The sequence below is a fragment of the Chiloscyllium plagiosum genome, chromosome 19 (genome assembly GCF_004010195.1).
Source record: "Chiloscyllium plagiosum isolate BGI_BamShark_2017 chromosome 19, ASM401019v2, whole genome shotgun sequence".
Taxonomy (NCBI): Eukaryota; Metazoa; Chordata; class Chondrichthyes; order Orectolobiformes; family Hemiscylliidae; genus Chiloscyllium; species Chiloscyllium plagiosum.
Window position 1 is genome coordinate 56,475,373 of NC_057728.1, and position 61,390 is coordinate 56,536,762.

The 61,390-nt window shown below is 40.1% G+C and overlaps 1 protein-coding gene across 3 annotated transcripts; it reads right to left on the reverse strand.

Annotated features, from left to right (window-relative positions):
* Positions 1-19,014: 19,014 nt before the first annotated feature.
* Positions 19,015-51,192, reverse strand: rxylt1 (ribitol xylosyltransferase 1). 3 transcript variants are annotated; one of them, XM_043709967.1, is made up of 5 exons: positions 49,455-51,192; positions 40,265-40,350; positions 38,741-39,055; positions 33,390-33,560; positions 19,015-20,325 (listed from the first exon to the last, which is right to left on the reverse strand). In XM_043709967.1, the coding sequence occupies exons 1-5, from the start codon at positions 49,668-49,670 to the stop codon at positions 19,923-19,925; spliced, it is 1,191 nt and encodes a 396-aa protein (XP_043565902.1). In that variant the 5' UTR covers positions 49,671-51,192; the 3' UTR covers positions 19,015-19,922. The 3 variants fall into 3 exon arrangements, with proteins under 3 accessions (XP_043565902.1, XP_043565901.1, XP_043565903.1); XM_043709966.1 differs by having other exon boundaries at positions 40,265-40,367; positions 49,455-51,191; XM_043709968.1 differs by lacking the exon at positions 40,265-40,350 and having other exon boundaries at positions 49,455-49,536.
* Positions 51,193-61,390: the final 10,198 nt, after the last annotated feature.

The following is a 61,390-nucleotide window of genomic DNA, read 5'->3' on the forward strand; positions in this document are numbered from 1 at the left end:
ATAGCCTTTTGCGGTAAAGAATTCCACATGTTCACTAATCTCTGAGAGAAGAAATTCCTCCTAATTTGTATTAAATGTGTGATCCCTGACTCTGAGAGCATGTTCACTGATCCAAGCCTCTCCCACAAGGGTAAGTAGCCTTTCCACATCTCCCCTATAAAGCCCCCCAAGAATTTAGTATGTTGCAGTCAGGTTGGATCTCATTCTTCTATATTCCAGTGAATACAGGCCCAATCTGCTCAACCTTTCTTCACTACAGTCCCCCCATACTCAGTATGAGCCTGGTGAACCTGCTGTCAATGTGGATAATATAGATTTCCTTGTTTTTCTTCAGTGTCATGTAATATTGTACCGTATCACAGATTTAAAGTCTTGGCCAGGAGTCTGTAAGGAAGAATCTGTTTTTACTCAGATATGATGGAAATTCTCTGCCCTTGAGGGTGATGGGAGCAGAGACAACCAATGATTATGAGAAGAACTTGGATGGGTAGTTGATGAAAGCCGGGGGAGTGGGCTTGACTGGATTGCCCCATGGAGAGTTGACTTGGATGCGATGGGCTGAATAGCCTCCTCCTGGGCCTGAGGTAACTCTGGTGCTCAGTCATTTCATTTTGAGTCTCTGCACATCAGAAGTCGTAGTCCCTATAATTTTTGTACCAATCTTTAAGATTTGGACCATATTTAATTTGGCATTTGCAAACAAGTAAAAAAAAAAGACTTTACACACATTATCAATCTATTGAATATCTGAGACAACTAATGGAAAATTATCTCGCTGTAGAAATCCACTGATTTATTTGTGATCAGCATTTGTGAACAATGTATAAATGCCACTTTGTTCCAATAGTTTATAATTCTTCAGACATACATCTTAATCTAAAGATCCCATAGCACAAATCAAAGAAGAACTTAAGAACTAGGAGCAGGAGTAGGCCAAATGGCCCTCCCACCTGCTCCGCCACTCAATAAGATCATGGTTGATCTTTTTGTGGACTCAGCCCCACTTACCCACCCTCTCACTGTCACCCCTAATTCCTTTCTTGTTCAAAAAGAAATCTATCTTAGCTTTAAAAACGTTTACTGAAGTAGCGCCAACGACTTCACTGGGCAGGGACTTCTGTAGCTTTACAATCCTCTGGGTGAAGAAGTTCCTTCTCATTTCAGTCCTAAAGCTGCTCCCCCTAATTTTGAGGCTCTGCTCTCTTGTCCTTTGACACGAGGACTTTTCAACTGATACATAACAACAGGTTTATCTGCTCTATATCGTGTTGTTCGTGGGAATTTGCAGTGTGCACATTGGCTGTTGCATTTCGTATATTCCAATAGTGTCAACAATTATGACATACTTCATTGGCTGTGATGTGTTTGAGACATTCTGAGGTCATGGCAAATTGCAAATAAATGCAAGATTTTGTCATTGGTATCAGGACAGATACAATAGGCAGGATGGTCTCCATCTGCACTGTAACCATCAATGAGTGGAGATACTTGCTTAAATAATTATTCAAGAAATAATCATGCAATTTGGTGCAATATGGAGCACTAGAGGCTGAGATGTTATAGAGGTTTATAAAATCATGAGGGGCATGAATAGGATAAATAGACAAGGTCTTTTCCCTGAAATGGGGAGTCCAAAACTAGAGAGCATAGGATTAAGCTGAGAGAGGAAAGATTTAAAAAGGACCAATTGGGCAATTCTTTCATGCAGAGGGTGGTGCGTGTATGGATTGAGCTGCCAGAGGAAGTGGCAGTGCAACATCCTATGACACTTTTCAGAACTGTTACTACACAAATAGCTGACACAGAGTCGAAGACATTGGGACGAGTGCCTGAGTGCTTGGTCTAAGAGTGCATCATAAAGAGAAGAGAGGTGAAGAGGTTTAGGGAAGGAATTCCAGAATTTTTCCGCAGCTGAAGACATAGCTGTCAATGATAGAGCCAATGAAATGGGAGAAAGTGAGAACTGCAGATGCTGGAGATCAGAGCTGAAAAATGTGTTGCTGGAAAAGCGCAGTAGGTCAGACAGCATCCAAGGAACAGGAGAATCGACGTTTCCGGCACAAGCCCTTCTTCAGGAATGAGGAGGGTGTGCCAAGCAGGCTAAGATAAAAGGTAGGGAGGAGGGACTTGGGGGAGAGGCGTTGGGAATGTGATAGGTGGAAGGAGGTTAAGGTGAGGGTGATAGGCCGGAGAGGGGTTGGGCGCGGAGAGGTCGGGAAGAAGATTGCAGGTCAAGAAGGCAGTGCTGAGTCCAAGGGTTGGGACTGAGAAAAGGTGGGGGGAGGGGAAATAAGGTAGGTGGAGAAATCTGAGTCTGAGTTAATCCCTTGTGCTTGGAAGGTTCATAAGCAGAAGATGAGGCACTCTTCCTCCAGGCGTCGTGTTGCCATGGTCTGACGATGGAGGAGGCCAAGGACCTGCATGTCCTTGGTGGAGTGGGAGGGGGAGTTAAAGTGTTCAGCCACAGGGCGGTTGGGTTGGTTGGTGCAGGTGTCTCAGAGTGTTCTCTGAAACGTTCTGCAAGTAGGCGGCCTATCTCCCCAATGTAGAGGAGACCACATTGGGTGCAGCGGATGCAGTAAATGATGTGTGTGGAGGTACAGGTGAATTTGTGATGGATATGGAAGGATCCCTTGGGGCCTGAAGGATGATATGATGTATCTGGAGGTTGGTGGGGTGGTAGGTGAGGACCAATGGGGTTCTGTCCTGGTGGCGATTGGAGGGGCGGGGTTCAAGGGCGGATGAGCGGGAAGTGGAGGAGATGCGGTGGATAGCATCATCAATCACATCTGAGGGGAAATGGGAGGCTAGAATTAAAGGAATCTAAAATACATAAAAGACTGTAGAGCTTGAGAAGAGGGTGGCTGGCATCACATATGGATTTGAACAATGTATGTAGACCCATAGAACAAATGAATAATGCAATGAACATTGTAGCACAAGGAAGCAGAGTAGGTCAGTGAATACAAGGGATGATGGGTGAATGGGAGTTTGCATGGATTAGGATGTGAGTTAACAGGGTGAATTAGAAATCACAGCTATTGTAGAAATATTTTCATACCCTTTTTACAGGTATCTATATCAATCTACCAGATGAAAGCTACAAAGAAAACTTTGATTATGTTTTGAAAATGTCAAATTCTTAATTAAAGTTATGTGTTCTGTTTTTAAAGCAGTGTGTTTCACTGTTTCTCCTGAAGTTTGCCTGCTGCGTGCAATTAGAATGTTTGCACTACACATCATGGATATTTTGTTCCTCTCCAGTACTTGCAGTTTCAGAGAAATGTGCATTGTGCCGGTATTAATCTTGCTGAGCAGTTAATAGCAATTACTGGGGAGGTGCAGTTTGATTCTTTACCATTGAATTTGCCTGAACTCTGGAAGAAACCTACATCAAGAGGCTGGAACTAATTAAAAACAGAAAGTTGAAATCAGAACAGGAACAGAGATTTAAACCCTGCAATTAAAATTCAGTCTTGGCAGCTATGAAGAGGAGTCGTAATGTTAACTCTGTTTCTTTGTCCACAGATGCTACCAGACCTGCTGGGCTTCTCTAGTATTCTCTGTGTTTATTAACACACTCTCTCTCCTGCACCCTTTAAAGGTCAAAATGAACAAAACGGTGTTGTAATTTTACTTGACATCTGTCATTCTGCTAACATTGTTTTCCTTTAGTTAGGATAACCTGGTCATGGCCTGAGTTTGGCTCACCGTGTGGCATTCTCACTACGGTTTGAGCATATAACATAGGTTGACATATTCGTGCGGTGCCCAGGAAGCAATGTAGCATTGTTAGAGACCATAGCTTTTCCATGAAATATGCAATCAGGTCCACCCGCTCAAATGGACATCAAAAACAGAAACACGTCTTACTGCTATCCTGGTTAACATTTAGCTTACAATCACCACTGTCATTAAATCATCAAATCCCCACAATGCAGAAAAAGGCCATTTGGCCCATCTCTGAAGAGCATCCCAACCAGACACATGCTATCCCCATAACCCCACATTTAACATGGCTAACCCACTTATACCTGGACACTGTGGGCAATTTAGCATTGCTAATGCACATTTTTTGGACTGTGGGAGGAAACCGGAGCACTCAGAGGAAACCCACGCAGACTGGGGAGAATAAGCAAACTCCACGAGGCTGGAATTGAACTCAGGTCCCTGGTACTATGAGGCAGCGGTGCTAACCACTGTGCCATCAGTATAATGCCACACATTGATACAGATTAAATTGTCAGTATCTATTTCCTGCTGATGGTGCCTTGCTGTAAGCAAGTTGTCTGCTGTGTAACTTCAAAAAAGTAATCTCTTTGCTTTCAAACTTGTGTTGCATATTCTTGGCCATAATAAGGAATGCTACTCAAGTCATTCATTGTACCAAGTTCTAGGTCAGTTTTAACATGGAAACGTGTTGTCCTCGTTTTGAGGTAAAGATTTGCCACAGTTTCACTGTTAGATCATCCTTTACCATTCCAATACCTCGTTGACATTGCCAATCAGATACACTCCACCCCAAACCAACGCACCGGTCATATTGGTACCTTTCTACACAATTGGCAATATCACATCATGGCCTCACATTCACTGGATGCTGTGAAACTGCAAGTCATGCTCATTACACAAACCCTTGTAAAGGGCAGAGGCTGTCTTTTTTAAAATCTCACATTTCAGCTCGATATCCAAACTTCTTGGCCAGTAGGTTGAAAGAGCCTTAAACAGCCCAAGATCTTGAAATGTTAAATTAAGATGCACCAGGATCTTACATTATGCAGGAGCTGAATGCTAAGAGATTTGCAGCAGTAAATATTAAACAGGACTTCCTTGGAATGACAGAGAGCACATTGAAAGTGAAGGGGGATTAATATACAACAATCTGCATTCATGTCACATCTTTAATATAATAAAATATCCCACGGCACCTCACGTAGGTATAGTCAGACATTGAACTGCATGGAGAGACATTAGAATAGATGACCAGAAGCTTCACTGTACATAAGGGATATCTTAAGTGTGATCAGTGAGAATTAGGGAGGGAATTAAAGATCCTAGGCATATAATGGTTCAGGTTATACAGTTCAGATTAATGTTTTCATTTGCATACCTTAATTTACATGAACAAAAGGACTCTGCTTTACGTATGGTGTAATATACCATTCACATGCAAATAGAAAGCTGCACAGTGATATCCAAGTTGCGTAAACACATTGCCTCACCACTGTTGGTGTACAATGCGTAACTTTAGGCCTGTAACTGGGTTTATAAAAGGGTCCAAAACACTGGGGATGAGAGGTTATAGCAATGGAGAAAGACATAACAATCAGCCATTTTCCACTGGAACCATAAAGGGCTCAAATGCATTTTCCAAGCGAAAGTATTGAAATGACAAATAGTGAAAGATTATTATCTTTGCTTGTGAAACTGACAGGAGGTTCCTGACTCAGGAATAGCACTTGAAGAATGTGGGATTGAGAGTCGGTGAACTTCTGATCCATTCTTTCCATTCTTTGAATATATTGGATGGATCAAAACTCCACAATGAAGCTGGAAATCTTTTTGATTATCCGATGTTAGTGTGGGAAGTGTAATACTCCATGTAACTACTGTGGTAGTAAAATCAGTAACAGCATTTTAAAGGGAATTGGATAAGGATTTGATAAGTAACACTACAAAGAGGACCAGGGAAAGGAATGGACACAGGATTAATGTGAGTGAAACCAGTTGAAGAGCCAACATTGCCACAAAAAAAAGTGCCTCTGAGTCTAATTCCCATTCCAACCTATTGACACAATGAACTAAAACCCAACAAGGGAACAAAGCTAACTTTAAGCAACACTTCATTTAAAAGACAATAAAGACCATAAGGAAATATAGACTTCTACTTTACACTATCAAAAGATCACATGATTTCCAGTTGGGGCAAAATGCCTCTTCTTCCACGTTGGGACCCTTCAACCACACAGCATCAACATCAACTTCACTAGTTTCCAAATCTCCCCTCCCCACCTCTCATCCCAGATCCAACCCTCCAACTCAGCACCGTCCTCTTGACCTGTCCAACCTCTCAATCTTCCTTCCCAACTATCCGCTCCGCCCTCCTCACCAACCTATCACAATTACTCCTCTACCTATCTCTACCTATCGCCTTCCCAGCTACCTTCCCCCCAGTCCCACTCCCACCCCACCCTCGTATTTATCTCTCAGCCCACTTCCCCCTTCACACTCCTGATGGAGGGCTTCTGCCTGAAATGTTGACTCTCCTGCTCCTCGGATGCTGCCTGACCTGCTGTACTTTTCCAGCTACACACTTTTCGACTCTGACTCTCTAGCATCTGCAGTCCTCACTTTTTCCTAGCTGCAGAATGTGTGTGAACAATTGCAATGAACATGTTGTGATGGCTAGGCTAAATGGACCAGTAGATCCTTTCACTTCATCATCTCACATGTGTGCAGAAGACAATATATGGGATGTTTCTTGGAAAATGACATTATATCCTGTAGAGTCCGTGTCCATTTATCTGATAATGCTGGCGTATCTTAATGTAGATGTTTTTGTGCATGTATAGCTATCAATTTTGTACTTGGAAACTAAACACTATATTTTGTTGACATGCTGTTTCTCAGGCATCCCAACATAAAAATAAATTGCAAGAAACAAATTCAGCAAATCAGTTGACATGAACTTAAAAAGCGAAGGATCCATTACAGGTTTATTCTAGCACATTCACAATGCAAAGGTTACTAAATTATTTATCAACTCAGTAGTATTTGTTACTGAGGAATGAAGTGGTACATGTAATTTTAATGGGTGAACAGGCATTTTTACAAATACAAAATGGCACTTCAAATTTAATGCCCACTTAAAAATAAAACCTCATTAGGCAGTGTGAATAGAACTATCCATGATAATAAATCAATTTGAAGATTGATACATCTTTCACTATTGGAATACTGTTCTGGAGAAATACTGTAAATAGAAAGTACAATGATTTTCCAATTGGAGTGTGGTCTTGATAGATTTTTACAGATCGACCATGATGGTTTCTTTGAAAGTTTAGATTGTGGCAAATTAGAAACGTATTCTTAATGATTCAGGAGATTGACTACTCTGTAAGTAAACAATCTTTCAGGTTAGCAAATAGTTATTTCTTCAATGATCTAAAAATCCTGTGTTTCATGTTTGTTTTTCTCAATCGTATATCCTCAGGGGGTGTAAACTGAAATCTACTTGTTCCTCTGTAGACTCACACTGCCACCTAGAGATTAGTTAGGAAATATGCCCAATAGAGCCAGGTAGAAAGGACCAGTTCATAATTAACATGTTTCTTATACTTCATTATTATTTTAAAAATGACTAAAATTGCAATGTTATTTGAAAAAGATATCTTACGTAGACAGGTGATGCAAGAGTCAAATGAAAAAATAATGAAAGAGTGTCATCAGCATATTTAGGAGCGGGTATATGAATAGGACGGGTTTCGAGGAATATGGGCTAAATGCTGGCAAATGGGACTAGATTTATATCTGAAAATGTGCTGCTGGAAAAGCACAGGAGGTCAGGCAGCATCCAAGGAGCAGGAGAATCGACGTTTCGAGCATGAGCCCTTCTTCAGGAATGAGGAAAGTGTGCCAAGCAGGCTAAGATAAAAGGTAGGGAGGAGGGACTTGGGGGAGGGGCGTTGGAAATGTGATAGGTCAGAGGAGATGACCTGGGGTGTGCAGTGAGAGAGCGACTCACTGAAATCCTTGTAGAAGGAGGAAGAGAGCTTCTTCAAGGAAGGCATCCTTGCAAGAGGATTCGCAGTGGGTTAAAATCTTCGAGGAGAAAGTGAGGACTGCAGATGCTGGAGATCCCCCAAATCCCTCCTCCAAGTCCCTCCTCCCTACCTTTTATCTTAGCCTGCTTGGCACACTTTCCTCATTCCTGAAGAAGGGCTCATGCTCGAAACGTCGATTCTCCTGCTCCTTGGATGCTGCCTGACCTCCTGTGCTTTTCCAGCAGCACATTTTCAGATATAAATCTAGTCCCATTTGCCAGCATTTAGCCCATATTCCTCGAAACCCGTCCTATTCATATACCCGCTCCTAAATATGCTGATGACACTCTTTCATTATTTTTTCATTTGACTCTTGCATCACCTGTCTAATGTATATGGAGGTTGGTGGGATGGTAGGTGAGGACCAGTGGGGTTCTGTCCTGGTGGCGATTGGAGGGGCGGGGTTCAAGGGCGGAGGAGCGGGAAGTGGAGGAGATGTGGTGGAGATGCTCGGTAGGTTTTTATGTTTGTTTTTGAATCTTCAGTGGATTGACAGATTAACTTCATTTGTTTACATCGATAGTCAGTGTTTATCAATCTGTTATTTGATTATGTACAATGCATGCTTCACAACCCAATCATTTCCAACATTTCTACAATGAATTCCGTTGGTGGTGGCAATCAGATTCTATCCCTTATATCATTTTCAACACCCACTTAAGTGGCATTTTCCAACTACACTGCAGAAAGTAGAGCTCTCTCAGGCTTCTTAGTGTAACTTTAATTGACGGCAAAAGATTAGTGAACAAGGTGAAGTCATCAAATTGTCTTAGGATCACTTCAGCAAACTAGATTCAAAGTGATGTCGTATCACCTAGCACAGATCGACTTGAAGTGTAAGAAACTGCCTAAGGAAATGTTGCTCCTCCTGTAAGTTATCAAAAAAAGCAAGGTTAGAATATAATGTTCTAAAATGCTGTCATACCTATTGTTGAATTGGTAGTGGAATGATATAATAATAAGCTTCAAGAAGAGGCTGTCACTTGGTATTGTCACACCTCATTGAGAATCATCACAGAAGGTTTTTAAAAGTAGACGGAATTCCCCAATTCAAATGATTTTCAAACACAGGATGAAGAAAGTATGGACCTGGTTTCTGTACTTAACAAGAATGAATATTTATTACAAATAAATAAACATTAACTGCAGGTAAACCATCATGAACTGACAACATATATCACTATTCATTAAAACTTTAACCCCCTTATAAACTCTCCATCTACACACACACATATAGAAAGAGACAGACAGTAAAAGAAATCATAGGTGTTCCAGGCAGAGGGAAAGATTGGGAAAGCAGTTTTGTGGATCTCGTCTACAGGGTTTGCTGAGATGATTCTTGTGTTTCTCAATCTTCCTTCTCAGATGTTTTCACTTGTTTGCAGGAGGCGCAGGGTTCACACATAAAAGTCTCTCGCTTGTTAACTGAAAGTCACAGCTTAAAGCGACTGCTGAAAGAAAAATAAGCTGGATTTCTTCAAGCTTAAAGTAATTTCTACTACATGGAACAAAGATAGTTTGACAGCTTGCAAAGATCTGATGGCTTCTCCCTTTCCTGTTCATAGCCCTAAGTAGTTCAGCTGGCAAAGAACCAACACAGTTGTCAGAGAGAAGAACTTTTTCAGTGATAACTGGGCACTAGTTCATAGACCAATCAGCTACATGAGGTAGGCTGAATCTCCATTTGAGCAATCCCTCGGGTTCTGCACATCTATAAATCTTCTGCAACTGCTGCTTTAATAAGTGCTGTAAATGGCACTTACAATGAGTATCAGATTACTTTGAAAACAGCATTTATCCCTCAACAATTCTTGGTTCTTAAAACAGTCCCAATTTCAGTCCACGAAAAGAGAAATAGCCTTTGCAATATACATAATGCAAAATGAATATAAAAATGTCATTAAAATGCTTTTATCGCTCATTTTACATCCTTTGCACAATTTTAAAGAACACATACAATATATTAAAATGGTTTCCAGCTATTTTATGAATATTTAATGGAAGAATGCACAAAAATTACAGTTAAGCAAATCTGTTACTCACTATAAGGGAGGATTAATATTAGATCGAGAGGAAGTATGGTTTAGCAAAGTTTGCTTCACTTACACATTTGGACAATTCAGCAATATCTCCAGTTCTAACTATTCAATTCAATCCACTCTGTATCATTGAGGACCATAATAGGCGTCATTACTACTACCTCTTGTAGTCAAATCAATGTGTTTTTAAAACTTATTTTAGAAAAAGAAAATCATTCTGAGCTGCATCTTGGATATAATCAATACTTTTTCATTTGTAGGGAAAGATCTACAGCTTGCATGAAATGCTGATCATAAAACATACAATCAATGGACACAACACATTGATACAAATATTGTGTTGATTCACTTTTGTAAGTGGGAGTCAGGTATTAAGCAATCATTAAAATCTTGGAACCAAAACAGAAATTGCTGGAGAAACTCACTAGGTCTGGCAATGCCTGTAGAGAGAAAACAGAGCTAACATTTTGAGTCCTGTGGCCTTTCTTTAGTTAGAATCCTGTAATGCCCTACCTGACAACACTCTGAGTGTACCTGCATTACACAAACTGCATTTATTTAAGAGGGACAGGTAGTAAACCCCATAATTAGTTTAAAATGCAAAGACACTTTGACACCATAAGATTAATTAAATTAAAAATCTAGAGATAGGTCAAAAGGGTTTAATTTCAAAGCTGGCAAATAAGCACTTAACAATGAAAAAGATAATAAACTGCAGGAGGACACAGGCTAAATAGTGAAATGGGCAGACAGATGGCAGATGGCATTTAATGCAGAGAAGTTAGAAGTGATATGTTTTGGTACAAAGACATAAGAGATGCAATATGAACAAAGCAATACATAATTCAAGGTGTTCAGGAACAGTGAGACACACACATTTAGGTACACACACTGAGCTGACAAGGCTATTAAAATGTATGTATTGGATCTTCAGTTTTAGTAATAAAGTCAGAGAGTACAAAAGCTAGGAAGTAATACTAAACATTAACTAAAACTGTTCAGAGCTCAGATGGAGTATGGTGTTCAGTCATGGACACAACATTCTATGAGGTTGTCAAGGCTTTGCACAGGGTACAGAAGACATTTATTAAAATAGAACCATGGGTGATGGACGTTATTCATGTTAAGAGACTGGAGAAGTCAGTGTTCAGTTCCTAAGAGCACAGAAAGTAATATCATTGATAAGAGATACTCAAAATTAGGAGTGTGAAAATAGATCAGTCCTCTGGGCCGGATGGGAATTATCCTAGGATCCTCTGGGAAGCCAGGGAGGAGATTGCCGAGCCTTTGACATTGATCTTTAAGTCGTCATTGTCTACAGGAATTGTGCCAGAAGACTGGAGGATAGCAAATGTGGTTCCCCTGTTCAAGAAGGGGAGTAGAGACAACCCTGGTAATTATAGACCAGTGAGCCTTACTTCAGTTGTTGGTAAAGTGTTGGAAAAGGTTATAAGAGATAGGATTTATAATCATCTAGAAAAGAATAATTTGGTTAGGGATAGTCAGCATGGTTTTGTGAAGGGTAGGTCGTGCCTCACAAACCTTACTGAGTTCTTTGAGAAGGTGACCAAACAGGTAGATGAGAATAAACCGCTTGATGTGGTGTTTATGGATTTCAGCAAGGCGTTTGGTAAAGTTCCCCACAGTAGGCTATTGTACAAAATGCGGAGGAATGGGACTGTGGGAGATGTAGCAGTTTGGATCAGTAATTGGCTTGCTGAAAGAAGAGAGGGTGGTGGTTGATGGGAAATATTCATCCTGGAGTCCAGTTACTAGTGGTGTACCACAAGGGTCAGTGTTGAGTCCACTGCTGTTTGTCATTTTTATAAACGACCTGGATGAGGGCGTAGAAGGATGGGTTAGTAAATTTGCAGACGACACTAAGGTCGGTGGAGTTGTGGATAGTGACGAAGGATGTTGTAGGTTACAGAGAGACATAGATGAGCTGCAGAGCTGGGCTGAGAGGTGGCAAATGGAGTTTAATGCGGACAGGTGTGAGGTGATTCACTTTGGTCAGAGTAACCCGAATGCAAAGTACTGGGCTAATGGTAAGATTCTTGGTAGTATAGATGAACAGAGATTAGATTACTTACAGTGTGAAACAGGCCCTTCGACCCAACAAGTCCACACCAACCCACTGAAGCGCAACCCACACAGACCCATTCCCCTACATTTACCCCTTCACCTAACACAACGGGCAATTTAGCATGATCAAGTCACCCAACCTGCACATTTTTTGGACTGTGGGAGGAAACCGGAGCACCCGGAGGAAACCCACGCAGACACGGGGAGAATGTGCAAACTCCACACAGTCAGTCGCCTGAGGCGGGAGTTGAACCCAGGTCTCTGGCGCTGTGAGGCAGCAGTGCTAACCATTGTGCCACTGTGTTGTCCACATCGGTGTCCAGGTACACAGATCCTTGAAAGTTGCCACCCAGGTTGACAGGGTTGTTAAGAAGGCATACAATGTTTTAGCTTTTATTATTAGAGGGATCGAGTTCCAGAACCACGAGGTTATGCTACAGCTGTACAAAACTCTGGTGCGGCCGCACTTGGAGTATTGTGTACAGTTCTGGTCACCACATTATAAGAAGAATAAGAAGTAAGCTTTGGAAAGGGTGTAGAGGAGATTTACTAGGACGTTGCCTGGTATGGAGGGAAGGTCTTAGGAGGAAAGGCTGAGGGACATAAGGCTGTTTTTGTTGGAGAGAAGAAGGTTGAGAGGTGACCTAATAGAGACATATAAGATAATCAGAGGGTTAAATAGGGTGGACAGGGAGAACCTTTTTCCAAGTATGGTGACTGCAAACACGAGGGGACACAACTTTAAAGTGAGGGTAGATAGGTATAGGACAGATGTCAGAGGTAGTTTCTTTACTCAGAGAGTAGTAAGGGTATGGAATGCTTTGCCTGCAACGGTAGTAGATTTGCCAACTTTAAGTGCATTGGACAAACATATGGGTGAATATGGAATAGTGTAGGTTAGATGGGCTTCAGATTGGTATGACAGGTCGGTGTAACATCGAGGGCCGAAGGGCCTGTACTGCGCTGTAATGTTCTATATTCTATATCTGGTTGAAACGGATAAGTTGGACTGGACGGTCTGCTTCTGTGCTGTACAGCTCTATGATTCTAAAATTAGAAATAACTTTGATGGAAGAAATAGAGACCAGTTTCCAGTCACAGAAATGTCAAAAAATAAAAGAACACAGCTTTAAAATGATTGGTAAAAGAACCAGAGATGACACAAGGAAACGTTTTCTTTTAACATGGGGAAATGTTACAATCTAAACTGCACTTCTGTAGAAGTGATGGTAGTAGAAATAATGGAAGCATACAAAAGAGAGTTTGTGATATCATTAATGAGAGCTGTTCCTGTATTTCCCCAAGTTCCTGTATTAACAGTGGAGTACAGCAGCCAACAGATTAGTTCCAGAATGTCTAAGTTCCAATTTGGTATTTGCAAATTATCATCTAAAATATGACAAAGTACCGTTGTGAATTGAACAGTGAGATGAGACTAATTTTTCAGTTGTGGCTTTCTTCTATCTATTCAATTCCCTTTCATGATTCATTTAGAAGATGTGAAGATTGCTGACAAAGCCATCAATAATTGTTATCTAACTACCCTCAAGAACGTGATAGTGAGCCATGCTCTTGAATCAATACATTTTGTGTGGTGCTGGTACTTGCAGAGCATGGTTAAGTGGGAAGTTCCAGGATTTTAACTTGGCAACAATTAGAAAATATATTTCCAAGTCTGAATGGTATGCCACTTGGAGAAATTGCAAGTGATGGTCTACCCATGCAGCTGCTGCCCTTATAAACTCTACCATAAGGAAGCTGAAGTCTGGGAGGTGCTGAAGGAGCAACCTTACGCATGTTACTGCAGTGGAGATAGAAGTGAAAGTTTAAAATGTGGATTAGGTGGCAATCAAGTGGGCAACTTTGTTCCAAACTGTTATTAAATTCCTCAGTGTTACTGCAGCTACAATGGTCAATGCAATAGCAGAGCATTGCATTTACATTTAGTTCATTTTTTGTGGGTAGTTGCAAAGCTTTGGGCAGTCATTTGAAATACTTAGCACAGAATACCCAGCTTCACTTGCTCTTGTAGCCACAACATTTATATAATTGATCCAGATAAGTTTCTGGTCAACCATGACCATCTCCCCCACAACCTCATGTATTATTTATACAGGTTTCAACAGGTGTGTGGTAACAATATTACTTTTCCAATGCTGTTGTATTGGTAATGTGGTATGATGGCATGAACTGCCTTCCATATGAGGAGTTGCAACTGGAATTAAACACTGTCCTTGACAATCCATCATTATCCTGGAAGGAAGATCATTGTTGAAACAGCTGATGATGGTTGGGCACAGGACATTACCCTGAGTAACTGGGGACTCTTGTAGTGCTGTGGTAGGATTCCTACCTCTGAGCCAGGAGGTTCAAGTCACATCTGCTCCAACCTCTGAACAGCTTTATTAGAAAATATCTACCATGAGGAAGCCCTACACCCATGTTCTGGAGGTTGGATCACAAACCCCCAGTTAGTAGGTAGTTGCTGGCTCTCATCATAGCAACATCTGTGTATGCTCTCCCTCCATAATGAGAAAGCCAGCTAAGTCAGTGAACTTCTGTTAAAGACAGGCTCCTACAGCTAGCACTGTGGAGCTTGTATTGTTAAAGTTTGCTGGAAAAGCACAACAGGTCAGGCAGCATCCAAGGAACAGGAGAATCGACGTTTCGGGCATAAGCCCCCCTGAAGAAGGACTTATGCCCGAAACGTCGATTCTCCTGTTCCTTGAATGCTGCCTGACCTGCTGCGCTTTTCCAGCAACACATTTTAAGCTCTAATCTCTAGCATCTGCAGCCCTCACTTTCTCCTGGTCTCAGAGCCCTCTCCACTCGATTCCACAGCGAGGTTTTGACACTGTGGTTGTGTGTTGCATTCTATGAGGATAGCAAAAATAAGACAGGAGCACATATTTCAATCGACCATCTTTGCTGGCTATGGACATTTCAAAAATCTTTGTTGAAGCAGTCTTCCAACATCCATATCATAGCCACTTGAGGACCATTCTGTGGGAGTGCTAAATAACTTGAATAAATTACTATGGACTAACACGTCTACAACAATTAATGTTATGGTTCTTGAGCCAGCCATGGGACAACTCAGCTGTTGATGTATCTTTGTTTGAAACTTGGTGTTATGGCAGGTGGAACAGCTGGTCCCAAGTGCCACTGAAATTTGTTCACGCAAGAAGGATAGGGTAAAGATAAGATGATCGACTGAAATATATGCTCCTGTCTTATTTTTGCTATCCGCACAGAATGCAACACACAACCACAATGTCAAAACCTCGCTATGGAATCGAGTGGAGAGGGCTCTGAGACCAGGAGAAAGTGAGGGCTGCAGATGCTAAAGATTAGAGCTGAAAATGTGTTGCTGGAAAAGCGCAGCAGGTCAGGCAGCATTCAAGGAACAGGAGAATCGACGTTTCGGGCATAAGCCCTTCTTCAGGAGGGCTTATGCCCGAAACGTCGAATCTCCTGTTCCTTGGATGCTGCCTGACCTGTTGCGCTTTTCCAGCAACACATTTTCGGCTCTGAGACCAGTCCAGGACCACGCAGCAAAGGTGTTACTTGAGGAGACTGAATATGTGCTTCATGCTGGTTCTAGCATCTCATGAGCTAATTTCCATTCTACAAGCAAATGTAGAGTTCTTAACTGCCATGTGTACAAAAGATAATCTTGTTCCATTGCAGCCATGCTCCAAGTGCTGTGTTGGTTTAAATAGAAATTGAGAAGTGGTGAAGTTAATGAACTTACACAGCATAAATGTATTGCAATAGTTGGCAGAAATTTGAACACAGACCTGCATGATTCAGTGGCAGTGGTCACTCACCATCTGCACAAACGAAGTCAGAGCCTTCACGACTGACAAAGCCTGTCTGCTGACTGGTGAAATGCCTTAATGCTTACATATGCATGTAATTGATGGCAGGCTTTGCTTGTGGGGAGACTGCTATGGCAGAAAAGCCCTTTCTCACCAACTGCTGGCATCCACAGGGAAGATAATGGAAACAAATCCTTGTCCCTGCTTGCAGACTGCAGAATAAATTGTGTGGCTGCTGTTATAGGATCATCGTATTATTACAACACAGAAGGAAGCCATTCAGCCCTTTGTGTCCTTGCTGGCTCTGCAAATGCAACCCATGTGGTCCCACGTAATCACTTTTTCCCCTTATCGCACATTTTCTCTCAAGGTGATGATATAACTCCCATTTAAAATTGAAAAAGAACTGTCTTAAAACCAAGGACTGTGGAAGGAATTGCTACAAATTCAAAACAAGTGATTGGAACTCATTGTGATTTATGTTTACACTGTTACTTTTCAAGCAGTGAGAGAGCTAAGATGGCACAGATGGAGGTGTCTGTGCAGAGTGAGATTTGACCTGTAACATATTGCTGAATGGTTCATGCAAATGTGGCCAGTTGTGAATGCCAGAAGTTGTCAGTCTCATGGCAGCTCTCTGATTTTCTCTTGGGCCTGATCATTTACAACAGAGAGGAAGAAGCTTCCGAATTACTGAAAGAGCACATTCTGTGTCTCTACTTCACTGCAGTAAAAATACCAAAAGCAAGCCAGTTATTTTCTCCCACCAGTTGCTGTAAGCTGTTGCTTTTAACTAGTCACTAAGAAACTTTATTGTATCAACTGCTGTGCCCCCTGTGAAGTGAAACAACTTGGAGCAGATTGAAGAACAGGTGGTCTTGAGCAGCAAAAGGAACATCTCGTTGAATCCTATGGACTGCTGCCAGTGAACTGCATTTCCCCACCTATAACACCATTTCTGTGTGAGTGCGCACAGGAGTTTAAAAGATTAGGGTTTCAACTAATAATAATTATATACTGATAATTCATAGAACTGTTCATCTCTGACTAGAAATGATCCATCTGTAATAAATAGTAGTTAAGTACAGGAACCTGGTCAGTGTTTTCAGTTAACCTGATCCCAATTGACAGGAAAATTAGGAACTTTGCATACTTTTTAGTCATAACACCCTTCAGTGGGGTTCAAAAATCAGCACACTTTCTCAAATTAGTCATAATAGTTCCTAATTAGTCAAACTCCTTTTATCGGGGAGAAAGTGAGGTCTGCAGATGCTGGAGATCAGAGCTGAAAATGTGTTGCTGGAAAAGCGCAGCAGGTCAGGCAGCATCCAGGGAACAGGAGAATCGACGTTTCAGGCATAAGCCCTTCTTCAGGAATGTTGTCCTGAGCTGGGGTAGGTCGAGTTGCAGGGAATGTAGGTAGCGGTGCATGGCTGCAAGCGTGGAGCGGAGGATCCGGAGGGAGGTCTGTTGCTGGAGGCTTCGGATTTGTTGTAGGTACTGGTTGTCCTGGTTGGGTCCAAGTTTTGTTGGTCGGAACGTAGTCCGGAGTCCGTGCGGGATGTCGGTTCCGTAGGCAGGTGCTGAGGAAGGAGATGTGGCTGTGGTAGCGAGTCTGTTTGAGAATGTGTCTGAAGAGCTTCCGTGCAGAGGAGATGACCTGGGGGATGCAGTGAGAGAGGGACTCACTGAAATCTTTGTAGAGGGAGGAAGAGAGCTTCTTCAAGGAAGGCATCCTTGTAAGAGGATTCGCAGTAGGTTGAAATCTTTGAGGAGAAAGTGAGGTCTGCAGATGCTGGAGATCAGAGCTGAAAATGTGTTGCTGGAAAAGCGCAAGCCCTGAAGAAGGGCTTATGCCCGAAACGTCGATTCTCCTGTTCCCTGGATGCTGCCTGACCTGCTGCGCTTTTCCAGCAACACATTTTCAAACTCCTTTTATCACCCTGTTGCTATTTATGTGCCTAAAGGAGAGTTTTGTATTCACTTTAATATTAGCTGTAAGTCTCCTCCCATACACTCTCTTCGCTTCTCAATTATTTTTTCATGTTTCCCATTGAATTTTCAATAGTCAGCCTTGTTCCACCTCATATCTGCCATTTGTACCCATTCTACTTTATTGTAGTCAGTGAGCAAGCATGCAGATACTGCACCTGTTGAAGAAAGCAAATGGTATGTTGGCCTTCATAGCAAAAGGATTCAAATACAGAAGCAGGGACATCTTGCTAAAATTGGTACTTTGCTGACACCATACCTGCAGTATTGTGCAATGCTTTGGTTTCCTTATCTGAGTAAGGATATTCTGGCAATGGAGGGAGTACAATGAGGGTATACCAAACTGATTCTTGAGATGGCAAGACTGACCTATGAAGCAAGACTGGATTGGACTATACTCACTGGAGTTTAGAAGAAAACCTATAAAACTCTGACTAGGCAGGGTAAATCCAGGATGTATCCAATAACCAGGGATCACGATCTAAGGATCATTTAGGTCTGAGAGGAGCAGAAAATGGTGAGCCTGTGGAATTCTCTGTCAGCGAGTGGTTGAATCCAAAGCATTGAATCTTCTCAAGGTGTTATACATAATCCTTTGGGCTAAAGGGTAAGGAGAGAAAGTGGGAGCAGGATACTGAGTTGGATGATCAGCCATGATCATACTGTAGGGTAGAGCAAGTTCAAAGGGCTGAATAGCCTACTTCCATTCCTACTTTCTACGTTTCTATGTCACTTTCATTGTCCATGGAGCTCAGGATTCGTTTGCTAACTTGGCAAGAAAACCTCATATGTACCCAAACCACCTTGGCTTTTAAAGCATTCCATTTCTTGTTAAGTTTCCTCCTCCAATCTTTGACTCCAATTAACTAGAGCATGATTTGTTTTCACTCCATTGAGGCTGAACTTCACAAATTAATTATTTTTAAACGGGATTGTTCCTACTCCTGGATTACAGCCAACTCAATCTTAGGATATGATGATCGTATTCCCCTGCAAATGCTTGACACACAACTAGGTCCAGTAGTCCCTCGTTGCAAGTTGAGGTCAAATGGTTAAGTGCTATAGTCACTTTGATCACAATTGGAAATGCTGGACCATCTATGAGTGGACTGCGCATTGGGGGCCATCTCAATGGAGAACTGCTACATGACTCCTCAGTTAGCTGAAGAACTATAGGCCCATAGGGCTGAGTAAGAAAAATAGGCAGACTTTCTACTCTGACGCTCTCTTCACAACCTCAGGACATCTGAAACATTTCACAGCCAATGATGTATTTATTGAAATGCAGTAATAGTTGTAATATAAGCACATAAGCTCCTACAAAACAGTAACATAATGATCAGAATTTTTTTTTATTGTGTCAGAATACCTTCGAGCAGCACTCTTCAAATTTCCTGAGAAAACCTATTGAATATCTCACCTAATTGCTGTTCCTCACTAAGAATGCTCAAGATGACTCCCAAAGCTGGGCTTTGTAAGACTGCAGAAACAGAATTATTATAAGATATTGCAAATTCTAATGTACCAATTGTCCTGAAGAAATCCAGCCAGCTTTCTCTCACAGGCGCAATAAATTAGCACTTACAAAGCAGTGGCTTTAAATACCTTTACAAGCCTGAAATCATACCAATTCTTCTGTGATAATTTAAAATAGGGCCTAGCACTTCATTTAAATTCATAATGCTATTTGTGTTTCAGGCTTACCCTTGAGGATAGCCTAGCCTAAATGGTAGTGGGCAGGATCGAAGCAGTACACAGTTCTGTGAAGAACTGAGAATTTTGACTTGTTATCCTGTGTGTTCAGGTGAATCATGTAACAGTCAGGACTTAATTCTCTGATTAAACTGGAAATGATAAAATTATTCATTCTTCAGAAAAGCATGGGACATGAACTGTCAAGCGAATTATTTTAAAATCAAAATCCAACTTTCTTACAAGTATAGATTACAGAATTGGAGTCAGATGTTCCAAATTTTCTTTCTCTGGTGGAAAATAACATCAAATGTTCCTCATGGAGAACAGAACCGATATCACAATGTAAGGAACGGTTCCTTTACATAATATCTTTATGCCAAAACGTATTGGCATACTCAGCGAAAGTAAATGTAGTTTACTATAGTAAACAGATGTTAGAAGTCATCTCGGGAAGGAGATCCAAATGTTTAAAAAAAATGGCTTTCAAGGATATCAACAAACTTTTGTCTCACTTGTGTTCTGAACTGTTTAAACCACTCGATGACCAATCTCCGTCTGTGATTTTTTTCCTGCAGACTCATCGCTTTCTCTTTTTCTAAAATAGCAGGCAACTCTTTCCAGTCTTTTACAAAAATAAACGGTGCTCCCATTAACTTCAGGAGACGCAATGGGGCATTCTGGAACACTGATGAGTTGCCACATTGTCCTGGGGTCATGACATCTTCAACAACTGGAACAGAACCATAAGAGCAAGCTTCGTAAATTCTGTAGCATTCAGTATTTATTCCCACAGGGCACAGCGTGAGGTCACTTTGCAGCAAAGCATCTTGATACTTCTTTAAGTTTTCACTTGTTTCTTGAGGTAACCACCTACATGGGGAACAGTAACAGAAATCAATATTCATCTGTAGTTTGTGCTTCCTTGTGTCTATCATAAACTGCAATTAGCTTAAATAAAACCGAGCATCCTGGTATTTCTGCATCAAATTACATTTAGTTAAGGCACACCAGACAATGTTAAAATAAAACCGTAGTTCATTAGTAATTATTAAGATATATACAAATATAAACATTCGGCTTAGTTTCCTTTGCAAAGTGAGGGGATGAGACAGAACACTCTAAAAACACAATTCTGAGAATCATAATAAAACTATTACTTTCCACATGAAAAACAGAGTAATTTGGAAAATGAAGTTTCTCTGCAATGACTGAATCTGTAATGAACAGAAACAGAAGTAGGCTGTTGTGGTTGTGGGTATGTTCACCAAACTGGGAAGTTGGTCTGCAGACATTTCGTCCGCTATCTAGGTGACAACTTCAGTGCTTTGGAGCCTTCTGTGCTGTGAAGCTGCTGTACTGTCTTTTCCAGAATTTATTTGGTTCCGTTTCTGCTCCTTCCAGTTCATTGTAGTGGTTGGTATATTGGGTCTAGGTCAATGAGTCTAGGAGTACGCTATTCAACCTCTCAGAAAGTGTAGGATAGTAATATATTGTTGGCAGGCCTCTTCTATACTATATGGTTCTGAGATTCTCTACAAGCCTATTCTCTTAGTTCAAGGCTGATCTATATCTCAATTCAATTTCTCCAATTTGCTTAATTGCATGGCAAACAGTCTTCATCTATTCAATACCCACCGCCCCCTCTCATTTACCTCTCAGTCCCCTTGGGCCACAAGCCTCATTCCTGATGAAGGGCTTATGCTTGAAACATCGATTCTCCTGCTCCTCGGATGCTGCCTCACCAGCTGTGCTTTTCCAGCACCACACTCTTTGACTCTGATCTCCAGCATCTGCAATCCTAATTTTTTTCCTAGTTGATTATAATCTTACTGCAAAGCCTCTTCCAAGGATGCCTACCTTGAAGGAGTTTTCCTCCTCCCTCGACAAGGATCTGTGAATCTCTGTCTCTTACTGCACCCCCCAGGTCATCTACCTCTTGCATTCCCAGCTACCTTTCCCCCAGCCCCACCCCCCCCCTCCCATTTATCTCTCAGTCTCCTTGGGCTACAAACCTCATTCCTGATGAAGGGCTTAGGCATGAAACATTGATTCACCTGCTCTTCGGATGCTGCCTGACTGGCTGAGCTTTTCCATAAACCACACTCTTTGACTCAAATCTAATCTTCTCTAATTTCCTCCACCATCCTAGTATCTGTCAGATATTGACTTGAATCTCTGTGGTAACAGCAGCACAACTCCCTCTAAGCGACATTTGTACATATAATCGACACAGCCTTTCTGTCAAGTACGGCAGGACCCAAGAGTCTAGGTCAAGAATTCCTACAAAGTGTGGAAAAATACAGGCCACATTATCTTTGTGCTGCTTTCATAATGAGGTACCATCAATAGTTCATAAGGTGCAAAAGAAAGATTATTCAGCTTTCGCCTGAATGTTTACAGGCATCCGTTAACATGAAAAAAATTGATAAAGCAGCTGAATCTGTTGACAAATATAAACAATGCAGCAAAGGAGCGAAACAATACTGAACTAGAGATGATTCAGGTTTGTTGGGGAAGGGAAACAGACCAGATGCAGGTTAGGGTTGGGTAAGGAACGGCACTACTGTAGCAAAAGAAAATAAATCACAGACCCAATGAAATAACCAGAAGGAAAGCATGAGGAGATTAATGTTTCTGAATGAAGACCAGATGCATGTTCTGTACTATGCTACTAATACAAAATTGATGGGAAAGATATGAGACTGATAAGGAATTGCTACTGGCAAGGAAGAGTTGATAATGAGTTACCAATGCACAAACATTAGGGATATGATAAGATTGTGCTGTGCAATCCAGTCTTTTCAATAATTTTTACTTTATTTCAATACAAGAGGCTAGATGAATCATCTGTAAACTTAATCTCTACATAAACAACCTAAGGTACAGTGATGGCATGATATTAATTACAAAAACAAGAGACATTGTTCTGGAATTTATGGTAGCAAACCATCAGCCTTTATCAATATTGCTCCTCTGAAACTGACAGCATAGCTGGAAGCTGCACATGCAGATTTTAGTACATGGAAACCCAGAAGCTGCTGCAAGTCTTGCTGAGCTTTTCCATAGCGTGCACTATTTACTGTCAAGATTAGAGTGGTGCTGGAAAAGCACAGCAGGTCATGCAGCATCTGAGGAGCAGGAAAATCGACGTTTCGGGCAAAAGTCCTTCATCAGGAATGATGAAATCATTCCTCATGAAGGGTTTTTGCCCGAAACGTCGATCTTCCTGCTCCTTGGATGCTGCCTGATTTGCTGTGCTTTTCCAGAACCACTGGAAACTTGACTCTAATCTCCAGCATCTGTAGTAACCAATTTTGCCGGCATTATTTACGGAACCAATAGGAACAGTAATTCTGCGACTCATTATAAAACTTTGAAAAAGTTAAAATCTTTTGATAGTCAATTTATTCTTAACAGCATACATTGTTCATAATTAAGGAGAAATACCCCCGGCACTAAAATAATTTTTGTTGAATGTCATTTTTTTTCCATTAAAGGGAAGTCTATATTTTCAGAATGCTGTAAATATTTGAAAGTTGACTTTATTTCCTTCCTTAATCCCATGAGTATGTAATAATCATTTATTTCAAAATTGGTAAAAATTTAAAAGGTAAAGAGAATCAGTGATTTTTACTTCAAGGTTTGCTGTCTATGGTCATATCCCACTGCAGCTGGCTACTTACCCAGCTTGAGGTGCCAGCAGACTGGAGGTTGGCTAACGTGGTGCCACTATTTAAGAAAGGTGCTAAGGACAAGCCAGGGAACTATACACCAGTGAGCCTGACATTGGTGGTGGGCACATTGTCGGAGGGAGTCCTGAAGGACACGATTTACACGTACACGGAAAGGCAAGGACTGATTCGGGATAGTCAGAATGGCTTTGTGTGTGGGAGATCATGTCTCACAAACTTGATTGAGTTTTTTGAAAAAGTAACAAAGAGGATTGGTGAGGGCAAAGCAGCAGACGTGATCTATATGGACTTCATTAAGGCATTTGACAAGGTTTCCCATGGAAGACTAGTTAGCAAAGTTAGATCTCATGTAATACAGGGAGAACTAGCCATCTGGATACAGAACTGACTCAAAGGTAGAAGACAGAGGGTGATGGTGGAAGGTGAGTTTTTAAGACTGGAGGCCTGTGACCAGTGGAGTGCCACAAGGATTGGTGCTGGGTCCACTACTTTTCATCATTTATATAACTGACTTGGATCTGTACATAGAGGGTATAGTTTGTAAATTTGGAGGTGACACCAAAATTGGAGGTGTAGTGGACAGCAAAGAAGGTTACCTCAGATTACAACAGGATCTGGACCAGATGGGCCAACAGGCTGAAGAGTGGCAGATAGAGTTTAATTTAGATAAATGCGAGGTGCTGCATTTTGGGAAAGCAAATCTTAGCATGAGTTATACACTTAATGGTAAGGTCCTAGGGAGTGTTTTTGAACAAACAGACCTTGGAGTGCAGGTTCATAACTCCTTGAAAGTGGAGTCGCAGGTAGATAAGATAGTGAGGAAGGCGTTTGGTATGCTTTCTTTTATTGGTCACAGTATTGAGTACAGGAGTTGGGAGGTCATGTTGTGGCTGTACAGGATGTTAGTTAGGCCACATTTGGAATACTGCGTGCAATTCTGGTCTCATTCCTTTTGGAAGGATGTTGTGAAACTTGAAAGGGTTCAGGAAAGAATTAAAGGACGTTGCCAGGGTTGACGCTTTTGAACGAGAGGGAGAGGCAGAATTGATTAGATTAGATTCCCTACAGAATGGAAACAGGCCCTTCGGCCCACAACTCACACAGAAGAGTAACCCACCCAACCCTATATTTACCCCTGACTAATGCACCTAACATTAGGTTTGAGTCCCACCGTGGGCGACTGACTGTGTGGAGTTTGCACATTCTCCCCGTGTCTGCGTGGGTTTCCTCCGGGTGCTCCGGTTTCCTCCCACAGTCCAAAGATGTGCAGGTCAGGTGAATTGGCCATGTTAAATTGTCCGTAGTGTTAGGTAAGGGGTATGGGTGGTTTGCGCTTCGGCGGGTCGGTGTGGACTTGTTGGGCCGAAGGGCCTGTTTCCACACTGTAAAGTAATCTAATCTAATCTAATTATGGGCAATTTAGCATGTCCAATTCACCTAAACTGCACATCTTTTGGATTGTGGGAGGAAACCGGAACACCCGGAAGAAACCCACGCAGACACGGGGAGAATGTGCAAACTCCACACAGTCAGTCGCCCACGGTGGGACTCAAACCCAGGTCCCTGGTGCTGTGAGGCAGCAGTGCTAACTACTGAGCCACTGTGCCACCCCATAATACAGCCCCAAACAGACTTGGGCTGTTTTCCAAGGAACATCGAAGGCTGAGGGGTGACCTCATCGAGGTTTATAAAATCATGAGGGGCATGGATAGGATAAATAGACAAAGTACTTTCCCTGGGATGGGGGAGTTCAGAACCAGAGGGCATAGGTTTAGGGTGAGAGGGGAAAGATATAAAAAGGACCTAAGGGCAACATTTTCACGCAGAGGGTGGTGCGTGTATGGAATGAGCTGCCAGAGGAAGCGATGGAGGCTGGTACAATTGCAACATTTAAAAGGCATCTGGATGGATATACGAATAGGAAAGGTTTGGAGGGATATGGGCCGGGTGCTGGCAGGTGGGACTAGATTAGGTTGGGATATCTGGTCGGCATGGATGAGTTGGACTGTTTCCACACTGTACATCTCTATGACTCTATAATGCCATCACTACTTTTGGTTGCCTGGAGAGTTTGTTGTCTTTGCACCAGAAACAAACTGATATCAAGATGTGCATATCAGAAACTGCTGGACTTTTGCGGACAGCTTTCTTTTTGGTCAGCACCATGGCTTCACCACTGACACTAGCCTTTTATAAAAGATGCTTGAATAGATAAAACAAACATTTAACAAGTGTTATGTATAGTTAATAGCGTATGCTGGACTCTCATTTCTAACAAAGATGACTGGAGACATCTGAACTATGCTGAGTCAGAGTAGATTAAAAATTATTTAACAGGAAAGGTCTTTGACTAATTAGTATGGTAGATTACAGTAAGAAGAAAATGGTTTCAGCTTATGATTCAGAAATCTCAAATTTCTGCTGAAGCCAATACTCTATAGAACAGTTGGCAGAGATCCCGAATTAAGTAAAGGAGAACACAACTAGATGACATAACATAACAGGCCAGGTACTGTAATAGATTAGAGTGGTGCTGGAAAAGCACAGCTGGTCAGGCAGCATCCGAGGAGCAGGAAAATCGACGTTTCGGGCAAAAGCCCAATAGTCAGTCTGAGCAGCGACAGAAGGATATGTAAAATTTTTGTCAAAGTATCTATGTACAGGTTGTTTTGTGTGTTTTGTCAGCACGAACTGGCTATAAAGCGATTGATAAATTGTGGACATTGTTTGAATAACACAAACTTTCTACTGAATGGTATAGTGATGTTCTATTATCGATCTTCTACAGCGTGATTTTCTGTAGCAGTATTCCATAGTGTGTTTTTTTATAGTGCAAGGTTGCAGAGGAACACAACTATCATGTTATAGCAGAATGACCTGAATTAGCAACTGCACTTTAATGCAATGGACTTCAGTGAAGCAAATACTCAGGATATGTGCTTGCATTAATGTAATCTTTCTTTGACGAAAACTGACAATTGGTAGGGAAAGCAAGATACACCAAGACAACTGGACACAATAGTCTTATGGGTATTTGATAGTCTCCTCAAGCAACTATTTTTAATACCGATTGTCTCCAGAATTCACAGTGATGGATTTAATCTATAGGCTTTCTTGTACCAAACTTTCTGAGAGAATGCAATGTTCTCACCACTTACACAATATTTTGCAACTGTTCCAGAAATTACAGTGGATATATCTCTGGTACATTGAGCTCATTTACTTCCAAACTGCAGGGCTAAAACTTTTCAACAGGATACATTGTAAAATATTTATTGACTGAGCTACAGTTTGATGACCGAGGGTTTAAGATACTTAGAGAACTGTAGCAATTCCTGTAATGCCATCTTATTCTATTAGGTAGTGTAAGAAACCACACATTGTTATTGTTTGTTGGACTACACACAAACATAGAAGTTGAACTGCTCAAATTGAAAAACAGGAAAGTTCGCAATTTGAAAAACAGGTGTGACACAGTGTTGAGCTGTATCATACAATGCTGACGTTAGGAAGCAAAAAGGGATGCAGTCAAGACTGAAAAGTACCAAAATCTTTCAAGTCAAGGAAATTCTGCATGAGGGTAACAGTTCTCTGATAGATTGAGATGCTGAGTGCGAAAAAGCTGTAAATGCCAAGGGTAGGAGAACGTGAAAAGATCCAGCCTGCAGCCAGTTGGCTCACTTCCTACCTTGTTTGTGGGGAAAAGGCAGAAAACCCTGGAAAAGTTAAATGAAAAGAATTCAAAAATAAAAAAAAAACCCAAGTTCACCTGCTCAAGCACTGAATTAAAAGACAATATTCACCACAGACCCAGGCAACAGCATCCTATCATTACAAAACTCAAAAGGACTGAAAAATAAAAGACTTTTCACCTTGTGGAATGGATTTATATGCTTGAAAATTTTGTTTACACTGATAATATGATTTTCCACCTGTATTATATGTGATAAACTATTTATCTTTTGTCTGTTTGCATCATGATTGAATGTGTGTGTATTTGAGGTTTGGAAAGATATACTTTAGGTTGCATAAATAAGAATTTCTTACTTTTATTGCTCTTATTAAAGTTAAGTTTGTTACAGTAAATAGGTATTTTTACTGTTACTGTATAAACTGCTCTAGGTAGCAGTCAGTCACGCTTTGGTAATCTCATTGGGATTTTTATACATTTAGCGATGACTTGTGGAACAGTGGGAAATAACTTTCAATTTAGTATTTCTAGTTAAGTTGTGACAAAAGCTGTGGCACTTATCCAAAAACAATTGTGATTAGATTAGATCAGATTAGATTAGATTACTTTACAGTGTGGAAACAGGCCCTTCGGCCCAACAAGTCCACACCGACCCGCCGAAGCGTAACCCACCCATACCCCTACATTTACGCCTTACCTAACACTACGGGCAATTTAGCATGGCCAATTCACCTGACCTGCACATCTTTGGACTGTGGGAGGAAACCGGAGCACCCGGAGGAAACCCACGCAGACACGGGGAGAACGTGCAAACTCCACACAGTCAGTCGCCTGAGGCGGGAATTGAACCCGGGTCTCTGGCGCTGCGAGGCAGCAGTGCTAACCACTGTGCCACCGTGCCGCCCACAATTGTGATGCTTGCTCAGTAAGAGTTTCTAGAACCTGTGTATTATCTTATTGTTGGAACAATAACAAAGTAAGCAATGATAGAAATATGTAGACAATCCCATCAAGATGCTGATTTTTCTCCAATCACAAATCATTCTTTCAGTATATAGCCGAGACTATACTGCCTATTCTGAGACGCTATCAATCATTAATTTGAAGTACGACACCAAATCAACATACTTTTTAAAAGTCCAAGATCTGTCTTTCATGTTATCAGATATTTTACAGCACTTAACAGTCAAATAATTACTTCTTTAGTGCAATCACTGTCACTTCGGCCGTCCCAATCACCAATGTGCACACACCATGGCCCCACACTGAGCAAATTACAATGTGTCCAGTTTTTCTGTATTTGGTCAGGATGCTTGAGAAAGGTCTTTGAATGATGTTTATTTTTGACTTGATATCCCCTTGAGAGACAGCACTCCCTGATAATGCAGCAACTCTCTCAGCACCGCACTGAATTGTCAGCCTAGGTTCTAAGCTCAAGCCCTGGGAGTAGAAAATGGGGTGATCCTGCTAACAAATGAGCACGTGTTCACAACATCAACTGCATTTCAGTCTAGTTAGTTAAACATGGCATGCCTTCCCCAAATCTCTGTAAACAATCTATAACAGATCTAATGGGATCATTTGAATCTTTTGATTTAAAAAAATGTCAGGTTACATCAGCTATTGCTTGAACCCCAAAATCACTTCTGAGTTTAGAAAATTTACAAAAAAAATTAACTAATTTCATTTCCTATCACCTGTAATCCACAAGTACAGTAGAACCTCGATTATCCAAACAAAATGGGAGGGAGTATTTTGTTCGGATAACTGATCATTCGAATAATTGATCTGATTGTAAATAAGCGGTAATTTATGAGTGCCAGCTATCTGAACATTGCTTAGTTATCCGGCAATGCACGTCATAATGCTGTTTAACCAATAACTGATCTATTGTGAACAAGTAGCAATGGAGTGAACATTTCTTGGGTTTTCCAGCAATTCGGATAATCTGAAATTCGGATAATTGATGTTTGGTTAATCGAGGTTGTACTGTAATGTTTTCTATACTCAGTGCATTTCAACTTATCAGTTTAAATTTCATTCATGGGAGGTGGGCTAGGCCAGCATTTATTTCCCATCCCTAGTTACTCACAGTTAATAATCAGTGTCGGTCTGGAGTCACATTTAGGCCAGCTCAGGTAAGGATGGCAGTTATCCAAATGTGTTGACATTTGACAATGATTTCATGGTCAGTATTAGACTCTTAATTCTAGATTTTTATTGGGTTTAAGTTTTACCATCAGCCATGGTGGGATTCATACTATGGCCCCCAGAACATTACCTGAGTCTCTGTGCTAACAGTCAAATACCACTAGGCTACCGCCTCCCTGCATATACTGACATATGTTATTTGCACACTACCACTTTGCTTTTGCTGTAACTCTAATATCTGATTTACTTAAAGTATTCTCCTCCAGAAGTAATTATTTAGTTACTATTTCACTGTACCCAAATCCTAAAATTTGGAGCTTGCTTTGAATCTGTGTGCATAATAAACATTGAATTCTGCGTGTGTGATTGTGACTGGGTCAGGTATAGCCATTTCCAATTGGTCTGAGTTGGTCACAATATTGTAGAACAATACAGTGGGAGAGGTGAAGAGACTCAGCCATGCAAATGGACAAGAAAACAATGATAAAATTGTACCAAACACTGAGACAGTCCCTCTTCTACAAGTATCGCAAAAATGAAATTTCTTCTATAATAAACACAGAAATTCACATAGCTCAACTTAATTTGGCTAACTTTTAAATGTTCCTTCAAATTATAGCAAGTAACCATACAGAAGCAATGTGCAGCTTCAGCATCATTCTAGCAGTAACTTCAGACTCTGGATCTAGGAACTGAAAAACAGGAGAGTGTTAATCAACCTAGGCGAAAGTGGGTACTGTAGATGCTGGAGATTAGAGGGAAGAAAGTGAGGACTGCAGATGCTGGAGATCAGAGCTGAAAAATGTGTTGCTGGAAAAGCACAGCAGGTCAGGCAGCATCAAAGGAGCAGGAGAATCGAAGTTTTGGGCATAAGCTCTTTTTCAGGAATTCCAGCAACACATTCTTCAGCTGCTGGAGATTAGAGTCAAGATTAGAGTAGTGCTGGAAAAGCACAGCAGGCCAGGCAGCATCCGAGGAGCAGGAAAATCGATGTTTCGGGCAAAAGCTCTTCACCAGGAAAGCCCTTCCTGCTCTGTTAATTAACCTGTCAAGCCTGTTCTATGTGAACATTACTGATCTGCACTTCAACCCTATTTACTTGCCTTTGTTCGATGCCCCTTGGTACACGAAGCTGTTAAAAACTTATATCAATCTCTGCCGTATCAGTTCCATGAGGGGGACAGCATCAACTGGTTTTAGGACAGCACCAAAATTTATACTTAACAGGTGTTCTGCAGCTCAGACTGGATCTTTCCCTGACACTTAGGCTATGCAGGTAAAGAAGGACTTCCTGATTTCACTCCAAAATAGTCTGGCTCTCATTTTAAGATTCTGTAGTTTCTTCTGGGGTCCCACATCAAACAATTTCCTTTTACCTACTACAATCTTTACATTGTCTTAGTTATTACAATTAATAATTTTGTAATTTTTCCTTCCCTCTTATCTAACAAAATCATGACTGTTTGAAGTGAGCGCTATTAATGAAAAATGAATGAAATTTATCTTTAAGAAACTTTTTGTTACATCGAAAAATTCTTGTTAAGATATAAAGAAATGTTTCATTAATTCACAGCAGGAGTTAACTCAGAACATTCAGCAGTGTTACCTGCTCCATTCAGATACATATGAAGCAACCATGGTATTGTTTCTGTTTAATGTCAGAGTGGCAAGGGGAATATTAGGAGGGCAGGGGAAAGAGAAGTAGTGATAGCACTGTTGGAAGTGGAAGAAATGGTGAGAAGTCAGCAAATAAGCACATGCACACAAAAAAGGTAGACTGCCTGGGAATATCAGGAAAAGATTGAATTGAGCTGCATGTTATCTGTAAACATATAGGAGGCAGCTCAAGGAAGCAGCGCTGAGGACAGAAAATACAGCGAAAACATACGTATTTATTGTGAGGATTTTAATATATTTTGTAGACTGCTTAAACCTCCCTATTGTAAAGTATATGAATGCATGTCAAGTACTTTTTAGGAACAAATGTGTCTATTGCTTTTGCTAATTCCCAACTGCTCTTGATAACCGTTAGACACCAGCTTTACTGATCATCAATTCGTGGTTGGTTTTTGAAACCAGCCTCTGTGCTCCCTTTCCTATCCTACATCATCTCAGAATTACAAAGTTGTGGGGTCAGGTTCCACTCCATAAATATGAATCTAAATACCAATAAAAGTCTCTTTTGGATGACAGATTTCATTGTTACATGTTTTCTGCATTTCAATAAATTTGTCAGAAAAATTGCAGAAAAACAAATCTAGGTTGACACTACCAACTCAGTGTAACGGAATGCTATAACATCAGAGGTACCTTCTTTTCAATGACATATTAAGCAGAGGCCCATCTCAGGTATAAGTGAAAATTCCCACAGTACTATTTTGAAAGATCTGGAGAGATGTCTCTGTTCTCTTGGACAGCATTGATCACTCAACCAACATCATAATTAAATGCTCATTGTCACATTGCTGATTGTACTTATGATATGCAAATTAGCTGCTGCCTTTCCTGTGTTACAAGTGACCAAAAAGTACTGCATCAGCAATAAAGTGATCTGTGACATCCTGAGGTCATGAACCTTGTCATATAAATGCACATCTTTAATCATTCCTCCATGGACAGCCTCAGTGTGAAGGCATGCGAAGTGAAGGTTGTGTGTTAAGCGCGGCCATTCTTCTGTTGCTTAGCCCAATACACGCTGTTGATTGATCTACCCTACCCATGCTGTAATATATGACTGGATAAACATACAATCCTCTGTTCTCTCTATAATCCAGAATGCTTTCCTTTACATCAACAACTTTCAAATTTAGATTTGTACAGATTTTTCAAGGGCTCTTAAAGCAATTTTTCCGGACAGCAAGACAGAGCAATAAATATGAAAGGGTGCGTGAGGGGGAAGAAAAAAAGACAGGCTTTTTGTAAAAGGTAATGGTAGCAGACAAGACACTGACCTCTAAAGACTTACTTGCAATAATTAGCACCATGGCTGCTTTGGCTTTCAATGTTAAGTCTCACCTTTACTTTGGGCAGGAGAAATGTCGAGGTAGATGGCTGGTTCAGACACTGCAGTGCACTCTATTTGAATTCATGGAGTAAACAAGTACCATTATAACACAACCTGACCTGCTGAGTATTTCTAGCATATTCTGATTATCTTAATCCCTTATTTGGTTTGGTTCTTACGATTTGGAAAAGCTGTCAGCTTGACTTCCTTAAATCTTAACTACTCCTGAAACAAATTTCTGAATATTAATCTCTCCCTGTAATTTGAATCATTGTAACTTATTCTCCAGATTCAGCTTACCTAGTTGATCTGTGTAATCTGTGTGTACTGCATATGCTGGTTCAGCTAATAAGTTGCAATACTGTAACTTAATTTCATGACTAAATATCAGACAAACAAGGCTGGGTTTGCATAGGTCTGTAAAATATTCCTGCGGATGTCATGTTTGAGTGAGTATTCACTGTTAGAACAAGACGGTAGGAAATCTGCACATTTTTGGGAATTTTTAAGAAATTGAAATAAAACCAGCTGTGAGCCAGTTACATGTAGAAATAGGGTGATACTGCCAATAATACATATCTCTTATATTGGCTACATGATCTATTTACTAATTGTGTATGTAATGCACGGACAGGTGATTCTTAATTACATTTAAAGCAATTTAGTTGGCAGCCATTTAAGTGTTAGTGGAGTTACGCTCCTTTTTAATAGTAATTTGTCTAGTCCATCTCATTACTGTCTACATCAGGGAAATGGCCCTCAAATTGCTACTGTAAATAATTATCCATTTCCTTAAAAGCATTATTAAAACGCTCTTTACGGGCAGCACTTTTACATTTTGAGTACTAAATAGTATGACGATTTAGATGCAGGAATCCATGATTACTAATCCATCTGAAAAGGGGTCTTTCAACCAATAAAAGTTTGAAAGATAGGACAGATGTAAAGAAGATGTTTCACTTAAGGAAGAATCCCAAGTTAGGAGTCATAAATGTGAGATGGTTATTAACCAGATCTAATAAGAATACCAGTAGATAGTTAACTGCTTAGTGGTGTGAGTGTGAAATTTGCTACCACATGGAGTGCTGAATGCAAACAGCATCATAAGGGGAACAAAACCAAGTAGATGAAAGGGAATGAAATAGATGGACACCGAGACAGGGTTAAATGAAGTAGAGTGGGAGCTAGCACTTGAGGAACATCAAAATTAATGTTGACTTGCTGAGTCAAGAGGCTTGATTCAATGTCTGTCAATCACCTCTCCAGAAGTCCTGCTGGCAAAAAGGTCTGTTTTCTCAATATTACTGAACAATCCAGAAAAAATAGTTACTTACAGCTTAATAGCTACGTAGTTGCCATTTAAAAGAAGGATGAGTTCACAAAGAAAAACACCTACTGTTCTCGAACTGAGATAAGACACATTGTATTGAGTCTTTCCCGTTTCAACACATTCAACAAGTTTTCCCTGGAGGAGCCTTTGTAGACAGTTCCAAGGAAGTTGCACAAGTACGGCCTTGAAGAATGCAACATTAGGTTGTTGAGATCCACAACAGGGAAGTTCCTATAGCTGAAATAAGAAGTACAGTGTAATTATTAGATCTTCCTTCGAACAGATGGATTCTGATTCGTAAAGTTCCTGTTTACTCTAAAGGTCAAATGATAACATTTATGCAACATCTTTAATTTGCTATCTAGCAGTCTGCTTTATTGAGTGCTGGGGAGTTCAACAGCCTTTAAAGGTCAAACTTCAGTCTCAATTAACATTCAAACAACTTTCTTCCTTCCCCATGAGGTGCGTTTTAACCTTTTGTTACTGGTGATTAGACAGTAGCAGCAGTGAGGAGCTACAGTGGAAACCTAAGACAGATCCCAAATGGAAAGCAGTAGAACACTGCTGGAGGTCAGGGACTCATGGCAGCCAGATGTGCTCCAGCTGAGAGGGCTATAGTACTATTTTGAGTGCTTTTTAGATTATTTGATAAGTGATGAGTTGTGCACACATATGAGCACTGCAGTTAATAGAACACACCTTGAATGATCAAAACTAAGAATAAAGAAGTTTGAGAAGGTGATTGGACAGTGGGCTCAAGACTATAAAAAGGTTCAACAGGATAATCATATAATTTTGAGAGTATGGATTTCAAACTAGTGGTGTATGGGTAATGGTTAGTTTTGTAAAGTGTTTGTAAAAGAAAAAGGTCAAAGAGTCCTTTCTAGTAACAGTGACCTAACCAAGCATGAGACGGAGAGCAGGTCACTGTAAATCCCTGGAGAGGATTCCAATTGGTGAGTTTTGAGAAGATTTGTAGCTCAGGTTGAGGTTCTGGATGTAGGTTTGCTTGCTGAATTGGAAGGTTCATTTTCAAACATTTTGTCACCATATTAAGTAACATTTTCAGTGAGCCTCTGGACAAAGTTTTGTCTGGAGGCTCACTGAAGATGTTATCTAGTATGGTGACGAAAAGTCTGAAAATGAATCTTCCAGTTCAGCGAGCAAACCTACATCCAGGATTTCAATCGAAGATTGTTAATAATGTTGGACTTATGACAGAAGGAGCAAACATTAAAAGGCATTAGCTTGCTTTGGGTTTGAATAATGAAGGATTTATTTTAGTTTAGAAAAACTCAGAGATTTAAATCTATTAGGGCAGTTATCAGTAGGATACCTATCGAGTCAGAAGCAAAAATAGTTTCTCTAGGCAGTATGGAACAAATGAAAGACAGCTCAGTTACCTTGGTACAAAGGCGAGCTTGTGGAACTTCCAGACTAGGAGTACTTGATTAGAAATGAACAGATTATTAAAAGACTGAGACAGCATAAGCTTTCAGTTTCATGAGTATTTACGTAAGACAATTTCATAGTTCAGAGGACAGAGCTGCAGAGAAGTAGTTAAATCAAACTTGATAATTTCTTTGGATTTGAAATGCTATAAAGTGATGGTGTTGGGGAATAGAGTTATAGAGTTGTACAGCATGCAAACAGACCCTCAGTCCAATTCGTCCATGCTGACCAGATATCCTAAATTAATCTAGTTCCGTTTGACAGCACTTGGCCCATATCCCTGTAAACCCTTCCTATTCATATACCCATCCAGATACATTTTTAAATATTGCAATTGTACCAGCCTTCACCACTTCCTCTGGCAGCTTATTCTATATATGCACTCCCCTCTATGTGAAAAAGTTGCCCCTTAGGTCCCTTTTATATTTTTCCCCTCTCACCCTAAACCTATGCCCTTTAGTTCTGGACTCTCCCACCCCAGGGTAAATACCTTGGCTATTCACCCTATCCATGCCCCTCATGATTTTATAAACTGCATAAAAGTCATCCCTCAGCCTCTGACACTCCAGGGAAAATAGTCTCAGATGATTCAGCATCTCCCCATAGCTCAAATCCTCCAGTCTTAGCAACATCCTTGTAAATCTTTTCTGCACTTGTTCAAATTTGACAACATTTTTCCTGTAGCAGGGAGCCCAGAATTGAATGTAGTATTCCAAAAGTGGCCTGACCAATGTCCTGTACAACTGCAATATGCTATCCCAACTGCTATACTCAATGCACTGACCAACAAAAGCAAGTTTACCATACACCTCCTTAATAATCTGTCTATGTGTAAACTCAACACTTAACAAATCCCTCTCCATCCAAGCCCTTAACACTATGGCAGTCCAAGTCCATGTTTGGAAAATTAAAATTGCCTGCCATTACAACCCTATCATGCTTTCAAATAGCTGAGATTTTCTTAGAAATTTGCTTCTCAACTTGGGGGGGGGGCATAGTACAATCCCAATAAGGTGATCATCTCTTTCTTATTTCTCAGTTCCACCCAAATAACTTCACTGGATATGCTCCCAGGAATATCCTCCTTAATTACAGCCGTGATATTATCCCGAACCAAGAGTGCCACTTCCTCCTCCTCTCTTGACCCTGTTTCTATCCTTCCAGTAGCATCTATACCCTGGAACATTATGCTGCCAGTGCTGCCCTTCCCCGAGCCACATTTCTGTAATAGCTATGATATCCCAATCCCATGTTCCCAAACACGCCTTGAGTTCATCTGCCTTACCTGTCAGGCTTCTTGCACTGAAATAAATGCAGTTTAAATCATCAGTCTTACATCGTTCTCTGCTTTGCTCTTGCCCGCTTTGATAAATTCTTGATCTCGTAAGGAATTAAGGGCTACGGGGAGAGTGCGAGTAAGTGGAGTTGAAATGCCTATCAGCCGTGATTAAATGGCGGAGTGGACTCGATGGCCTTACTTCCACTCCTATGTCTTGTGGACTATTTGATGTGATCCTCTTCCCAATTGTATCAACCTCAGACTTATCTCTTTTCTCACCATCTCTTTGGGATGAATTTCTTTTTGCTGTGTGTTTTAAGATCTTTCAAACTGTGTGCTTTATTTGTATTTCTTGGTTTGTTTTATTTTATCTTTTCCCCTTTATGTAATGAACATCTATTTTACTGTTAAAAAAATCTGCAGTCTTGTGTGCCAATGTTTCAGTGAATGCCCACCACATTAAATTGAAACAAAATCATGTTATATTTCTATCCGGGATTTTTAATTGTTCAGTACTGATATAAACTGGGATTATATTAGGCCATAAATATAAAGTAGTCACAAATAAGTACAATAGAGAGTTCAACAGAAACTTTTTCATCCAGAGAGTGGCGAGAATGTGGAATCTATTATCAGAAGAACAATTTAGGTAAATAGTATAACTATCAGAAAGGTTCAGTGGGACCAAATGGTTTCGTTCTGTGCTGGAATACTTTGTAATGCAAAGTTGAAAACCATTTGAAAAATTAGCTATATTTTCTTAAGTACCATTTGTGGCAGTATTTTTCTAAGCAATGGGATTTCTTCTAAAGGTCAACTATCAAGTAGAGTGGAATGTGAGAGGTAAAGCATTTTACATTTACATGATTCAATGTGCCCATCATTTGGGTTTTTTTAAAAACTTGATGAAGAGCAACTTAACTAGAACTAACATCAAAATGAAGTTCACAAGTATATGGAACGCACAGCATTCTGAGAAGACTCATCGGAAGGAGTCCTATATATTTAACAATTTACTACATCTTCAAAGCTCCTCTGTGGACATGCGATGTAATGAGCAAAATCATAGTCATCAGCTGTGAGTATTCCATCAGTTCAAGGTTAACTATAGGACACTGCACCAATGATCATGAGTGAAAGTACATCAGAAATGCATTGTTAATCTGTGTGCTTTTTTAGTTACTTTTCAGTCACTGTGCAGCCTGAAACTGAAATGGTTCAGCAATGTGGCAAGTTTGACAGGAAGTTTCACACATTCATTATTGTATCATCAAAAACTGAAACAATAAGTGGTAAAGTTAATTAAGTGGCTCCCTTTCTGTAAAATTGATGAAAATAAATGCAGTTTTGCAGCTTAGTACAACTTAAGCATTTAAAAATTTAAATGTTTGGAAAGAGCAGCTTCAGAGAATCTGCATCTGGTCAAACTGTATCTAAGAGAGTAAAGGGAGAAGATTGACAGTTGGTCTCCTTCAAAAATAGGGTAACTTTGGTCTGGTTTTTTTTGTATTCTGTAGAATCACCACAGAAGTAAGACATTTCGAAAAAGCATTCATGCAAATATCTGTGTACTTTACAAAAAGAGTGGACACTGAGCAGGATCAGGATGATCGGGTGTAGGTGAAGGCACAAAGCTGATGGCTGGTGATAAGCATGTTTTTGAAAACACAAACAAGTAGTGGGGGCCTCAGTAGGTAGTAAATAAGAAAACTTGAATTGTTGAGGAAGGTCGATCTTCTATTGGGCAAGGAAGGGGCAACACAGAATAAATTTGAACCGTGAAACAAACTCATGCTGGCAGATATGACAAGCGTATAATATTGATCTTTGTAATAAGGAACACCCTCTCCTCCAATTCAAATTCTTGGAAGACAATAAAAGATTTAAAGTGAGAGGAGAGAGAGAGAAAGAGACACACAGATTTAAGGACAGAATTTCATAGCTTCAAAGCTAGATAGAAGATGGTGTAGTCATCAATGCAGAAGCAATTATAAGCAGGGATGCTGGAAAGGCCAGATCTGATGAAGTGGAGAGATCTCTGTTACAGGAATGGAACAGGTAAAAGAGATTGAGAGGAATTTGAAAACAAGGATGAGTATTTTAGATTGAGGAGTTTCTTGACCAGGAATCAATAGATGTCAACAAATATAAGCATGGCTGCGACACAACACTTGATATAAGCTGCAGAGCTCTGGATGAGTTCAAGGTTATGGAGGCCAGTCAGGAGAGCACTGGAATAGTCAAATCAAGAGGTTACAAAAACACAGATGAGGGTTTCAGATAAGCCTAGGCTGGCTGACTCAGGCAATGTCATGGAGGTGGAAGCAGATAGTTTTGGTGATGGTTATGAACATGATTAGAAGCTATGGCGAAGTCAGATAAGACACCAAAGGTGAAACAGTCTGGTTCAGGGATGGAATCATTGGCTAGAGAATGGAGTTTGTGATGACAACCAAAGCTGATAGCTTTAATCTTCCTAATATTTAACTGGATGAAATGAGCAACAGTGAACAATTTGAGACGTAGCACTGAGTCAAAGTATATTTGAAATCTGAAGCAATCTTTTTCCAAATTGTGTCGCTAACTCTAGCACATAAGTAAAACAAAGCTTACAAAATGATAAAGAAATATAAAGCAGGTACACTCAGGAACTGAGCAACATACCATAAGCTAACAATGTACTTACGTTGCCACTCCCAGTGGCCACTGATAAACATCCTCCTCATTTACCCAAGGGCTGTCATACACCAGAAAAATCAAATCAATAAATCCTCCGTGTTTTTTGAGGTAGGGTTCAATCCAGCCATTTTCACACTGCTCATTGCCAAGGAGAACTACAGCGACATGTTGAAGTTTGTGTGTCTGGAGGAGTGTCTGTACATAATGCAACCACTGGGTGGCAAACTTGATCTTTCCTTCTTCCCTGCCATTTAGCACAAGCACCACATTCTCAGTATCTAGTGGGATATTTCCAGGGACTGCTGAAGGACCAGTGTAGAAACTGAAGAAAAATAAAGTAAAAAGAAACAAAAATAAAATTAAATAAGCAAAACAGCATATCCCTTCCTATTGTACTGTTGAAAATTGCTTACAGCAAGAGATCAATTTAACAATTAGGAAAAGTATTCACATTTCATTATCAATCTGGGGCAATGTACTGTTCAACAAATTATGAAATCATTAAGCACTGAGGAAAAATCGATTAAAGAGTTCGCTGAATAATCCTTCCCTGCTCTATGTCATAACCCTGTTTTAACTTTCCTATTCCAGGATACTAATTCCCTTTTAAAAGTTGCTATTGGATTTATTTCTGTTACCTCTTAAATCATAACTCCCTGGGCTAATAAAAAAACTCTTCATCTCCTCTTGGGTTCTTTTGTGGCCGATTTTAATCCATATCCTCTATTACCAGCCCTATTATTACAGGAAAAACGTTCTCTGCAAAACACCACATAATCTTGAACACCACTACCATATCCCTCCTCATCATTCCCTTCCCCAAGGAGGATTCAAGTAATAATTTAATTAACTTGTGACAAGAACTAAATTATTTTTATTATTATAAAGTATGTTAGGTACAAAAATATTTATCTACTTCCCCAAGAATATGCTAAATTCTGAAAAGTCATCCTGTAACTCCAAACCCATTTAGCATTTCACCACAGTGTTAACAATGCTTAAAATAATTCTCAATTACATGGATGGAGTGAAAGATAGGAATTTAAAGAACATGAAGCAAGGTGGAAAGAGAGAAGTAGTTTAACATAACACACTTTCAAACAATGCAATCTAGATTTTTGAGCAAAAATGTAAGTATCTTTCCTGCTACTGACAGCAAGATAATTTATAATTCCCTGAATTAGTTCTAAATCTCTTTTTGACAACAGGAATTAGATTTATTGTTCAAAGTTCCCTGGCAGTATTACATTTTATTACAGATTTTTAATAGCTGAATACAGGTCCACTGCCTATCTCCTTCCTGCCTTCTATTCACTATCCATAAACTAAAACCATTGCGTGTTATTGAATAAGTCGTCACTACAAAGTACAAATGTGGTGTAAAATTAATAACTTTTGGTATGGCATAGATTAAGGCATTAGGAAAGACAATATTGAAAGTTAGTCCCTAACTATAGCTTCAAATTTGCTTTGGGTAAAATTCACTCCATTATGCAGAACAAGATCCAGTTCATGTGATAGTAAAGTTTACCTAAAATGTAAATTTCCAGCCTTCAGTTGCCCTTCTCTCCAGTGAGCTGTCACATCATTTGGTGTAAGCTGGCCACCAAGTATATGCTGCCAGAGATAAAGCCCTATTTTAATGAGGAAGAGTTTAGAGCTGTAGAACTGAAAGCCAGGTATTATGCAACAGTGTCAGCACCAGGCATATAAACCATTGACTTCAGAAAGACATTCTTAAATGACATTATTGTTTCTACGGATACAAAAGTGATGTATAAATATTGGCAAATTCTTAAAATAGGACTTGTACCTTATTCCAATCCTCTATGGTACAAACTCTTAAGTATAAGAAGAAACTTCAACAGTTAACTTTTCTTTAAGTCAGTATGTTGATGATTTTGAATAGTGATGGTATCAGATTAATGCAGTGGGTTCATAAGCACTGAGAACTGGATCAAGAATCCCTTCTAGCCATCAGAGTCCAAAAACAAGCAATTTAATCAGAACCCAGGGAACCATACATTTGTCCTTTAAATGTACCATATAACTCAGAATCCTTCAAAATATGATTTGTTTTCTTGGCAATTCTTTTGCATTCAGAGGTGCACAGTACTGCTTGGGTTTATCCTGTCGATACTGGATAGTTCCAGATTCCTTGCCAAGACAATCTTTTGTCAGCTTTCATAGTGAAGATTTCACAGTAGCATTGGACAGCGTCATCATCATAATCCAACTGTACCTTCATTTGACATTCCTCTGCCTGTACTTGCAGTTAGGTTTGTTGTGTAGTGCTCAAGAGCTGAATTTGATCCATTTTTATCTCACTAAGCCAGGGCTGAACTAGAATCCTTGTAGTGTGGATACAAGCCATTTGGCCCAACAAGTCCACAGTGACCTTCCGAACAGTAACCCATACCTCTACCTTATTACTCTACATTTCCCCTGCCTAATCCACCAAACCTATATGTCCCTGAACACCATGAGCAATTTTTGCATAGCCATTCACCTAACTTGCACATCTTTGGACTGTAGGAAGAAACTGGAATACCCAGAGGAAACCCAGGCAGACACAGGGAGAATGTGCAAACTCCACACAGACAGTTGCCAAGGCTGGAATCGAACCCGGGTCCCTGACGCTGTGAGGCAGCAGTGCTAACCACTGAGCCACAGTGCTGTCCATTTTAATTTTTTTTAGTAGTATCCCCAATACCATTTCAACTGAGGTGTACTCCTGGTTAGACCCCACTTGAAATGCTGTGAGAACCTCAGGCAGGATATGCTGGTCTTGGACAAAGTACAATTTAAGTTTAAAAGAATGATATTTATTCTTCAGGGTTCATGTTATGAGAAGAGGCTTTGCAAATTAGGTCTGATTTCTCTAGAATTTAGAATGTTAAGTGGCAATCTGATTGAAGTCTTCAAGATATTAACAGGAAAAGACGGTAGGTAAAGACAAATTATGACCACTGGTTGGAGAATCTAGAACTTGGGGCATAGTCTAAAAATTATGGCCAGGCCGTTCAGGAGAGATGTTAGGAAACACTTTTATACAAAAAAGGAGGCAGAAATTTGAAACTCTCTTCTACAAACAACAGTTGATGCTAGATCAGATGTTAATTTTAAAGTTGAGATAGGCTTTTGTTAAGCAAAGACATTAGGGGACATATGCCAAAGTCAGGTATATGAAGTTAGGCCACAGATCAGCAATAATCTTACTGAGTGATGGAATAGGCTTAAGGGGCTGAATGGCCTACTCCTGGTCCTATTAGTTAACATAAAATGGATTAAGAATTTGACCAAGAACTGTTTGGTAAGCACACCTCAGCAACTCACAAGATGAGCTTGTAGAGGCCATTGGGGAGCATCAGATGTATTTTCAAACAGACAGAGGAGGGCAGAATATTTATAATTCTAAACAGTCCCACAGGCTGGTAATATACTGAATGAGGTTGGAGGCTTCCCATATCTCTGCTTTGTGTCACATAATCAGCAAAAGCTTGAATCAGAGGAAGGAGAGGTGAGACAACCTGGAGTGCAAATTCAATTTCCCCACCAAACATCCTGTCCCTCCTACACTGTTAGGAAAGGAATTCCAGGATTCTGATTCAGCAACAGTGAAGAGATGGAGATATAGTTCCAAGTCAGATCAGCATCGGCTTGAGAGGAACTTTAGCAGTGCTTCTATATGTCTACTGCCCTTGTACTTCCAGGTGGTAGGTGGTAAAAGGGTATGGATTAAAAGGGTGAAGAGTTTGAAAACCCTTGGTGAGTTGATGCAGTTCATTTCAAAGGTAGTACACAATACTGCCACTGTAATGGAGGAAGTGAATATAGAAGGTGATGGATGGGGTACAAACAGGCTGTTTGCCCTGAATGGTATTAAGCTTCTATGAGCCATTCCCATCTAACCAAGTGGAGAGTGTTTCATCACATTCCTGACTTTTACCTTGTAGATGATAGACAGGCTGTGGTGGCTGTGGGTGAATAATCTATTGCATAATTCACAGCCTCTGACAGCCACAGAACTTAGATGGCTTGTCCAGTTCTGAAAGATCACTGGACCCCAGGCATTGGCTCTGCTTTCTCTCCACAGACGTTGACAGACCTGCTGAGTTTTTCCAGCAATTTCTGTCTTTGTTTCTGATTTCCAGCATTCGCAGTTCTTTGTTTTTTTTTAGTTCAGTTAAGTTTCCGGTCAATGGTATGTTGACATATAAATAAAGGCAGGATTTAAGATGAAATATAGAACATATAGAATAAAAAAGGGCTTTCCATTGCCATTCTTGCAATATGTTTGCAGATGTAGGCGTGTACTGTGCCTTTAAGAGAGAGTGGAAGCTGGCACGAACCTAGAGAGGCACAGAGTGTGCTGAAAAATTTTAAATGGTAAATTTGGTTGTGAAACAAATAACTGGAGCTGTGTTGCTATGATACACAACAAATTCGAATTTGGCCAATCAATTTAAATGATGCCCCAAGATACCAAAATCCAATCGAATTTGAAGTTCAATGTTTTGGTGACATCAAACCAATGAGACTGTCCAATGTTTTGGGGTATATAAAATTAGGTATTGTGAACAGTTAGCTAGAGTGGCAAAGAACACCAACAAAGATATGGCCTGCACAGCCTCTCTCTGAAAGATATCTTTTCATATAAAATTTGTGAAGCAGAACACCGAAAAATAGACCCAGGGAAGTATAGACGAAGATACCAAGGGAACAGCGACAACTGGCTGGTTTTGAAATTTGATTGCTATTTATAAAGTTTATCGGGGGAGGGGGAGGGGGTTTATCAGATCAATATATTGTTGTGGAGTGGGAGGTAGATAAATTGATCATACAAAGGAGGATTACCGTGTAGATAGTTGCTGTTTAATGTTATTATGTTTCTCGGAGTTAAAGAATAAATTGTTAAATTTTTTTCTTTGCATAGAGGGATTTTTGTAGTTCTTTGTCACTCATACTTTAACAGATTATAAGGCGAGGTGAGCTTTTCTGTGGGTCTGGTTCAAATTAGCAGAAGGGTTTACCCAGTGTTGTAACAGTTTGAGGGCTCACGTCTGTGATTTGAACAGGTTTAGACGGATCCAGTCTGAGATTTGGATAGATTTGGGGTGTGAAAATAACGCCCAGCAGATTTAAACACTTGCCGGTTAGTGTCCTAGATCTTTAATTTTGGTTACTTGTGGTTGGTTAAATTAAAAGTCAGAGAAATGGCTCTTAAAATTACTAAAGAGGTTCTGGGGTTTGAAGATGATTCCCAAAATTGCCAAGAAAGTTTAGAAAGAAAAGAAAAGACCATACTCTTAGAATTAGCAAAGGGGTTAGAATTGGGTTTAACCAAGGACAAAAGTAAAGCTGAAATTGTAAGGGAATTAGTCAAACATTTAGGTGTGTCAGAGAAATAGACAAGTTCAGTAGAGTTAGAAAAACTTACATTACAATTGAGAAAAATGGAGTTAGAAGATAAACAAAGAGAGAGAGAGAGGAAAGAGGGACAGACAAAGGGAAAGAGAGAGAGAGAGAAGAGAGAGAGAGGATAAAGAAAAAGAGAGAAGGTTCTTAGCTGAGCAAAGAGAGACAGAAAAGAGAGGAAAAAGAACAAGACCGTTCTCAGCTGAGCAAAGGGAGAGAAGAAAGATAGAGAGAAAAAGAGAGTTAATTTGAACTTGAGAAGTTGTGACTTAATCAACAAAGTCAAGTTAACAGGATGGAGATTAAAACAGAAGGTAGTGATCTTTACAAATATATCAAAACTCTGCCACATTTTGAAGAGAAAGATGTCAAAACCTTCTTCATTTCATTTGAAAGATTGACTATGCAGGTGGAGTGGTCAGAGGACTTGTGGGTAATGCTATTTCAGACTAAACTAGTAGGCAGTGCTAGTGAGGTATTTGCAGAGCTGTCAGATGGGGGTTCAGGAGATTATGAAGAGGTCAAACAGGCTATTTTAAGTGCTTATGAATGGGTACCAGAAGCATACAGATAGCAGTTAAAAAACATAAAGAAGGAACCAGGTCAGACCTATGTTGAGTTTGAAAGAGTCAAACATAGTAATTTTGATAGATGGGTGCGGACCTTAAAACTAGATAAGACCTATGAGACTCTAAAAGAGATTAATCTGCTGGAGGAGTTTAAAAACTTACTTCCAGAGATGATTAAGAATTCACGTGGATGAACAAAAAGTTCAGGAAGTGAGAAGAGCAGCAGAGTTAGCAGATGAATACACGTTGGTGCATAAGACAAGCTTCCGGCAAGAATTTCATCCTGTGAGGGATAGAAGATGGGACAAGGGGAGATCCTACACTATGAAACAAAGAGTAGAGAAAACTGATAAGTGTTTTTCACAGGTTAAAAAAGAAGCCCAATTGGAAAGGAGGTGAAAGCCCTCACAGGTTTTCAATTTGGTAAAGTCACACATAAAGTCACAGTGCTGGTCGTTAAAGAAAGGCACTGTGGAAAAGAGATGGTAGAAGAAGCTAAGCCAGTGGCATTAGTGAAAGTAGTAAAGTAAACCCCAAGAAAAGTCAAGGAGTTGCAGAAGAGTGCACAGATTAGGCAGGGGCTGGATATGGAGTTAGTGCCTGATCGCTAAAAACAATTCGCCTCGGTGGGTAAAATTTACTCAGAAAGAACAGGGAGAGAAGGACAAGAAGTTATAATTTTGAGAGATAAAGTATCCAACCAGTCTCTAATAGTAAGAGATGAACGAATTTTCAGTCTTTCTGACCTGTTACCTGAGAGATTGTTAATTTGTGGGATAAACTGACAGAAATTTAGCATTCCCCTATGTAAGATCAGGTTGGAGTGCCAACTCAGAACTGGGAAGTAACAGTGGGAGTGACTGACAGAGTATCAGTTCCAGGAATCCAGTTTGTTCTTGGGAATGATTTAGCAGGGTCCAAGGTGGGAGTGACACCCCGTGTTGTGGAAAAGCCCAAGGAAGACCCCGAAACTGAGAAGTTAAAAGAAAAGTATCCTGGTATTTTCCCAGACTGTGTAGCAACAAGATCCCACTATGATAAGTCACAGCATGAAGCAAAAACTAAAGAGAAAGATGAAGGAGTTGAGGTTCAGTTAGCGAACACCCTGTTTGACGTAATGATGCAGGAAAAACCTGAACAGACAGAGGATCAGGCAGAAGTATTCAGTCCTGAAAGGTTAATGGATTTGCAACAGAAAGCCAAGACAATATAAGATATATATGTTGTTGCTTATTCCGAAAAGGGACAGAGGATATTCCTGAGGGTTATTATCTGAAAGCACTGGAGAAACAGATATTAGTTACTGCCCCACGGAGTGAGGAATCAAATTCAGATGTTGTGGAATTTGATATGCTTCAAAATATGTTAAACAATGAGGACGTCCTTGAGGGGTAGAATAGGTTAGTAAACTATCTGTCTCAGGAGCAAAGAACACAGTGGAAAGGTTTGTTACAGCAGTATGAAGGCATATGTAGGAATAAGATAGGGAGGACTAATGTTATTATGCATGAGGTAGACATAGGGAATACCGTTCTGATAAAATAACACCCCTATTGACTTAATCCTTTCAAAACCAGACAGGTCCAGAATGACGTGGAGGCCATGCTCAATGAACATATCATTGAACCGAGTCAGAGTGAGTGGAGTTCGCTGATTGTCTTAGTTCCCAAACTTATCGAGCCTCAACAATTTTGCGTGGATTATCGGAAGGTCAACTTTGTAACGAAATCAGACTCATACCCAATACCGAGATTGGAGGACTGTATTGATAAAGTTGGACAAGCCAGTTACATCACAAAGTTGGACTTACGGTGTGGTTATTGGTAGGTACCTTTATCAGAGAAGGCAAAAGAAATTTCTGCATTTGTAACCCCAAATAGGCTGTATCAATTCAAAGTGATGCTCTTTGGAATGAAGAATGCACCCACCACTTTTCCAACAGCTCATGAACAGACTTGTGGTGGGATTAGCAAACTGTGCAGTCTATTTGGACGATGTAGTGAGCTTTAGTGAGTCCTGTGAAGATTACATGGTACAGTTAGTAGAGCTCTTTTGACTGATTAAGAGGAGCAAAACTGCTAATGAAGCTAAATAAAATTGAATTCGCAAAAGTAGAGGTGACATTCTTGGGACATAACATGGGTCATGGAAGGTTGACCCCAAGGAATGCAAAGATGAAGGCCATTGAGGAATTTGCGCAACCAACCTCGAAGGAAAAAGTGCTTCGATTTTTGGGACTGAGTGGATTCTATCAGAAGTTTGTAGTTTGTTCCAAATATCAGCAGCGTAATGGCACCATTAACAGATCTGCTGAAGAACACAAAATTTCAACGGACAGAACAATGCCAGAAGGCATTTGACAATTGAAAAACAATATTAACCATTGCACCAATTTTAGCTACACAAACGTTTTGAAACCTTTCAAAATTGTCATTGATGCTAGTGACATAGGAGTTGGAGCTGTACTGCCATAGGAAGATGATGATGGAATTGAACTGCCAGTTGGTTATTTTTCAAAGAAATTCAATACCCACCAGAGAAAAAAAAAGATTATTGAGTTTGGTACTGGCCTTACAACTTTTTAATGGTTATGTCACAAACAATGTGTTGGAGATGGTAATGTACTCAGATCACAATCCTCTTACATTCTTGGAATGTTTTAAAGACAAGAATATGAGACTATTTTGTTGGAGTCTTATGTTACACACTTTTAAGTTACAAATCATACATGTTGTGGGTTGTAAGAATGTATTAGCAGATGCGTTATTGTGGATTTAACTGATCAAGTATAGATGAGATTACCAACTTTTCAAGGGTTTATATATATATATATATATAGCTATATATGGGAATAAGTTAATATGAACTTAGAATAAAGTCATATGTATGTCATGGTAATGTGCTTAAGGAATAGAGAAAAAAAGAAGCCATATTTTCATTATGATAGTTCATTTTTTTCCTTAAGGGGGGGGAGGGGAAGATGTTATGAAGGTGTAGGTGTGTACTGTACCTTTAAGAAGAGTGGAAGCTGACACGAACCTAGAGAGACACAGAGTGTGCTGGAAAATGTAAAAAAATGTAACATTTCGTTACGAAACAAATACCTGGAGCTGCGTTGCTATGGTATATAACAAATTTGAATTTGGCCAATCAATTTAAATTATGCCCCAAGATACCAAAATCCAACTGAACTTGAATTTCAATGTTTTGATGACATCAAACCACTGAGACTGTCCAATGCTTTGGGGTATATAAAATTGGGTATTTTGAACAGTTAGCTAAAGCAGCAAAGAGCATCAACGAAGATATGGCCTGCAGAGCCTGTCTCTGAAAGGTACCTTTTCATATAAAATTTATGAAGCAAAAGACCAAAGAAAAGACCCTGGGAAGTACAGACAAAGATACCAAGCGAACAGCAACAACTGGCTGGTTTTGAAATTCGATGGTTTTTTTGTAAAGTTTATCGGGGGGTTTTATTGGATCAATATATTGTTGAGGAGTGGGAGGTAGATAAATTGATCAGACAAAGGAGGATTACCGTGTAGACAGTTGTTGTTTAATGTTCTTGTATTTCTTGGAGTTAAAGAATAAATTGTTAATTTTTTTTCTTTGCATAGAGGGATATTTGTAGTTCTTTGTCACTCATACTTTAACAGATTATAAGGCGAGGTGAGCTTTTCTGTGGGTCTGGTTCAAATTAGCAGAAGGGTTTACCCCGTGTCGTAACATAGGACAGACTAAAACTGTGAGCAGCACGTAGAAAGTCAACACCAAGCTAAACCAGATTATTCTGGTACTTACTTACGTACAAGTGGCCACATAAAGGCTTGGGCTCAGAAATACATGCAAATGTGCCTAAATTGTTGACAACACTAAATTTGGGACGATAGGCAATAGGATCAGAAATGGCTCATAACTCAGAATATGTCACGGGATGAACAGAAGAGTGCAGTATTGCACGTATATTTCATGCAATACTCCATGTTCTGACTTGTACAGATTGAGACTTTTAGTATCCTGAATGAGATTATTTAACTTGCCTCAAGCATTGCCTTTGTACGGGAACCATCTGTCACCTGTATTTTGCAAAGACAATGTTTGCTTTGTAGCATAGGGTTACTTATTGATGCAAAGTTAATTCTGGAGACCTGCTCTTTGCTCAGCAGTAGCTGGAGGCTGCAATTAAGTTCAACACTTATCTCCAGCAATAAAGAAGCGACAGAAAGAAGTTACATGACTCATCTCAGGCCTCTTTGATGCATCTCTTATAGCATGCTCACTAATGGGGAAAGAAAGCAAGAAACAGCAGAGAGAGAAATGTGAGTGGTGTCGGGAAGATGTGGATGGAGGACATTAGGTAAGATTTAACCACATCTATAGAGTCATGAAAGCAGGGCTACCTGTTTACATGCTCAGTCAAAGGAAATTAAGCAAAAATAAAGAAGTCTCGGCCCAGAACGTGCAAAATTACACAGTTCATAGATTTGAAATCCCATTATCATGGAAGACAACGTCAACTTCCTTCCTGAAAGTTATGAGAGATGTTCAGACAATTTATTCAGAAAGGAGGTCTCAGCACAGCACCCAAACGCATGCATCTAAATTGAACTATTGCTGCAAAATATATTCTCTCAGTATTTGAAATTAGTTGGAATATTTTTTGTACACTCAGTTAAAAAAAAGCAGCATTGATGTAATGATGTGCATAAACAAATATTTTCAAAATGGATTTACCGATTGCAGCTTTGCCCCAGATCTGCACCTTCTTCTGTCTGGGTCGATGTTGTAAAATTTGTTTCTGAAATCCCTGTAGCTGAACTTTATGCTGGAAAGCATTCTCCATCTTTTCATCCTCTTCCCATGGATTCCACTCATTATCCTGTTCTGGGTGTTGAAAATCATCTTGCTCTTCAACAATCTGCAATGGACGGGTACTGTCTGCAAATCCATATTTAACAGAGTATATGAAAAAAAGTCTCCATCTCAACATCTTAGGAGCAAAAGGATTCTCGCAGAAAAACTCAGATGTGTTTACGGAGTACTAATAACACAATATTTGCTCCCAAAACAATAGAAACTTTCACAGAAAAAAACCATCATTTATTATAAATACGCTTCCCCTGTTTAAGGCTTTTCTTGCAATTTTTTCCTTCTCTGCTTGCCTAGCTGGGATTAGCCTCCACAGTTGCAGGCTGCCTTCCAGTGTATTGGCCAATTGGCTGTTATTCACACATTGGCTATTTTATTGACGACGCCAATAGAGACAGTTTCTCACTCTCTACTCATGATTTTGAGTGCCTCTATCAAATCCCCCCTCAACATTCTCTTTTCCAAAGAAAACAGCTTTGGCTCAATGAGCTACAAATAACTACTCCACAATCCGGAAATGCTGAGGACAAGTGTGGTCTCCAGCTGCTGCCACCAACGGAGCAAAGAGTGGGTTTTCAGAATTCACTCAGTATCAATATGCAACCATATGCTGCAAAAACAAACATTGTCTTCATAGAAGACAGGTGACAGATGTCTAATGCAAGATTAGAGGCAATTTAACTAATCTCTCATAAGTCAAAGCCTGGGGTATTTCCGGAAGTATAAAAGTCTTCAGCAAATGTCTGACAAAATCTGTGTGTGTGTGTGTTGGGGTGGGGGTGGCAGAGAAAAGCCCTTCCCAATATTGAGGACAGTTCATTAAGATTGGAGAAGGAGGCAAGTATGCTGAAGGAATTTAGCTCTTTGGAAGAGACAGGAGAACAGAATTTGACAGAAATTTGTCATGAAATTAGAAAAGAAGTGGTGGGGCGGCAAATTAGAAGTTGACAGATTTTCAATAAATTGGTAAGTCTAAGGGTAAATTTGCAAAAGGCACGAGGGGAGAAAAATGTGGCTCAGGATGTTTTACGTGGATCCGAATTCCAGATGCATTAAGTCAAATTGCTCCTTTTGCCGATATACCTAAATCAGAAATGACTCAAATATTCTTCCACTCTGAACACAAATTGAAAGATTAAATCCTTTAGCTCAAAAAAAAGACACTGAACCAAGTTTTTGACAGACCAGCTTGACCCAATAAGAAAAGGTCTGCTGTCAAAAATTTGGTAGGTCAGTGGAAGAAAGCGATATTACAATGTAAAGACTAAATAGCTTTGAAATATTAAATCAAAGCAGAAAATACAGATGAAATAGAAAAGTCATTCAATTAAAAAAGGCTTGACCCTCATTCCTACCATTTTCGTGGCATTATCCAATCAGACTTACTCCAAAGTGTCAGGAACAAGTTAGCATAGCACAGACAAGAATGTACTTTTATAAGCATATGTATAGACTTTTGTGGACTTATAACTGCTGATTTGATTAATATAGATGTAAAATGAGCACTAGCTTCTCAGATGGAGTTTATTGTGTTGATTTTGTAACATTTTCAAATCAATGTGTACTCTTGTAAAAACTACTGTGGATGCCAGAGATCCAAAATAAAAACAGAAAGTGCTAGAAACACTGGTCTTTGGAAGAAGAGTCATATTAGTTTTGCAACATTAACTGTTTCTCTCTCTCTGTCTCTCTCTCTACAGATGTTGTCAGACCTGCTGGGTATCTCCAGCAATTTCTGTTTTTTTGTTATAGATTCTTAAGGGTCCACAACACCGTCCATTGAGTCTGCACCAGTCAAAAACAACCACCTAACTATTCTAATTCCATTTCTCAGCACTTGGCCAAAATACTTCTATGCCTTAGTATCACAATCGTACATTTAAATGTTATGGGGGTTTCTGCCTCTACCATCCTTTCAGACAGCGACTTTCATATTCCTACTACCCTGTTTCCTCCCTCTAAACCTCCCTTACCTTAAACCTATGCCCTGAGTCATTGATCCTCCAACATTAGGAAAAGTTCCTTCCTGTCTACCCAGCGATGTCCCTCACAAGGTTACATATCTCAATCATGTCTTCTCTCAACCACCTGTTTCCAAGGAAATGAGCCCAGTCTATCTAATCTCTCTTCATAACCAAAACTCTCCAGTCCAGGCAACATTTTGGTAAACCTCCTCTGCATCCTTTCCAGTGCAACTACATTCCACCTATAACGTATTCTATAATTTCAGAACTGCACGCAATACTTTAGCTGTGACTTAACTGATACTTTATACAGTTCCAGCATAACCTCCCTGCTCTTAAATTCTATGCTTCCGCCAATAAAGGCAAGAATCCCATATGCCTCATCATTTTATTTACCTGCACTACTACTTTAAAGGACTGGTGGACATACACACCAAGGTCCCTCTGATCCCCAATGTTCCCCAAGGTTCTGCTGTCCATCATGTATTCGCTTGGTTTGGTCTGTCCAAATGTATCAGCTTGTACTTATCCTGATTGAATTCAATTTCGCACTTATCAGTTGATCTGACCAGCATACCTTCATCCTCCTGTAATATTTTCTTGTACTGATGTTTAGAATCTATACTATACTTCTGTTTTTGGCATGAATTAATAATTCATTTATGATATTTTATTACATTAAAGCAGCAAAATATTAATAGTATCCATTAAGACAATAGATTTCCTTTGTAAAAGCAAAAGTGAGTGGGATCAGACTGGTAGATAGCTCTTTGGTAAGCCCCAAGTGGTTTCCTGATGAAATAATGTGAGAACCACTAATCAAAGACTTGGCTTCTGAAACTCAAATTATTTTAATTTCTTTGTTATACTAAACTTGGTGAGGTGCAGGTAGGTAGAACACTGTGATTAAAGATAACCTTGAAGTCTCAAAATAACTAGAGCAAAACATCTAAGTGAATTGAATAATTGTACTCAAAATTTAATCTCAAGTGCAAAACATGGCACGCATTCCATGAACATTGATTAAGAGCTAACAATGAAACTGAAATATTCTTAGCAGATTTTACAATCAACAAATTTATGTTCATTGTTGATTTGTTTCGACTAATATTCATGGAAGATAAGCATTAGTTTCTCAGAAAAGGTTTGTGTTGATTTTATAACATAGTCCTTCAAATAAGCACATTCATTCAATATGTAGCAACAATCAATAAAGGAAAAAGATTATTCAACTAAAGTTGAGGAAATTGTGACCACATTTGCAGTGATTTAGTTAGTTGGCAGAAGAAATAGAAACAGCTTAAAGCCATACAGTCCCTCAATTCTGCTCCACCATAATAAATCTGCTAACTTCTATTTTCTCATCCCAGGAAGGGTACTTCTACATCGGAGAGGGTTCAGAAAATATTTACCAGAAGGTTGCTGGGACTGGAGGGCTTGAGTTATAATAAGAGGCTGTACAGGCTTGGACATTTTTCACTGGAGTGTAAGTGATTGAGGGCTGACCTTATAGAGGTTTATAGAATCATGAGGGGTATAGATAAGATGAATAGTAAAGGTCTTTCCCCTTGGCTAGGTGAGTTCAAAATAAGTGAAAAATCACACAACACCAGGTTATAGTCCAACAAGTTTAATTGGAAGCACTAATTTTCGGAGCACTACTCCTTTATCAGGTGGTTGTGATGGAGCAGTGCTCCGAAAGCTAGTGCTTCCAATTAAACCTGTTGGACTATAACCTGGTGTTGTGTGATTTTTAACTTTGTACACCCCAGTCCAACAACGGCATCTCCAAATCAGTTCAAAACTAGAGGGCATATTTTTAAAGTGAGAGGAAAAAGATGAAAAAGGGACATGAGGGGCAACTTTTTCACACAGAGGATGGTTCCTATGTGGAATGAACTGCCAGAGGAAGTGGTAGATGCAATTATAATTACATCATTTAAAAGACATTTGAACAAGTACATGAATAGGAAAGGTTTTGAGGGATATGGGTCAAATGCAGGCAAGTGGGACTAATTTAGTTTGGGAAATTTGATCAGCATGGACAAGTTGGACTGAAAGGTCTGCTTCCGTGTTGTATGAGTCTATGGCTCTATGACTCTTAATCTCTTGATACCCTTAGTGGGGAAAAAAAATATCAATCACAGCATTGAATTTAGTCAATTACTTAGCACCCATAGTCCTCTGGAGCAGAGAACTGAAAAGATCCACAAGTCTGAGTGAAGAAATCTCTCATCCCAGCCTGAAATGTCTGAAAAAATTATCAGAGTACTTTGAGACTGCAATAAGCAGGGCGAATAAAGAGGCACCAACGCATGTATTATCTTTGCATTCCATAAGCTACCACATAAAAGGACACGGCACAGAATAAGAACTCGTGATTGGTAGAAGGGTCGATGTATTAGCATGGATACAGGATTGGCTAAATAACAGCAGAACAACATCAATAGGTTACTTACAGATTGTCAAATAAAAACTAATGAAGCCCACAGGATTCAGTGGTGGGGCCTCAACTACTTAGAAAACTGTGGATGCAGGAAATCTGAAACGATCACAAAGAATGCTGCAGAAACAGATCAGGTCTGGCAGCTTCTATGAAAAGAGAGCCAGTCCAAACTGAAGAAGAGTCACAACAGATTTGAAACATTAACTGTTTCTCTATTCACGCACTCTGCCAGACCTGCTGAATTTATTCAGCATTCTCTTGTTTGTTTAGGATCCATGGTAATGACTTGGACAAAGGACCAACTGTCCTACAGCCAAATATATATTGGCGACACAAAATAGGTCAGAGAGCAAGTTGTGAGGAGAATACAAAGATGTGAGTTTACATACAAGACAGAAACAGGAGTAGACCACTCAATCTCTACGCCCACTTTACTACTCAGATTATGGCTGATCAGTTCATTCTGTCCTCCTGCTACCCCTATAATTTTTCAGCCCTTTCCTTATCAAGATTCTATCTGATTTAACCTTTAAAGTAATCAAATGATCTGCTTTCACCCCTGGTGGTTTGGCCTGCTTTGTATTGTGTATTTAGGTTTCCTTGAGTTGGTGATGTCATTTCCTGTGGTGATGGCATTTCCAGTGGTGATATCATTTCCTGTTTTTTTTCCAAGGGGGTGGTAAATGGGATCCAAGTTTGTTGATAGAGTTCCGATTGGAACAGACCATGAATGGACAGACACAGTACAACAAGCTATTGACATTAGATAGCGACAAACACAGAAAATGAAAAAGCTAGGCCTGCAGAAAAAAAAGACAAACTTACACAAACTAACAATGCAGACAACACATAAGCATGGATAAAAAACTTATCTGACTTAGCCTAAACAGAAACTGAAAAAGCAGTCTTAGTAAGAGGATTAAATGACAACTTCCAGGATGTGGACAAGAAAGGTATCTTAGCAGCATTAGAACCAATACTGAAAGACAACAAACTCACAGAAGAAACCCAGCAAACCATCAGACAGACAGTTGCACCAACATTAAGCAGGAAAAAGGAAGGAAACACATTCAATACACAAGAAAGTAAAGCACTAGAAGAACTAAAAAAAAATTGTTATCCTATTTGCGGACAAAGAATGCTTGACAGTCATTCTAAATCGAAGAGACTACATTGAGAAAGAGAACACACTGCTTGCAGACACCAACACTTACCAACAAGTGGCGATAGACCCGACCCCACAATTAGAGAACTGAATCACAGCCCTAGGCAACAAACTTCAGAAATCTGGAGAAATAAATAAGACTGACTTCCAAAAAATGAAACCAGACAGATCCAACACACCACGCTGCTACAGATTACCCAAAATTCACAAACCAGGAGCCCCCCTCAGACCCATAGTCTCTCTACCTGGAACACTAACTTACAGAGTAGCCAAGGAGCTACACCAAAGATTAAAACACTGAGTAGAAGACTCACGCCACTCCATCCACTCCACCCAACAAGTCCTGAAGACCATCAAAGACACTAACATAGAAGAAGATAAAATAATGGTAACAGCCCTATTCACATCTACCAACATCAACCTGGCCAATGAAACACTGACTACACCAGTATAAGAACCAAAAACACATACACCAAACACCACCAACTTCATCAGCAAGGACAGTATCATCAAGCTAGTGGACCTATGCCTTACCACCCACTTCACCTTCAATAACAAAACCTATAGACAAACCAACGGAACACCCATGGGATCTCCGACATCAGGGTTCTTAACAGAGGCAGTAATGCAGAGACTCAAACAAATAGCTCTGCCAACCATCCAATCCAAATTTTGATTTCGCTACATGGATGACACCTTTGTCATCACTAAATGAAAGAAATTAGAGGAAACCATCAAGACCATCAACAATACCCTTACTGGCATAAAATACACTAAAGAGGAGGAAAATAACATCAGACTGCTATTCCATATGTTGCAGTAGAGCGAACAGCCAATGGGAAACTTCAAACCAGCATCTACAGGAAAACAACACATACGGACCAAATATTGAACTACAAAAGCAATCATCCCAACACCCACAAATGAAGCTGCATTCAGAACATTATTTCAACGAGCCAACACACACTGCAGCACAGAGGAACTCCGAGGAGCCGAGGAAAATCACCTATACAATGTATTAAAAAAAAAACGGGTACCCAATGAACACAGTCTACTGTCGATTTCTCAGCAACAAACCCAAATAAGCAGACAAAACACATCCAGAAACTCAAGCCACTCTCCCCTACATCAAAGACATCTCATAAATGACTACCAGACTACTCAGACCCCTTGGCATCATGGTAGCCCACAAACCCACCAATACACTAAATCAGCAGCTAATGAACTTGAAAGACCCTATACAGACAACAAGCAAAACTAATGTCATTTTCAAAATACCTTGTAAGAAATGTAACACTACATTGGTCAAACAAGCAGAAAACTAGCTACCAGGATACATGAACATCAGTTAGCCACAAAAAGACATGACCCACTCTCACTAGTATCTTTACATACAGATGAGGAAGGACACTAATTTGACTGGGACAACACACCCATCCTAGGACAAGCCAAACAGAGACACACATGAGAATTCCTAGAAACATGGCATTCCAACCGGAATTCTATCAACAAACACATTGACTTGGATCCCATTTACCACCCCCTGAGAAGAATAGGAAATGATATCACCAACCCAAGGAAACCTAAACACATAAATGAAAGGTTGGCCTTACGACCAGTGCTTCACTGGAGGTTCACTGATGATGTTACCTGGTATGGTGACGAAAGGTCTGAAAATAAACCTTCCAGCTCAGCGAGTGAACTTACATCCAGAACCTCAACCTGAGCTACAAACCTTCTCAAAGCTCACTCGCTCCAATGTCTCCTAACCTTCTGAGAAAACATTTCTCCACACCTGTGACTTGAATGGGTAACTTATTTTTGAATAATATCCCCTTGTTCCCCTACAAGAGGAAACAAACTTTACATATCCACCTTGTCAAGACAGCTCAGGATCTGTCACTGGACTCCAAATGTTAATCCTGCTTTGTCTCCGTATTGTTGCCAGACCTGCTGAGTTTCTGCAGCAATTTCTGTTTTTGTTTCAGACTTTCAGTATCCACAATTCTTTGTTTTACATCTGCTTATCTTTATCAATAAAGATATCTGTATCAATAACTTATCTGTATCAATAACTCAACTCAATCTTCTAATCTTCAATGGATGCAAGCCCAGCTTTGCTATATAAAACAACTCACCCATGCCAGGTATTATTAGTCTGATAAAACTCTGAATTGCCTCCAGTCCACTGACATCCTTCCTTAAATAAGGAGACCAACAGTTCTCTAGATGTGATCGCATCAATGGCCTGTATAACTGAAGCATAACCTTCCTACATTTGTATTCAATTCCCTTAGCAAGAAATTATAACATTTTATTAGGTTTCTTAATTACTTCCTGTATATTAATCTTTGTGATGCATACATTAAGATGTCTTGATTTAATGGAGAAACACTGAAGAAAGCTGTAACACAAGGGGCTCTGAGGTACCTTTGTGCAAATCACAGAAAGCTAGCAGACAGATGCAGCAGGTGCTTGGGGAGACTAATGGGATGTTGGCCAGGATCACTTGTAGTGCAATGGTACTGTCCATACTGTTGGGCTTGTAGGTCTAGGTTCAAGTCCCACCTGTTCCAGAGATGTGCAAAAAATATCTTTGAACAGCTTGATTAGAAAATATGAGAGGTTTGAGCACCATTAGAAATGAAATGTTTGCCCTTATTTCAAGGGAATTGAAGTTTCATAGGAGGGAAATCTTACTCCAACTATACAAGGCGTGAGTGAGCTCAAATCTGTACTACTATGAACAGTTTTAATCCCCTTATTTAAGGCAAGATATCATTTCATTGGAGGCAGATCAAGGAAGGTTCATTGGGATGATCCTGGTATGAAGGGATTATCTGATGAGCAAAGGTTAAACACATTAGGTCTCTACTCATCGGAATTTAGAAGAGTGACAGATGATCTCATTGAGACATATTGGACCCTAAGGGGTTTGACAGGGTAAATACTGAGAAGATGCTTCCCATCATGGGAGAGTCTAGGACCTGAGGGCATAGTCCTAGAATTCAAGTCTGAGGTGAGAAGGAATTTCTTCTCTCAAAGGGTTGAGTGTCTTTGGAACTCCTTCCTAAAGACAGCTGTGGGGGCAGAGTCCTTGTGTTTATTTTAAGGTTGAGATAAAATATATCCTTGATCAGTAGGAGAATCAATGCTTTTAGGGAAAGGGTAGGAAATTGGATGTGAGGAATTCTGGATCAGCTATGATCCTATTGAATGGTGGAGCACACTTGAGGGGCCAAATGGCCCCCTTCTGCTCCTATTTCTTATGGACTTATTTCTGCATCTCAGAGAATTGCATTCTCTCACTATTTAGGTAAAATGCTTCCATTTATTTTTCTTGCCGAAATGGATCATAATGGATAATAATGTCTTTTCCCACAAAATGCTCTATTTGTAACCTTTTGCCTTCTGACTTAATTCATGTATGTAGCTTGGTAGCCCCATATGCTCCTGGTGTGGGGATAACACACAAGTGTAGATAGAAGATTATGTTCCTGTCAGAAAACAGCATGTATAAATGGGTCTCTTTCTGACAGGCAGGACGTGATTAATGGGACTGCACAGAGGTTTGTTAATTTATATTAATGATTTATATAAGGGATGTGAAGGCGTGGTATTTACAGACAAAACAAAGATAAGTTGGAAAATATGTTGTGAAGAGGACATAAGGAGTTGGCAGATTGATTATAGATAGGTTGAGTGACTGGGCAGAAGTCGGGCAGATGGAGTATAATGTGGGGAAATGTAAAGTTGTTCATTTTGGCATGAATAATTAAGCAGAGTCATTATAGTCCCAGAGGTCCAAAGGGCTGCTCTCTCATTAACGAGAGATAAGTGATGGTAACATGACTCTTAGTTTAATCTGAGGGTTGCCATGACTTAGTTGAGGAGGTTGAGAAGTCAGGACCTTCACAGGAACCTCAAACAGTGCAAGAACTGAACCCATGCTGTTGGCATCACTGTGCATAACAAACTGAGCTAAATTATCACCAGGAGCAAAGTATTACTTAAGTGGAACCCAAGTGAAGAATTCCGAGGTGCAAAGGGATCAATGTGTTTGCATATACAAATCACAAATGTTAGCAGTTGCAGCTAGGGATTAAGACGGGTAATAGAATGTTATTCCTAATTTTAGAAAGGCATTGAACAGAAAAGGGCATTGGCGAGAGCGATTCTTGAATGTTGTGTGCAGTTCCGTCTCTTTATTTAAGGAAGGATGCAAATGTGCTAGAGGTGGTTCAGAATGGAATTACGAGACTGGAATTAATGGGCTATCATCAGAGCCAGAGAGTCATAGACATCCAGCACAGAAACAGACCCTTCAGGCCTACTATTCATGCTGACCAAATTCTCCTGTTCCAGCAACCTCCTGGTAAATAGTTTCTGAACCCTCCACAATTTAATAATTCTCACCTACCAAAACAAGCTTGCAGCATTATGTTAATGCACAAGTTATGTTAAAAAGTTCTCTCACTCTCTCTCTTCCACTTATTAAAATATGCAATGAAAATACTTTTGAGATTTACTTTTAGCCGTTAAAAGTGAGATTCCATCTTCCTCTTGTGTCACCACACACCCTTAACAATTAGGAATACTGTGGTATGCCCTGTCCCTTGACTGTAAGACTATTCAGAGCTGAAAATGTGTTGCTGGAAAAGCGCAGCAGGTCAGGCAGCATCCAAGGAGCAGGAGAATCGACGTTTCAGGCATAAGCCCTTCTTCAGGAAAGAAATGTCGATTCTCCTGTTCCTTGAATGCTGCCTGACCTGCTGCGCTTTTCCAGCAACACATTTTCAGCTCTGATCTCCAGCATCTGCAGTCCTCACTTTCCCCTGTAAGACTATTCACCAAACAAGCAGGATTTGTGTGAAGATTAATTGAACATAGGAATTAGAAGTAGTAGGCCATCACACCTGCACTACCAATTGTGGCTGATTTTCTGTTTTGCCATACTATCTCAATATCCATTGATATCTTTAACATCAAGAAATCTATTGATTTCTGTCTTGAATATACTCAACGACTGAACATTCACAGCTCTATGGAATAGAGAATCCCAAAAATTCATCACATTTTGCATGAAAAAGATCACCTCTGTTTCGAACAACCCAACTCTTATTCTGAGACTGTATCCCTTGGTTCTAGACACCCCAGTCTGGGGAAACAGCCTTCCTGCATCTACCCTGTCAAACTTTGTAAGATTGGCATGGCGGTGAGTTGGAACAGGAATTTTTAGGGTAGCAGGACGACATTAATTGGCATGGAGAGACCATGATGAGTGGATAGTTGTCTTATGACTGGGCTTATTTCCATTGGACTCTATAAAAGTGAATACATGTTAGCACACAAGTTCGGAAATCATCTTGACAAAGTGGGTGTGGAAATAATGCTTTCCATTTAAGGGGAGTCCAGAACAGAGGATCCCCCTTTTATGACAGTGATGTGAATTTATTTTCTCCTCAGACTGTTGTGCAAGTTTGGAACGCTGCTTCAGAAAAGCTGGAGGTGAGATCACAGAGTATTTTAAAGACACAGACAGCTAGATTCGTACTGGAATGAGAATCAAAGATTATTTGGAGCAGATGTGACTGTAAATTTGAAACACAAATAGGCCAATCATCATCACACTGAATAAGAGAGGTGGCTCAAAATGCCAAGCAGCCTACTCTTGCTCTTGTTACTTATGGTTGATCTGGAAATGTGTTGCTGGAAAAGCGCAGCAGGTCAGGCAGCATCCAGGGAACAGGAGAATCGACGTTTCGGGCATAAGCCCTTCTTCAGGACTTATGCCCGAAACGTCGATTCTCCTGTTCCCTGGATGCTGCCTGACCTGCTGCGCTTTTCCAGCAACACATTTCCAGCTCTGATCTCCAGCATCTGCAGACCTCACTTTCTCCACTTATGGTTGATCCCCTTATTCAAAAACCAGGATCCAGTTCAAGAGTTACAAACAAGGAATAAAAGTCTCTCCACATTTGTCATAATATTTTCTACAAGACATTTACACACCTCAACAAAATAATTTTAATTCTTCCAAACACCAGAGAGTATAAGTCTATTCCACAGCAATTTTGGTACAGGATCTAGTTCAAGACATCGAGTAATTTGGGGTGGTGGGGAAAATGAGATGGGGGAATGCGGGGAGTTGAGAAGGGACGTTGACCGGAGGGGTGTGATGGAGTATCACTGGGGTATTGGGGAAAATTTGTCAATGGGCTCTGGG

Coding starts and splice junctions, on each gene's coding strand:
- rxylt1 (XM_043709966.1), bottom strand. CDS start 49,710: ATGTTGAGATGGAGACTTTTTTTCATATACTCTGTTAAATATGGATTT. Junction 39,056..40,264: donor GCTGGAAATTTACATTTTAG/GTAAACTTTACT, acceptor ATTTTTCTTCAG/TTTCTACACTGGTCCTTCAG. Junction 33,561..38,740: donor TGGCCACTGGGAGTGGCAAC/GTAAGTACATTG, acceptor TTCTTATTTCAG/CTATAGGAACTTCCCTGTTG.